Source organism: Acomys minous, assembly GCF_964271855.1.
Source record: "Acomys minous genome assembly, chromosome: 1".
Lineage (NCBI taxonomy): Eukaryota > Metazoa > Chordata > Mammalia > Rodentia > Muridae > Acomys > Acomys minous.
The window spans coordinates 38,662,624-38,734,712 of NC_140483.1; the positions used below are offsets into that span (position 1 = coordinate 38,662,624).

Genomic DNA, 72,089 nt, shown 5'->3' on the forward strand with positions numbered 1-72,089 from the left:
ATTAAACTACATTAATTTTTTTTTCCTGTATCTCAGTGTATCTATCTGCCTTGGATGGTGAGCTGTGAGGACAGACAAAATGATGCAAAATTAAGATGGAACAGATCTGTCGTCAGAGAAACCACAAGCCAAGGCGGCAGAGACAGGCGCCAGCACACCCAGCTGAGAGAACCCAGTGTTAATCTGTACCTAATGAGGCAGGCAGGCAGGCAATGTACTCTCTTCTTAATATTAGATTGACCTTTGAGGGCAGACACTGACTGCTAAGAGCAGGAAGAGAGTCAGGTTACATGGCTTCTCATGCCTTCTAATTCACGTCCCTCTACTTTCCCAGGACTTCGTTTCTTCATCTGTAGAAGAAGAAGAAAAATAAAAAAAGAGTTGGACTAGAGCAATGGTTCTCAACTTGTGGGTCAGGACCCCCACAGGCATCACATGGCAGATATTACATTACAATCCATACATAACAGTGGTAAAATTACAGTTATGAAGAAGCAACAAAAACAAAAATAATTTTATGGTTGGGGTCACCACAACATGATGAACTGTATTTAAGAGCCTAAAAAAATCATGGATAAAATGCCCATAGCCTGCTGAGGCTCATAGTCACAGGGCAGGTAATGGAAAAGAAAAGGGAAGTGTTAGTTTCAGGAATAGGTTGCAGAACAGGTTTGATTTCCCTGGGCCAGGGCTTACAATAATAGAGACCAGTGGGCTCTTAGCAAGAGACAGAAAAGGAAAGGAGCAGATTGGCAAGGGGTTCATAACTGATCATGGGGCTTTATATTAATATATTGGGGCGTGCCTCTACGACCCTGATCCTGTTTCATTCTTGCCATAAGATAAACAGCTTTGAGTTTTTGCTGTTGTTGTTGTTTTGTTTTTTGAGTCAGGGTTTCTCTGTAGCCCTGGCTGTCCTGGACTTGCTTTGTAGACCAGGCTGGCCTCGAACTCACAGTAATCTGCCTTCCTCTGCCTCTCTAGTGCCAGAATTAAAGGTGTGTGCCACCACGCCTAGCTGATAAAGAAGTTTATTTTACCACATACTTCCCACCAAGACATTCTGCCTTGCCATAGGCCAAGAGCAATGCAACAAAGCCATTGTGGCTTGAACCATTTGAAACTATGTCCACCTTTTAGGTTCATTAAAGTATAAAGGTGATTAAAGTCAAAGTTATGAAAAGTTAATATGGTGTGGACAGTAAGTGCAAACATGAGAGTACATTTTTAAAAAAATATGATTTCAAAAAGAAGGGTTTAACTTATAGAAAGCAATTCAGTGCTGGAGAGGATGTGGGGGGAGGGGTTCTAACCTACTGTTGGTAGAAAGGTAACCTACTACAGACCCCAAGGGAATCCGTGGGTTTTCTCAACATGCCCCAAACTATGTCACTACTGAGCATATGTCTAAAGGAGTCCGTGTGCTCCAGTGACATTTTATTGCTACTCTATCCACAACAGCTAGGAATAGAATCAGCCTAGACACTGGATAATGATGTAATATATGTAATATATTATGCAGTGTAATATAATACGCAATGGGATTTTTATTCAGATATAAATAAAAATGAAGTTGTGAAAATGGTAGGAAAGTTCATGGAACTGGAGAATATGCTGAGCGGGGTTACCTGGGCTCGGGAAAAAAAAACGCTGTCAGCTCTCTATCACATGCAGACCCTAGCTTAAGTTGGAGTGAGTATCTCGAGGCCAGGAGAGGAAAAAAGGAGCACTTAATGAAAGAAAGACAGGAAAGCATGTGGGGAAAAAGTATGAAGAGGCAGGATGAGGGAAAATGGTACAGATGGGGGAAGAGTTAACCAAAACTAAGGCTGTGTGGAAAATCCGTATATAAATGTACTACTTTTTACACCAATGGAAAAATATAATCTTAAATTATATATGTTTGAATGGGAGTATCATGCAAGGTTGGAAAACGCTCCTTCCAGATGCTGTAGGTTTTAAAATTTAAAATCCCAGTACACAGTGTGGGGTATTGTCCTAAGGTTTATTGGCCTTGGAAGCCACACAGACTTCCAATACAGCATAGGATATTGCCATTTTTCTTGGCTGCCCACCAGAACTGGATGACAAGACCTACTGAAGAAACAACACGATTTAGATTCAGGACACAGGGAAATCAGGCTGGAACTGAACCAGAAACTCCCTCCCTCCTGGTAACATTCACAGGACTTCTGGGAAGTGCTGTGTGGGCTCTTGGAGGGAAGGGGGTCATCAACAGTCTCACCCAGCTGTGCACGAGTGCCACGATACCAACCAAGCTTTGGTGCAACAGCGGCATGAGTGTTTTATGGGTGACTGACTGCTTTCTGGTTGGGTTCGAGGCTCATTGCGCAGAAAGGAATTTATATTTGGTACTGTAGATCTGCCTGGGAAGGTCACAGGCTCTGGGACAAAATGCCCATGTAGTTAAACTGTCTTCTAAGTACTTATGTTTATATCCATAGACTAGGGTTGCTATTGGCCTTGGCCAGAGAACGGGTTGGGTGATAATGATTGATGCAGATCAGCTAGACAATATGCTGTGGGTAAGTGAAAGCTGGTACTCGGCCTCCACAGGGGTGGGGGAGAGGGAGGGGGCACCTACATCCCTCTCTTTCAGGCTCAGGAAACATCACACGGGAGAGAGCGGAAAGAATGTAAGAACTGGAGGAAGGGGGATGGGAGGAGCGCTGTGGAGTGATGGTTTCTGGGTAGGACCTGGCTATTTCAGTCATGACCATACACCATCCACTATGGCTACTTGCACAAACTTTGGGCTCATGTACATGCGTACACACACACACACACACACTTGTGTATGAATATGTGACATGTAAGTAGGAGGGGACTAGTTGTAAAGAAGAAAGGACCATCGGGAGTAGGAAGAGGATAAGAGAGGGTAATGGTGGAGTGAATATGGCTGCGATATATTGCATACATGTATTCAACTGTCAAAAAGGAAAAGGAAAACTGATGGCATATTTATTTTGTTAACCACCTAGCCATTTTCCCAAATAGCAAAGCTAGTAAGAATACAGTTGTAATACTTCCAGCACAAAGGGGGAGAAAAAAATAAAGCCATTCAATAATGGCTGGGAAGATGGCTAATTGGTAAAGTACCTGTCACTCGAGAATTAGGACCTGAGATCCCCGCCGCCTATACAAAAAGCTGGCACTGACGCTGAAGCTCCTCTATGCGGCATAGCTTTCCTAATACCACAGGTGCTATTCTAGCTGCTGGGGGTGGGGGCAGCTATTAACAGTACTGCCCAGTTGGAACCCTGCAAGTTACAGTTTGTACTTATGAGTGCAACGGTGACAGGAATGGTGTCGGGGTAGCCAATCACTTTCTGATCGGATTTAATGCCTGTTCCACAGAAGGAAATGGATGTCTGGTACTATGAATCTGACCAAAACCCCATGGCCAGGGAACACATGGGCCCCATGGAAGAACCTGCCACTATTAACTAGACAGAGTATCAAACTGCCTTCTAAACCTGTGTCTCTGTACCCATAGATTGCTGCAGCTCTCAGTCCGCACTGCAGTGGCTTCTTTGTGTACCAGACAATGGCTGATTTAGAGACTCACAACCATTGGTCAAGGTGCAAAGAACAAGTGTCAGCAGAGCCGTAAATGGGACATGTATATCACACATTCTTTCATCAAGGCTCAGGGAACATTGTGAAGGAAGGGACAGAAGGAGTGTACGAGACAGGTCAGGGAGGACTGATGCTAAACAGTGTATCCTGGATATGACAGGTCATGCACTCACAGACTCACAGCAGCCGTGGTTGGCAGAGCAAGATCAAACTAGTCAACACTATGCGTCATGCACAGGGGAGGGGCAGACACACAAGCGTCCACACCTAGTTGTGGAGCTATTGACAGTTATGGCTGCTAGGAAGGGACAGTCAGTTTTCTTTAGGGGTGTGGCTCCTTGTAAGTAGACCATGCTCAATTAGCATGGCCCCACACCCATGGGCATATAGGCAGCACTTAGACTCAGTGAGTTATTAAAAAAAAAATGTGGGGAGGGGACATAAAGTTGACAGAGGGAATCAAGAGGAGTTGGGGGTAAGTAAAGGGGGAATGTGATTTTTTAAAAATACATTATTTGTGCATTTGAAGTTTTCATAGAATAAGTCTAAAATATATACTTAAGTAAATAAATAACCAGCTGAGAGTGAAGACACTTGTCTGTAACCTCAGCCCCAGGGAAGCAGAGAAAGGCAGATCCCTGAAGCCAACCTCACTTAATGGAGCACTGGGTTCAATGAGAGACACTGTCTCAAAGAAGTTAGGGTAGGGGAAGCAATTGAAAGATACCTGACATTGGCCTCTGACTCCTACATTCTGTGTGCACATGCGTGAAAGACAGACAGACAGACAGGTGTAATTTTTAAAGAGAAGAACAGGGACAAGGGAGGGAGCTGTGCTTATGAGTGCAGTATCTGTGGAACCCAGAGGAGTGCATTGGATATAATGTGAATTCTGGAATTTTGGTTTCTATAAAAAACACAGAAATATTATGAGGATGCGCTTTCATTTTAATCCCAGGTGTAAGGATGTGGGCTGCTTCTCACTGTCCCCAGCAGCTGACTATGACTTGCCTTGTGCTCTAGCAGAAGCGTAGTTTTGCCAGCTGTAGATGATTTCTGCAATTATGTGACATTTGGACTTCTGGGAACTTTTCAGAGGGTACACATATGCGAGGGCTCCCAAGAGCCTGGGTCGATGCTTGTTGGTCATTTAGGGAGGTTGGTTGTGGTTAAAGAAGAAACAAAAGGAAAGAAATGAAATTCAGGGGTTTTGTTTTTAATTCCTCTCTCCCCTCTATTCTTGTTTCTCTCCCATCTAGTGCTAGGGGTGAAAGGGAGGTGGGATAGGGAGTAGATAAAAGAAGACCCCACAGAGTAGCAAAGACCAGTTACTATTGAATCCTCTGGAGTTACAGGCTGTTTTGAGCTGTTGTGAGCCACCTGGTGTGAGAACTGGGAAGGAAATCAGGTCCTCTGCAAGAATGTTACAACAATGAATGGCTGAGCATCACTTGCATGGTTCCATCCTCCCATAATTAAAAATAACAGTAATCAGAGGCTGGAGAGATGGCTCAGTCGTTAAGGGCACTGACTGTTCTTCCAGAGGACCTGGATTCAAATCCCAGAACCCACATAGCAGCTCACAACTTTCTGTAACTCTCAGATCCTCTCACATAGACATATATGCATGAAAAATACCAATGCACATAAAACAAAGGTCAATACAGTTTTTAGAAATAATAAAGTAAAATAAAAATATAAAAGTTATCTTTGGGGGAGTGGTTCTCTGAGTTACAGTCTGGGCTGTCCTGGGCTCCCTTTCTAGACCAGGCTGGCCTCGAACTCAGACATCCACCTGCCTTTGCCTCCCAAGTGCTAGGATTAAAGGCGTGTATGGCCACCACCCACATGGCTTGAAAATAAAGTATTTTAAAAAATAACAAAATAATCATAGAAAGTGATTTCTGCCATAGTTTGGATGTGTAGTGCATGGCAGAGCTTCCATTACCCAAAGTAACCACAATTCACTGAAGAGTGGAAAAAGTCACAAAGCTGAGAGCATTGTCACCATCATTGGAGCCCATAACACAGAGGCTGGGGAATTTTTAGAGGAGGATTAAAGAGCAGAAGCCCTTATAGATGTGGAAGGCATCTTTGCAAATACACATCAGAAAGCCAACATGATGACATGCCTACTAACAGTTCAGGCAGGACAGGAGACCTCCAGAGACAGGGCCCCACTTCCTTTAGCTAACAGCATTGAGACAATGGTCCCCAAGCACTGGAATTTGCCCCCAAAAGTCCCATTGTGGCTTCTAGGTCCACTGAGAAAGACCAAAGACTTAGACTCCATTCAAAGTTAAATGAAATGAATTTATTCTTACTGCTAGCAGAAGGACTGCAGTCTTAGTGCCAACCAGTGCGCTGTGCAGAAGCATGGGGGTAAGGTGGTGTTTTACAGTGCGCTGTGCAGAAGCATGGGGTAAGGTGGTTTTTTACAGTGCGCTGTGCACAAGCATGGGGGTAAGGTGGTGTTGTACAGTGCGCTGTGCACAAGCATGGGGTAAGGTGGTGTTTTACAGTGCGCTGTGCAGAAGCATGGGGTAAGGTGGTGTTTTACAGTGCGCTGTGCAGAAGCATGGGGTAAGGTGGTGTTTTACAGTGCGCTGTGCACAAGCATAGGGTAAGGTGGTTTTTTACAGTGCGCTGTGCACAAGCATGGGGGTAAGGTGGTGTTGTACAGTGCGCTGTGTACAAGCATGGGGTAAGGTGGTGTTTTACAGTGCGCTGTGCACAAGCATGGGGTAAGGTGGTGTTTTACAGTGCGCTGTGCAGAAGCATGGGGTAAGGTGGTGTTTTACAGTGTGCTGTGCACAAGCATGGGGGTAAGGTAGTGTTTCACAGTGCGCTGTGCACAAGCATGGGGTAAGGTGGTGTTTTACAGTGTGCTGTGAGAAGCATGGGGTAAGGTGGTGTTGTACAGTGCGCTGTGCACAAGCATGGGGTAAGGTGGTGTTTTACAGTGCACTGTGCACAAGCATGGGGTAAGGTGGTGTTTTACAGTGCACTGTGCACAAGCATGGGGTAAGGTGGTGTTTTACAGTGCACTGTGCACAAGCATGGGGTAAGGTGGTGTTTTACAGTGCACTGTGCACAAGCATGGGGTAAGGTGGTGCTTTAAAGTGCGCTGTGCACAAGCATGGGGTAAGGTGGTGTTTTACAGTGCGCTGTGCACAAGCAAGGGGGTAAGGTGGTGCTTTAAAGTGTGCTGTGCAGAAGCATGGGGTAAGGTGGTGTTTTACAGTGTGCTGTGCACAAGCATGGGGTAAGGTGGTGTTGTACAGTGCACTGTGCACAAGCATGGGGGTAAGGTGATGTTGTACAGTGCGCTGTGCACAAGCAAGGGGGTAAGGTGGTATTTCAAAGGTGCACGTTACAAATGTCCGTGGAATTCATGGCCGTACAGGAAAAGGGTTTTACTTCCCTTGGTTGTCTCTTACTTTCCCGATATATAGTAATAACAGGACCATTTCATCCCTTTCCCTCAGCGATAAGCAGATCTTACACCTCACAGCCCAGTATCCTATCTTATCTCACCTACAGGCTGCTAGGGTCTCCCAGGCTCTCCAGAGCAAAAGGTCAATGGACCATTAAAGGATGCCTGGCTCCATACAAAGTTTTTTTAGCCATACAGGGGACCCGTGTAAATTCTTACTCAGGTCTGAGCACTCTAATGACTTTGGTAGAACAGAAAAAACACTGCGCTATCAGGTTAGGGCTGGCTGTCACCCACCCCCGCCTCCCAGGCCCATACTACAGGCAAGGAGAGGTTGAAACCCTGATGCTAGCCAGAGGAGGACCCTGACTCCCAGGAGGAGATTTTTACACAATTCTGACAACTCATCGGACCAACTTGAAGGAAACATTTAATTTAGACAAAGATGAGTCAGTAGATGGGACCTCTCCTTGACTCAGGCTGCACCATTATGCATACTTCTTGCATTCTATTTAAGCCTAAGCTTCCAATCAGTACCCCAAAGATGGGTTGGGAGTCACTGGTTATCTTTATTGGGTCTCTTTCCAATATGACCACACTGATTAAATCTCTTTTCTCTATTTTTCACTATTGTTTGTTAGTTCTTTTTTTAATTGGTGTATGGAGGATGGGTGGCTGAGAGTAACTTGTTAGGATTGCCAGAGCTCAGGCTTTACAGGAAAATCTTCAGTAACATAACAGCTGTTGAGAAGCGATTCTTCTATCTGATCACCAGGAAGCTGGAGTCTCCAAAAACAATCTGGCAAATGGCTTCCTTAAAGACGAAGAACCAGAAGAAAGGAGGCCCTCGTTGGACAGAACAACACCCAAACTTCACATACAAAAGGAGATGTGTAGTCATTGTAATCGTGTGTGCAAGAATCATCAAACCAAATAGCTTCTGTTTGATGAGCACATAACATGGCCGAGCACAGTAGTAAATAATTATAAAAACAAGGATGCTCACAACATGCTGGAAATTACTAAAATTCTCTCTCAGTCCTAAGAATGCACCCCATTTTAAAGGTGAAAAAACTGAGGGGTAAACAGGAAAACTAATTCAAGGTACAAGCACATGATAAAGAACTCAAAAGCCAAGCACAAATTTATCTGACTTCAAAGTCCACTTGTTAGCAAAGCTGTTGCTTCTTTCTTTTGTTTTGGTGATTGTGTGCGTGTGTGTGTGTGTGTGTGTGTGTGTGTGTGTGTGTGTGTGTGTGTGTGTTCAGTCAGAGTACAATTTGCATGAGTCAAGTCTCTATTTCTACCCTGTGGGTCCTGTGAATTGAACTGAGGTCTTCTGACTTGGCACCAAGTACCTTTTTCCGTTGAGCCATCGCATGAGCCTTAGGAGTTACTCAATTGTAAAAGAGTGGATATAAATGATTTAATATTTGATCATGTGCCCTGGAGGGGGAGGCCTGGTGGCACTCAGAGGAAGGATAGCAGGCTACCAAGAAGAGACTTGATACTCTATGAGCATATAAAGGGGAAGGAGGTCCCCCTCAGGAACAGTCATAGGTGAAAATGGGAGGGAGGGAGGAATGGGAGGATACAAGGAATGGGATAACCATTGAGATGTAATATGAATAAATTAATAAAAGAAAAAATAATAAATGATTTAATAGGATAATCATCTCAGGAAAAGCCAAGACTTTAAAAAAATCACAAAGAAAACAAAGATTATCATTTTCTTAGTGATCAGTCAAGGAAGAGCCAAAGGAAGGCTAGGCTGACTGCTTCAGGTAGAGACAGTAGAATACTACAAACTACTAGAAAATGCTGAACCAACCAGGGGTCAGAGAAGCAAATCCCCAGTAAATACGCATTTACATTTCCAATGGACTTACAGAGTCACTAATGTAGTGTGGCTTGGCCTGAGAAAACCTTTCAGCTGAAGAGCTCAGCATATTCTCCCAGGGAAGATGGTGAAACCCAGGAAGAATTCCCAATTCACTAAGCTCTGAGCTCTCAGAGGCTCAAGTGAAGCGGCAGTTTGTAGGCTAGGTGAGCCTCACCAGTCTGTCCTCTTTGGCACCTTGAAACTTTGGTCTGAGAGCACATGTCATCGCAATCACAGATGACATCATAGATGATCTGACCCTGGTTCAAAAGGCAGACATATTTGGCAAGCTGAAGCCAGCAAGGCAAGGTGTGATACATATCTGAAAATTCCTTCCTGCCAAAGATCACTTATACTAAGATGAGAGAAGTGTGTCTGGGTTTCAGTGTGTGTATGCATGCATGTGGGCACACGCACATGTACGAGCGTGCGCGCGCGCGCGCACACACACACATACACACACACACACACACACACACATACACCTAGATACACCTAGAGGTATGTTCTTGAAGGGATATTGGAAACCTGGCCAACAACGTCTCAGAAAACAACAGTTAGCCAACAAGGACAGAGCTTGCCCGAGCATCTCTGTAGTCTTTGTATATTTGCAGATGTATGGCACCGCAGCATATTTGGCCATGTCCCCTTGATGGGGAGGCCTGATGGCACTTGGAGGAAGGATAGCAGACTACCAAGAAGAAATTTGATACCCTAGCATCATATTCAAAGGGAAGAGGTCCCCATCAGTCACAGTCATAGGGAAGGGGAATGGGAAGATGTACGGGATGGGATAGCAATTGAGATGTAATATGAATGATTTATTTTTCAATTAAAATTTTTTTAAATGCTGATAAATATTTATAGAAACGAAATAGCTGTAAATTTTAAAATTCTAAAATATTTGCCAAGAGCAAGTATTCTTGGCTTCTCAAAAATTCTTGAAAAGGTAATGTATTTGTTGTGTATTAAATAAGTTTCATAAAGCACATGTAAACAAATGTGATATTTTGCCAAGAGACCTATGATTTTAGAGTAGAGGAATGACATATATCTGGAAATAAAGACTTCAAGTACAAAAAAAAAAAAAAAAGAAAGAAAGAAAGCCAGGAGTGGTGACACTCGCCTTAAATCCCAACACTGTGGAGCCAGAGACAGGAAGATCTGTGAGTTTGAGGTCTGTCTGGTCTATAAAGAGAGTCCAGGACAACCAGGGCTACACAGAGAAACTCTGTCTCAAAACAAAACAAAAACAAACAGAAGAGAAAGAAAGAAAGAAAGAAAGAAAGAAAGAGAGAAAGAAAGCATTTGAACTGTATATGCAACATATACTTTGTATTTTAGAGTGATACTTTATGTTAAATAATAAATAAATTAGTCAAAGATCTCCAACAAATGAAAAACTGCTGGTAGCAAAGTATCTTGTTAGTTTTGCATTAAAATAACAAGATTATATGAGTTAGCAACTTAGAAAGAGGAATGTGAGGAGGGGGTCGTAGCTGCAGAAGAGAGAGAGCAGACAGAGGTTTTAAATAGTAGTCATACACAAAGAAAATGCTGTCTCTGAAAGGCTTACAGAAATCCACTCCCTCCACTCCCTACCCATGCCATATGGGTAGGTCAGGGTCCTATGGTACAAACTGTCCTGTGGGGGTACCTTTCAAGAGGGAATATGGGGATGATTGTTCTTTAGAAGCGACCATTGGATAAAACCCTAAAATATCCCACTACATATAGAAGAACTTGTGACTTTGGCCTAAGGTTTTGACTGACCATGGCTGAGGTCTCATGTCTGGACCTGGCTGGGGTTGGATGGAAGATAATTTGCATGTAACTAAAGAGATTTCTGGGAGCAGAAGATAGTGTCTCCTGTTAGATGGCCACTCTTATCTTTACTGTTAGAAGATATAGTCAAATGTTCACGTGCTGGTGAGGCTGTACAGAAAGAAGCCAGTCCCTCAGAATCACTGATGGGCTCCTTCAGTGATCCAGACACTCTACAAGACGGGTTAGCAAAACTGTGAAAACCAAACATGAAGCCACATATGACCTAGCAATTGCACACTTGGGCATTCGTCTCAAAAGCCTATAGAATAGCCAATTTATTTTTAACACTCAACAACTGGAAAAAACGCCTGAAATGAGGACACAGGCCCACACCTAGCTACTTATGAGACAGAGGCAGGAGGATCATAAATGCAAGGCTTGTCTGAGACAAGAGTTCAAAACCAGCTGGCACAACTTAGCACAACTCTGACTCAAATACAAATAATAAGGAGAGCCGATGACATAGCTCTGTAGTAGAACACTTGCCTGGTGTGTGCAAGGCCTTGAATTCAATTCCCAGTGTTGAAAAGCAAGTAAACAAAGAAAAAATAAACCACAGTACAACTAGAGAAAACCCAAACATCCTGGAAGGAAGGAATGGTTGCATGTTCCACACCGTGGAACACTCACTATCCAGTGAGAAATAAAACAATCCCAACAAACTCCCAAAGAATTAGAGAATTATTCAAAGTAAAGAGAAAGCCAATCCAAAGGTCACATAATATATGATTCTATTGGTGTCATTTTCTTGAAATGATAAATTTTTCAAAGAAAAGAAGAGATTGATAACTTCCCTAGCTCAAGCCCGGGAGGTAAGAGCCTATTAAAAGACAACAAGAGCCTAGAGCAATGGCTCTGAGGTTAAAAGTGCTCCCTGCTCTTGCAGAAGAGTTCAGTTCTCTATTTCTTATAGCTGCACAAGACTCTGCAATTGTCTCTAAGTGGAAAAGGTTTTAATTTTTTGTCAATCTGTGGAATGGGAGATGAAGGGAAGAAAGTGGAGGGACAGTGGACAGTCCAGCTCAACTCATCCTAATGAAGAGGAATCCAGGCTCCTAAGGCATTGACCAGCAGGAACTTTAGGTGCAAGAGAAGAGGAACTGCATCTACCTGGGCCATGGCTGGGCCCCTGCTGCCTCAGCCACACTGCCTGGCATGGCAGGACCCTGGGACTAAGGCTCACCTCCTTCTAAATAAGAGCATGCAAATACTGAGGAGCCATGATTGACCCAATATGCTTACTTGATCAGCTTTGAATACAAAGGATTCATATAAAAATTGTCTTGGCTCCCTTGTGCTCCTGAGTTCAAGCTAGCAGGAGCATCATCCGCTATGTAGAGCTCTAGGTCAGCCTTGCAGATGGTAGAGACACTCTCTCAAAGAGGCCAAAGAAAGGAAGGAAAAGACCAAGAAAAGAAAAATTAGCTGGGTGTGGTGGTGCACTCCTGCCTGCAGAGACAGGCAGATCTCTGTGAGTTCAAGGCCGCCCTGGTCTACAAAGTGAGTTCCAGGACAGCCAGGGCTGTTGTTACACAGAGAAACCCCGTCTCGGCGGTGAGGGGAAAGAAAAAGAAAAATGGAGCTCAAAAGTTAGACTCTGGCCTTTTCAAGTTATAAAACTGTATGTGGCCTAAAACCTGGGCAATAGGAGGTGGTGGTGAATCCTAGAGAGGGTTAGAGTGAGATCCCATCTCCTCAATAGGGCCCTGTTTCCACCACCCCTACTCACCTCAGGTGGACCCTACCTTCCTCATGCAGCCTGGGAAAACAAAGGCAGCTCCTCACTCACCTCCGCAGCAAGTAAAGGATGCGGGGAAAGACGTGTCCATGCTCTCTGTTCCAACAGAGGAGGAGAACTGGGAAGCACACCCGTAGAAAATCATGGGTTGCTCACCTTGGGAACTCTGGCTTCAACCTGCTCTTCTGATTATGATTAATTAATTAATGGTGTATCTCAAGATGGTTCATAACTGTCAGGTCCAAAGGAAACATTCTTCTCCCCAAATTCCAAAAGGCAAGTGTTGCAGGTTATTTGATCACAGTATGAACCCCAGAGATTGTTTTGTTTACTGGAAAACCCTATTTCTACTTGTGGTGTCACTCAGCCCTAAGCACACACCTTGAATCCAAGAGCTTTCTGCTTGGATATTGTAAACAGGATAAAATAAAGTCAGCCATAGGCCAAAAGGTAGAACAGTTGACAGGGAGTGAACATAGGAAAAAACCCACAGAGAGTAAGAGGAAGTCAGGAGGATGGAGAGAGAGACGCACAGGAAGTAGAAGGGAAGGACATTGAGTTTGAGGGTTTTTTGAGATGGCTTGGAGAAAGAGAGTTAGCATAGGTATGGCAAAGCCCCTTCTAGGCTCAAGGAAATGGCATATACAGAGCATGTGCACCATAGCTTTCTCCCCCCAGATATTTATGGACCGAAGATGGTCCCCCTACAGAGACCGTCCCTACTGGGATTAACTAAACCGGCCTCCTTGTTCATCTGTGTACAGTAAACCTGCCTGCTTGTTCACCTGGATGTAATAACCTGCCTTCTTGTTCACCTGGATGTAATAACCTGCCTCCTTGTTCACCTGGATGTAATAACCCGCCTCCTTGTTCACCTGGATGTAATAACCCGCCTCCTTGTTCACCTGGATGTAATAACCCGCCTCCTTGTTCACCTGGATGTAATAACCCGCCTCCTTGTTCACCTGGATGTAATAACCTGCCTCCTTGTTCACCTGGATGTAATAACCTGCCTCCTTGTTCACCTGGATGTAATAACCCGCCTCCTTGTTCACCTGGATGTAATAACCTGCCTCCTTGTTCACCTGGATGTAATAACCATGCTGCCCTTCCAGGCTGCTGTGGCTTCCCCATCAGAGAGTTCAGTCTATTCAATCTCAGCTTTTTTATGTCTCTGATTTGTCATTTCTTCGTTCCCTCGTCAACCCTAATGAAGGTTTGGGGACCCAAGTTGTCTAAAGACAAGGCACATGGCCACCACACCCAGTTTACAGCCTGCTCCCTTGAAACAGGAACAATACCTCTCCTAAAAAGTCTGTGTGTGCAATGATCTCTTGTTGGGAGATTTTTTTAAAAAGTATTTTTGTTTTATCTGTGTCTATGGATGTTGTACCTGCCTTTCTATCCCTGTACCCTGTGCCTTCTGAGCCAGAAGAAGGAATTACAGGAGCCCAGAAACTGGAATTACAGGTTGTTGTGAGGCAGCATGTGGCTGCTGGGAATCAAACTCAGGTTCTCTGGAAGAGCAACCAGTGCTCTTTCCCACCAACCCATTGCTTTAGCCCCTGGGAGATGATGAAGATGAAGATGATGATGATGATAATTATCATTATAATGAATTATTATGCACAGACATTCAAAATGTATCTATTTTCTATAACCAAGGCACCCAAGTCCCTAACAAAGGCAGGCCAGCTGTCGCTAGTTGGTACGCTGTGCCTTCCACTTGGAGATGCAGCCGAAGGAAGGTCTTATTTGTCTCCTTATCAAAGAATTGTTCAGAAGCCTATTGGGAGTGTTCACATATAGTTTTCAATCAGGTAAAGGATGCAGTGTTTCAGTTCCTGGAAACAGTTTTGTTGGTAGTAGAAGGGTTTTTGTTGTTGTTGTTTTGTTTTGTTTTTAATTTGTTCAGATAGTGAAAGAAAGCACTAAGTAAAAGGAACCCCATTTTCCTGGCCCTGGAAGAGGCTGAAATGTGAAAGGTCAGATAGGTGCAGATCTTGGCTATTGGAAGTGAGGGGGTAAGAACTGAGATATAAATGGCTCTCCAGGTAAGAACACTTGCTTCACAAGCGCGAGGCTCCACCGAACAAGCAGCTGCCGATGCATAAGCACCTATGACCCCAGCGCTGGGGCAGCGGGCCAGGAGGCTGCTGGATGCTGCCTAGCTCCAGGTTCAGTGAGAGACTGGAGAGACCCTGCCTCCAGGGAACAAAGGCTGGAAGTGACCGAACAGGGATGCTTGACATCTTCCTCTGGACCTGGCCTCCACACATGGACTCACAGCCCACCCCTGGCCTTGCACATCCTACACTGAAGATAGAAGATGATTCATTTCTAGAACCTTGACTACCAAGGAGTCTGGGAAGAGCACTGCTCCCAACCCGTTCTCCCACAGAAGGAGGCTAGGACGAGGAAGCCAATCCACACACTGCCCCTTAAAGGTTATGTCCCATGCGCTTGGCTAAGACCCCTTTGCCAGGTTCACTGCCAGCCCTTAGTGAGGCAGGTACAACTGAGGAATCAGAGCCCACAGACAGATCCAAGTCTGTGTGCCCCAGTCACAGAGTAAGGAGTCAGACTGCGTGGGCACAGCTTCTATCTTATTCTGAGCCAAGCTTTCAACCACCCGTTTCCTCCAGCTCCCTGCATCTGACATAGGGTATGGCCACACCTCCTGGCGGTTATTGGAGGAATTCACTTAATGGGATTAGACCGAGAGCCTCAGGACTGTCTCGCCTTCTGTGCAGGACCCAGGTCAGGAGGTAGGAGGTTGAGCCACACAAGGAGGCTTGCTTACCGCGCAGGGCGAGGCAGAGCTGTGTGTACACAAGTCGGAACTGTGCCTAGAATCTAGGGGAAAGGCCACCTTTGGATCTGTGCCACCTCTTCCTGCTCCTGCAAAAAAAAAAAAAAGGCTGATGGCACTGACGCAGACTGGCCTAACAAGGAAAAGGACCAACTGAACCACCCAAGAGGCTTTTTGTCTTCAGTAGAGAATGAAAATATGTCTTAGAGAAAGCACGCATACCGTGTAAAGTCAAGCATTCTGTGGCCTACGATAATGGTTCTTGAGTGTGCTGACTGCTGATAACCACAGACGCTGGCCTCGGCAGAGGCTGAGCATGTCACTCCCCAACCCCCATGCCCGCAGCCCACAGTGACTGTGCAGGTTCCCAAATGCCTACCATGCAAAGTGTTTTGCCTAACTCTGTCTTAGATGCTGGGCACAGTCGCAGATGCTCCTGGGAAATCTCACTGTCTAGAACAGTTACTGAGGCCTGATTATGGACCTGAGATGCCAGAGTCAATAACATGTACACAGCATGAGCACACACGCACACATGCATGCACACACAGACACACATACACACACACACTCACATTCATCCGCTCATACACACTTGCACACACATACATAAACCATGTAAACACATGCAAAAACCGAAACAGATTCACCACAAATATACATACTACACATACAGTAACACTCATGCCATACAGAAACAGACACACAAATATACACAGAGTCATAGGTACCCTACACACAAGCACTCAAATATACCAGACAGAGATAGGAATATATATTACACACATAATACATATATGCTGTATGTATCACATATATATACCACAGAGACACACCGGTAAATATTGCACATATGCCATAAGTTCTACATTGACACAATGTACACTGTATACACACTACAGCACACAAAGAAACAAAATGCCTCATCGTACCATAATATGACACAAAGCTTTGGTTATGTGAGCTACAGATATAGGAGATAAGTGTAAAAAATGGGGGAAATGAACATTCAGCAAAAATGTTATGAACACAGAATCATTTTTTAAATGAACACATGAGATTCATTGTAACAGGAGAGTAGTAACAGGAACATAAATAATTGACACATAACAGGTTGTTCTAACAGTGATTGTTGCGGCTGCTGCTGCTGCTGCTGCTGTTGTTTTTCAAGACAGGGTTTCTCTGTATAGCCTTGGCGGTCCTGGTACTCACTTTGTAGACCAGGGTTACCTTGAACTCAGAGATCCGCTTGCTTCTGCCTTTCAAGTGCTGGGATTAAAGGCCTGAGCCCCTACCACAGTGATAGTGGTATATATGATAGTTCTTTATTGTGGCTCCTGAATTAAGGACTCCCCAGCCCCTAGCATAGCTTCCACCCCCAACCCACCTCACCTCCATCCTAACTGAATTTTCCCTGTCAGCAACAGCAACTCCCCAGTCCCTAGCATATCTTCCACCCCCAACCCACCTCACCCCCATTCTAACACTGTGTCCATTGAAGGAGCAACCCTGCATAACCTCTGCAGTGCCTGCTTGGACAGTGTGCCACCTCTTCCCTTCCCCCGCCCCCCCCTGCCTGGCTTCTTCCCTGCCCCCTCCCTGCCTAAGTCAGGAAAGTCCCTCAGTGCTTGCCTCACAGTACAAACAGGGAAGTTCAAGGATCTGATGCTGACCCTAGACACCAGCTTCCCAGAAGCCTGAGTCAGTCCAAGGACGTCACAGTTCAGCTCTGTGTGCCCAGGGGGCGCTCCGCCCCAGGCATTGAAGATCTTAACTGTTCCCTTTAGTATTTTACGACCCAGTAGGGAAGGGCTAGCAACTTAAATTAAGGGCGTCAGCAGGTGAGAATGACAGCTGGAGGCTATTAATCAAAAAGGGACGGGTGGGTGGGTTGTGGCTATACCTCCAAGGTCTACTGTCTCTCTGAACCCCAAAGGTGGACGTGACCACAAGGGAACATCAGGTACAGCTCCCCTGTATCCCAGATGCTGAATCTGAGACCAGAAGACGGAAGTCACTTACTTATAGTCAAACTAATTTGAAACCTGGAGGTGGTGGCATACGCCTTTAATCCCAGCACTCCCAGGCAGAGGCAAGCAGATCTCTTGAGTTCCAGGCCAGACTGGTCTACAAAGCAAGGCTACCCAGAAAAACCTTGTCTTGAAAAACCAAAAAAACAAAAAACAAAAAAAAAAAAACCAACAACAACAACAACCAAAAAAAAGAAAGAAAAGAAAAGAAAAATCTAATTTGAAGCAATCGGGTAACAGTAAATGCCAGAGTCACCCTTTGTTGGAGCAACAGGTACTATTTTGATCTTCCTGTTGCACAGTATTTTCCCACTAGTTCAAAATATGGATATTATTCTGAAGATGGCATTTTACTAGAGCATTAAGTAACCGCACTTTGTACTTTGTTAAAAAGAATGTAGAAGGGCACGTACAAGGCCTAAGTGTGATGCTCCATACAAGTATGCGCTCCCTTAAGGGCCCTCAAAATACAAAACACATTAAAGTGTGATGGCTTCCTTAGAAAATGTGTCATTTAGAGAGTATATTTTGCTGTGTTATAATAGAAATATCTTACTATATATTTTTCCTTTTTCTTTCTCTCTTTGTTTCTCTTCTTCTTCCTCCTCTTCCTTGTTTATTTTTCAAAATAGAGTTTCTCTGTGTAGCCCTGGATGTCTTGGACCAGGCTGCCCTAAAACTCACAGATCCACCTGCCTCTGCCTTCCCAGTGCTGGGATTAAAGGCGTGCACCACCATACCCACCTTCTTACTACATATTTCAACTCTTAGTTTTAAAAAAAAATTTTTTTAAGGTGAAACTCAAGAAAAATAAGCCGGAATTTATGTACATTTATGTAGCCTTTGGGAGTCCTCATGATTTACAAACTATGTGTCCTATTGCTTTTTACTTATTTATTTTTAAACAGCAACAAGTAGAGATATTCATAGAGCAGCAATGCTGAGCCAGCCGTACATTCCATGAGAGTGTTTCCAGTGCATAAAAGTCCCTGAGCATGGTGGTGCACACCTTTAATCCCAGTACTCAGGAGGCAAAAGTAGGCAAAACTCTGTAAACTTGAGGCCAACCTGGTTGGTCTACGAAGTGAGTCCAGGATAGCCAGGGATACGCAGAAGAACCCTGTCTCAAAAAAAACCTTTAAAAAAAAAAAAAGTCCCCGAGCTTCTTCTGTGAGCCCATGCTTTCTTTTCTAGACAGTCTGGACCTGATGAGCTTTGCCTTCTGCCAACCATGTGAAGCACAGTGGGAATGCTGACCCCACCCCCCACCCACTCCCCCACCCCCACAACTCCCCCCCTACAACCCCCACACCCCCCATGGTGTAGAAGTCACCAGAGGCCAAGAAGCCTGGCTTCCACCTTCCTTTAGAGAGGAGGGTAGATTCCTCTCCTTCCCAGGGTCACATTCTCTAGAATAATATATTATATATACTATCCACAATTCAGGTGCCCTGGAATATTAAATAAAATAATGCAACATGTCTTGACGCTGCCTGTTCGCAGGTGCTCAGTCACTCTACTTGTATCCCGGCTTCTAGCACTGCTTTTCTTCCGGCTGACAGTTGCATTCCGATGAAGAACTCGCCGACTGGACCTGGTGCAGTTACAGCTGGGCTCCCAACACTTGGAAGGCTCAGCTGGGAAGCCATGGCTTTGAGAACAGCCTGAGCTACATAGCAGGTCTTTGTCTTGAAATAAGCAAGCAAACAAACAAAACACAGCATCTTTCTGGCCGGCATTATCAGCCTGGGAGTGTGGAGTGGGGGACTTAGGACTCCTGCTTCCTCACAAAGCCTAGCACTTTCAGTTCGGCTGGAGCCAACGCCAGGCTGGTGGAGAGGCCCTGCACGCACACACTCCAGCCTCCCGCTGGTAGCTTTTAGGAGCAGGCTTTTACCCTGGTGGTGCTGGGTGTGATTTTGTTTTGTTTACTGCACTCCCTGCTAACTCCATTTCTCGGAGATTTCCTAGGCTGCCTCTCCCTTCACCAACGATACTGCTTCCTGCTCAAGTGTCCCTCAGCGCCCCACCCCTGCATCTGGCTAATCCCTCAGGGGGCTCAGCTTTCCTCGTGGAAATTTTTCTAACCCCTGACCGCTCTTGCTATTTGTTTTCATAGCACCTTGTGCGTCTCCTCCCTCGAACTTACAAGCACCATTACATAATGTATCCGTGTCCTGACAGCCTGTCTCCTCTGCCAGGCCGAAAGCCCATGGAAGCAGGGCCTTTATTTGGTTCCTTAGCAAGTCACTGGGCTCCGTGAACGTGCGTGGAGTGGATGGCGGAGACAGATGAAGGGACTCTTACAGGCCACCGCCATCCACGGGAGGTGCCTCGCTCAGGAGTGGCAGGTCTGTCTTTTTCCAGGTGGAGCTTAATCTCTGCTCTCCTTTATAGGAGTCCTCCAAATTTTCTTTCCCCGACATGCTCAAGAGAATGAATTGATTTATTAGGTGAGCATCGTGAAACCTGACCACAGAATCCTGAGTCAGACATTAGCTTAATGGTCACAGTACTCTCTGTGTTCCCTCCTAGTGCCCTCAGTCTACTTTAGAACCTTCCATGCAATTATGAAAAGGAGCAGGAGTTGTTGATAATCAACTCATTTTGGGGTCCACGTCGACAATCTTTTTCAGGCAATGAACCACATCTCTTTACGATCCTAGGTCCACCCTCTTGGGACTTCCAACCTTCACTGAGCCCCCAGTTAATCAAGGGACCAGGTAGCCAAGCAGGAACGCTTTAATACCGATCCACGCACTTAACTAGAACCCATCTTTCACTCTACAGTATCTGCTCTTAGAGGGGGGAAAAGGCCAAGCAGAACAGTGGGCTCTTTCTGGACTGTGGCTCTGCCCGCCGGCCTTACGCTTCTCTTCGCAGTCTTCCTCTTATTGGAACAGCAAGCAACACGAAGGCCGTTCACCTGGGAGATCAGGAGTTTTCCTCTCTCAGTCCAGGCTGATTTAAGAATCGGGTTGACTGGCCACAGGTGGCTGGATAGGAACTATTTCCCAAAATAAGTTTCTGCTGAGTTTGGGTCAGGCCTCGGGCTTCCTGCCAGTACGGCTTTGTTCTCATTTCCTTCTGATACCTGATAGGCACTGAGCGATTGTGCTGAGCAGACGCCTATGCCGACTCCACAAGGCCCCAGAGGTACACTGTCATTATGAAGAAAACAATGGCCCAGCCTCATGAGTGGATGCTGTATATTCAAGGATACAGTGTTTAATTCTCCTGCTTCCATGAATAGTCTTCAAGATGAATAGCTTCAGAATTCCTGATTCTCTTTTTTTCCCCTTAAATAGCATATCAAAATCCTCCCACTTCAGCCTAAGTAGCGCTCATTCCAGGAATTCAGACCTGTGTGTGTGTGTGTGTGTGTGTGTGTGTGTGTGTGTGTGTGTAAGAGAGAGAGAGAGAGAGAGAGAGAGACCCAAAGGTGGGGCAAGAGTCACTTGAGAAGGAGATGTTGGCGGCAGCATAGATCTTTGGGCAGAACAGAGTTCAATTTCCCAGACATCAGCAGAACCCTCTCATAGCCAAGGAAGGAAGAGCTACAAACTGAAGGGACAACAGCCTAGACCATTCCAGAACTACACGACTGATTGGACACCGGGTGGCAAAGGGCAGCTGACACTAGGAAGGAGTCCCGTTCTTCTGCACTAGTGCAGAGGCATTCGGGGCATACTGGCCTCTGACACTAACATCTCGTTGGTCTGTAGCTTGGGGACAGTGGCATTGGCCGATATCAGCACCATCAGAAATGCCGTTGGCAGCGCTGCTGTTAAGGGTCCTTAAATGGCTTCTTGGCTGGTCGATGTCCATAAAAGGGGCACAGCCAAAGAGGAAGCCCATGGCGGAGGCCATATGGGACCACCTGAGCACATGGAAGGGTTCCATGGTGAGTCCTAGAAATAAGTTGTGTACAGAGAGATTTCACAGCAGTGTTAGAGGGCACTAGGACCCACACGATAGCAATTGCTGTTGTTCATGTGACTGAACCCAAATGGCACCGACAGGACACAAATGACAGCAAATGATACATTGTCAGTGCTGAAAAGGATCTCAGAGTTTATCTAGGCAAAGATCCCAGATGGTTTAAGTGAAGATAACAAGGACAAAACAGGTTAAGCTACCTGCTCTGGTTTCACAGCCTCGGCCAGTCAGCAATATAGGCAGAGTAAGTTACTCCTGGCCAAGCCTATGGTACTTGGTGGACTCCTGTCTTTCTGTAAAGTGCCCATAAGGTACTGAGAGCTTCTGCTGTGTGTGCAAAGTAGGGGTCTTTGGATGAACATCACTTTGGAGGAAAGTCCAAGGTACCTTCAGTCAAACAGTACCATAGTCTGTGGAGCAGCACAGTCCGTGGAGCAACACAGTCTGTGGAGAAGCACAATCCGTGGAGAAGCACATCTTTGGAAGGGACTTGGGGTAGAGCCGTCCTAGCACACATGACCAGAAAGTTCAGTGCCAGGCATAAGGCCAGACAGGGAAAGTGTAGAATCTCATAGAAACAGAATATCACGGAACTGGAGAGACAGCTCAGTCAGCGAAGTGCCTGCTGCCGGAGCACAAGAGCTGAGCTTGACCCCCTGCACCCAGGGAAAATGCTGGACACGGTGGCTCGCACTTCTAACCACAGCACCGGCAGCTGGGAATAAGCGAGTCTCTGAGGCTTGCCAATGGCCAGCCTAGCTTAACTAGTGAATTCTGGTCCCAGTGAAAAAATCTAGTCCCCCAAACAAGACAGACAGCTCTTGAAGAATGATACCTGAGGGTGACCTCTGTTTGGCAGAGGCGTGTGCACACACATATGTGTGCACATTCACACACATACACACACACATACACAGAATATTATCTGGATTGATATTCAGTCTGTTCACCTGTATGTCCCTATCTTCATAGGCAAAGCTGATCCTCTATAGAATACTAAGTAGGGTCTGTCAGGAGCTACAGCATCAGACCCTCTGCCCCTCACATCCTCACCCCGTGTGTGTGTGTGTGTGTGTGTGTGTGTGTGTGTGTGTGTGTGATACACACACACTTATCATGAGTGTTCTGTTTGTACCTTACAGGGGCTGTTGTTTGTTGGCTGGTTGGGTTTTAGTTTTTTTAATTATTATTATTTTTTTTTTTAAATTATCTTCTCTTCCGGTTCTCTTTCTTTACTCTTGCCGTTGCCTGAGGAAATCTGAAGCTGTGTGCTTCTGTTGTTAAATGTTGCAATCTGTCACCTCTAGCTTCCCCAAGGTGAAACAAACTAACCCCTTCATCCACCAGCTCTTAAAGTCAGGAGGAAGATAGCCTTTTATCAGGCCATGCTCCAGAAGAGGAGAGAACACTGTGTCCCTCCCTCTTGGCCTCCTTCGAGAGCCTGCATCTACCAAACTCCAGCTTCCTGTGGGAGGCCACACTGACCACGTGGGAAACAGACTCTTCAGGGCCACAGCTCTGCAGTGAGCCAGCAGGGCTGAGAGAGAGAGGGGAGCAAAAGCCTTCAGGAAGTCTCTGTAGAGCGCCACCCTCCCCTCCACACCCGACTCAAAGCAGCGCAGAAAACCTGGCAAGACTTGAGTGGTTCAAAGCTGTAGAAAGGCCCAAGAGAATGCTTGGTTTTGCAACAGTTCTCAGAGCATTCTTTTAGACCTGTCTCTAGTTTTGAGCTGTTAAACTCTCACCAGAGTTTGTACTTTAAAATGTTAATAAAGGGGCTGGGGAAATGGTCTGGTGTACAAAGTGTAGGTGCCTGAATTCTGATCCCCAGGAAGCACAGCAAACTATAAGGGCCAGCTGCGGAGGGTGGCAGCTAGTCTAGGTGGCAGCAAGGACAAGTTCCAGGGTCAGTGAGAGAACCTGCCTCCAAAAGAAACAGTAAGAATGAAGTGTCAGGGGTGCTGCTGCTGAGCTGGTTCAGCAGGTAAAAAGGACTTGTCACACACAGCTGAATCCTGTCTCAAGCACCAAGGTAAAAGTGCCGTATGTGGAGGCGTGCATCAGTAACTCCAGCACTCCTGTGGTGAGGTGGGAAGTGGGGACTAGCTGGCAGCAGCAAGTAAGACTACCTCAACAAGGTGGAAACTCCCCCAAACAAAGCAGAAGAAACTCCTGTGCCTCTCTAATCATGGCACCCCCTCTGCCGCCTCCAGAGAATCAGGCACAGCACCTGGTGATGAGCCAGCAGTGAAATGTTTGTCAAAGGAGCGAACAGTCTCCAGGCCTTCCATCCATAGGGTAGGCCCGCGCCGAGCTTTTGAGGCCAACTAGCATTCTCAGAAAGCAGTGGGAAATAAGCAGTAGGGTTTTCTGTTTTTCAAACTGTCACTAACGCAGCAACGGTAGCTAAGTTTCAGCCCGCAGATTTCTAACTCCTGGAAGATCCTGTAGGTACACTTAATCCCAGTTGCCAAACAGGAAGCAAGACTGACGTTCCACAGCCACACATAAAGTCAATTGCTGATTCTGAACAAGGCCAGGTGTCCTCCTGGTATATAGCTGTCTCCAAAGAACTCAGCCAATAGAGAGTGAGCCGTCAGTGGGCTGTAAGAGGTATGCTGTGGAACAGTCCCAAATGTATTACTTTGTTTGGTTTGGCTAACCTAGCATGCCTGAGACTGAAGGCCCAAGGCCAAGAAGGCACTGACATCTGGCAATGACCTTGCTGGGTTGTCCTATGGTGGAAGACTGGAGGGCAAAAGGAAAAAGAGTGACAGGGGGAAAAGTGAATGTTATTGTTTTTATAAGAAACCCATGGGCTGGAGAGATGGCTCAGAGGTTAAGAGCACTGGCTGCTCCTCCAGAGGTCCTGAGTTCAATTCCCAGCAACCACATGTGGTTCATAACTATCTATAATGAGATCTGGTGCCCTCTTCTGGTCTGCAAGAGTACATGCAGACAGAGCACTGTATACATAATAAATAATAAATAAATCTTTAAAGAAGAAGGAGGAGGAGGAGAAGAAGAAGCCCACTTTCTGCAACAGCAACATTTAAGAGAGTGACATCCTTGGGACCCAGACTGCTCTCTTTAGACCTCACTATGCTGATGCTATGCTGATGAAGAGCGTGTCTTCAGACTGTGGCAATCCTTCCTCACTGTCCAGTTCTGCCATTCGGCTTCCCTCACTGACCAATGCTGACACCTACCATAGGGTCTAGAGAGTGGAGGCCACCCAGAGGGAGTGGGTAGAGGACGAACGTAAACAAGAGAGCACATACGAGGCTGGGTATAAAGTAGCTAAAACCAGGTGTGCTGGCGAGGCAGATTCTTTTGAAGCCCTCAGGTTTGACAGGGTTGACAAGGACGCCTGGAGCCACCAGCATTCCAGTCGTCCAGTCTTGGCTTCCCCCTGTGGGATACTCACTCAGGGGCCACCATGACTCCTTGAGTGCATCTCTCACCCAGGTAGGGACCAGTAGTTCTCGGGATCTCCTATTTGTCTGTGGTTAGAAGACTGCTGTGTATCACTGTCGCTGGTTGATGACATCATCTCCACTGACATGAGCATCACTCACATGTGTTCGGAGCTTTACGGTCCGCACATTGTGTTGATAACCACTTGCTCATTCGTACTCACAGCCGCGACAGTTCTGTCACTGGCACGGTGTGTAATGAAATGACGACATTTCCCTTGGGCCCTGGAAGTGGGTATTTTTTAATAGTATGAGAATGAAGGCAAGGTTAGACAGAATGCTGTTGAATGACCTGGGAAAGACAGGTCCTCTCGGAGATCATCTGAGTCACTTTGCTGAGGCCACTTTGTTGACATTTCTGCTGGCATCTTGCTACTGAGATAAGAATGTAACCAAAATAAGGATATAGATGTTAGTAATGCAGTTTGTTAAATTTTCCCTTTGTGAAACAGGACTGAGACCCAGGGGTCAAATTATATGTGACAGCAAATGATAGAAATACAGATAAGCATTTAGCTCTTCGAAAGCTGCTTTTATCTAACTTAGTATCACAAGTGCTCTTCGCGTTGTTATAACAATGATTAATATCCCCCATCTTAAAGCTATCTCACTTACCTGTGTGAGAGCCACAGTGCACACGTGGAGATCAGAGGATAACTTCTAAGAGTTTAGTTTCTCTACTTCCATTGGGGGGACAGTCCCCACGCAGGAACTGAGATCCCCAGGCATGTGGCAGGTACTTCTAACCCTGAGCCAGTCTCCTTACACCCACCTGAATGCTGAAAATGCCTCCGCTGTGTAACTTACTTAATGGCCTCAAGGACAAGAACAAGGCAAATACCTTGCTCATGACTTTGGAGCAACATGAAGTCCAGGTGTCTTAGAGGCCCTCTGTTCAAGTGTCAATAAAAAAAAATTTTTTCTGTTTGACACACTCAATAATTTTCTCATTTATAGAGTTAAAGTGAAATACATTATAAAACAATAACCTTAATTTTACAAACCATTTATCAACAAACAATTGGACACAACATTTGAAATGTGGACTTTTACACAATTATGTGTGTGTGTGTATGTGTGTTTGTGTGTGTGTGTGTGTGGTTTTGGTTTTTGAGACAGGGTTTCTCTATGTAGCATTCTGAGACCAGGCTGGCCTTGAACTCAGAGATCCGCATGCCTCTGCCTCCCGAGTGCTGGGACTAACGGGCTGTGCCACCACTGCACGGCTACAATAATATATATTGAAAGAATCTTTCAGAGTACAGAGACTCGTGGGCTGTCGTTGATAAGTCTGTAGTGTACCTTGTTCCTACAGATCTTGCTTATGGTTCTTCCAGCATGGCCACATACAGACAGGATCAAATGGGAGAAAATCAAAATCCTGTTCAATGGTTTCTCACCCAGACTGCCCTTTAAGTTTCCATTGTGGCTCTCTAAAATCACAAGATGCTCCTTTCTCAGAATCATAAGACAGCAACCTGGGGCACTTGAATGAGAACAGCCCATAAGGACTCATGTATGAAGATCTCACGATGACTCCTCTTACTTCCTTAACCTAAAACATTGATTTCAAAAAAAAAAAAAATTCCTAATCTCCAGGGATAGAGGCCACGTATTTGTTCAATCAAAACCTTCCACTCATCTTTGTAAAGGAAAGGCTGAATACTAAAGGTGAAGGTGTTGTGCTGTCACAGGGACACTGTGATGGTCAGTATTTCTGCATAGTTTGTGCCAATTCGATTGTATAAGACTCCTACAGTGCATTCTAAAACTGCGCTATTACTTACCAACTGTAAAAAGTCAATGAGAAGGAAAGACAGACAAGAGGATGGGTGGTTTAACAGCAGGGCAGGCCTTTATGTGGGGGTGGGGGTGGGGGTGGGGGTGGGGTGGGGAGGGACCTGCAGAGGGAGGTATGTGGCAGAGTCAGAATTCTAGTAACAAGCTGGGCAGTCGACGTGGGAGAGGAGGTTGAACACTTGCCCTGTTGGCTCCCAGCTGGTCATTGCTGGGAATACCCAGTGAGTAGTCAGGTAAGGAATGTTAGCTGATCGGTAAACATCTTTCCCGGCTGGGGTTCCCTGCAGCAGAGAAATCAAGAAATGAGTTAACTTACTTCTAGGAACCAAATTACTGTAATTACTGGGACTGTCACCGGTCAACCAAAATGAAGGAGCTTACAAAAGGGTGTGGCTCCGACTGACACACTGACTTTTGTGTTATTAGCTAGGTGAAAGTGTCGCTGATGTTTTCTCCCCTCTTCCCTGCTAAACAAGAGCTGGTCCTCATCGGGGGTCTCAGGGCAGTGTCTGGTATCAGAGGTTTGGGAAAGGAGGGAACTGTGAGGGGGAAAAGCTCCGTCCTCAATGGCTTCCAAGCCCACTAATATCTGTCTAGCTACTCAATGCTCTCAAGAGTCGAAACCCTAGCATCACTTAGGAGGTAGACATCAAGTCACGTAGCTTCCGGCTGACCTTGGGGGTGTAGAACGGCTTAGGCTCTCCACCCTTGTTGACATCAAGGCATTGCAGTCAAGGGATCATGACTGATAGACAGATGCTAGGTTGTCAAAACACCACCTGAGTACGGGTCAGCTGTAAGTGAGGAAAGGTCCAGATTAATAACGCCCCTACCAAGACCACAATAGATAAGCCATTTTTGCTATAAAGACCCAGGGACCCAGTTTTAAAGTTGTTCACCAATGGGACAGTGGTATTGGGTGTGGTCCTCATCTGATCTGTAGGCTGTGGCGCAAAGGAGGCAGGCGTAGAATTATCAGAACTGTGCAAACAGCAGCCGCGTGTTGAGGAAAGCATGTGGGTGCTTTATTTAGCTCCATTACAGTTGGGGAAGCTGTGAGGAGCCCACCTAGAATGTGGCTCCTGCAAAGTCTGACCCACTGCTTGTCTTATATTATTATAAATAATGTTAACTTTGCAGTACAACAAACTATACCTTAGTAAAATGGCTTTTAAGTCAAAGTGGAAGAACACGACAACAAAGGTGCAAAGAGGAGGTCCCCTTCTCTGGATCTCTTGGCCACTTTTTAATTCTGCTTTTCTTTGGACTTATGACCTTGAGAAACAGAGGAAGAAGTCACAGCTTTCTAGTCCAGGTTTGCTTTTTGTGACCAGGAACTGACACCTCCTGGAGCTGAAGCAATGGCTCAGTGATTGAGAGCACGGATTGCTCTTCCAGAGGCCCGAGCAGGGTGGCTCACAACTGTCTGTAACTCAGTTACAGTGGGTCAACACCTTCTTCTTCCTCCTTGAGCACTGCACACACATGGTACACATGCACACATGCCAGCAAAACACTCATACACATAAAAATAAATAAACAAATAAATATTTAATAAAAGAAGAAATAACATTTCTCCATTAAATAATTTCTTAGACTAGTGTTCCTCACAGGCATGGTGGCACATGACATTTTTCCCAGCACTTTGGAGGCAGAGGCAGGAAGATCTCTGTGAGTTCAAGGGCAGCCTGGTCTATAAAGTCCAGGTCATCCAGGGCTACACAGAGAAACCCTGTCTCAAAAAAAATAAAAAAGTTTCTCATCCTGTAGGTCTCAACCCCTTTGTGGGGGCAAATGACCCTTTCACAGGGGTCACCTAAGACCATCAGAAAACACAGATATTTACACTACCATCCATAACAGTAGCAAAGTTACACCTAAGAAGTAATAAGGAAAATAATTTATGGTTGGTGGGTAGGGGTCACCACAACATGAGGAACTGTATTAAAGGGACGCAGCATTAGGAAGGTCGAGAACCACTGTCTTAGAATATCTTAGAATAGCTGTTCATCCTCCCCTAATATGACTAAGGTCTAAACTATAAGCTAAAGTATTTAATAGTTGAATGTCCTCAATCTCCCCCTCGGTGCTTGACCAGTTATGAATGCAAATTTCAACAAGCTCCCCCATGTCCTCAAGTGTATTTACAATGGCTTTATATTTTCCTTAGCTAATCTTGGTACAGAAAAATCACATGGCCCCTGCTCAGTGTCTCAGAAGTCCGTGCCAGGCGGGGCCCTCACCCAGAGCAGGGGATGGAGTTTCACAGGGCTTTGTTTTGGCATGTTCTCTATGTGGACTATGCACGCCCTGCATCCTGGATCTTTAAGTCCCTAGAAGGAGAGAGTGGGCTTGCAAGGCCCGTGAGGGGCACTAGAGGAGCCAAATCAGTCCTGGTGGGGGCGCTGGGAGTAAAGCTGACCCTAAGGAACCAAGCTGAGTCTCCCAAACCTCTGAGGTTCGGCTGGGTGAGACCCAAGAGCTGGGTCCTGTAAGAACTGCCCTCCAACATGAGTGTGCAGACACCCTAATCGCACTCGGTGAAGCTGTGGATCATATGCCTGGCTCAGAGATCTGCTCAGGGGTCTTCTCTTCTGCCTGTCTGTTTCAGTGGCAATAGTATCACGGCAGGAAGTAGTTTGGATATCACTTAAAAATATATTGATCATGAGCAAAAACCTAAAACCATTTGTTTATTTTGTTTACCCAGTGCTTATTAGCATCCTTATATTTAAAATAATGTTTTTCAAGGACAGGGTTTCTCTGTGTAGCCTTGGCTGTCTTGGACTTGCTTTGTAGACCAGGCTGGCCTCGAGCTCATAGAGATTTGCCTGCCTCTGCCTCCCAGAGTGCTGGGATTACAGGTGTGGGCCACTGCACCCGGCTTCATTATGAGATCTTTATTCAGGTTCATACTACACTTTCATCACATTCACCCTACCCTCTTATCCTCCTTTGTGTCCCCTGACTCCTTCCTCTAAAACTTTCCATTTTACTCAGGATCTCTTGATATTTTGTTCCTAATTAAAAGAAGACTTTAAGCAAAAAAAAAAAAAAAGTAACACTTTATGAGAGTTTATAAATGAAGATTTTTTAAATCTTTCTGACTTAGTAGGTTATACACACGTGTATGTACATGTGTATGTACATGTGCATGTGCATGTGTGTGTGCGTGTGTGTGTGTGTGTGTGTGTGTGTGTGTGTAACTAATAATTAGGAAGAGATTATGAAGTTGGGAAGTAGAACATTCTAGGAGTTGGAGGGGGTGGGAGTAATACAGATGAAGAACTCAAGTATGAAGTTCTAAAAAGAAAACTATTTTCCAAAAGAATTTAAATGCATAACAAAACCAAAATGTATCTGTCTGAAAAGCCTGGAAAGAGCGCTATGTAGCCAGGCTCCTGAGAAGTCCCTGTTTCCCTGGGTGTGGATACCCAGCAGGGCGTAGCCCTCCCACAGAGAGCCAGTCATTGAAACCGTGCACTATGTGCTCCCCACCCACCCAGCAGAAGCTGAGTGTAGACTCTTAAACAGGGGTCACAGCCAGGGTTAGCAGAGAATTTGGTTTTTGTTGTGCTTTGTTTTGTTTTGTTTTTCTAAGACAGGGTTTCTCTGTGTAGCCCTGGCTGTCCTGGACTTGCTTTGTAGCCCAGGCTGGCCTCGAACTCATGAAAATCTGCCTGCCTCTACCTCACAAGTGCTGGGATTAAAGGCATATGCCACCAGGCCCAGCAACAGCAGAGTATTGTTTAAAGGTAGATTCTATTGGATGATTCAAACTGACATCCTATTGAAAAACTGCTGTCCATGAGGGCTTGACTGAAGATGGGAGCTCTCCTGGGGTCACTAGAAGCTAGGTCTGGCCTAGTACTCTTGGCCCAAATCGAGGCTGACCACCTCGGGCTTCCAGCTCTTGAGATGTGTGATCACAAAACATGAACCGTGTCCGGTAGCTGGACATGTGGCTGGGTGGAGTGAGACCTACTTGATCATTATGCCTTGGTCCAGTCTTTCTATGTTGGCTTCCATGTAATGCTTCCAAGCAAACCCCGCAGAGAGAAGCTGTGCCTATCACAGCAATCTGCTATCCCAGAAAGCATTTTCCTTAGCAGGAACAGGAAAAACCTATCATCTGTCTGTCTGTCTGTCTGTCTATCATCTATCTATCTTTCTTTCTTTCAATCTATCTATCTGTATGTATCTATCTACCTATCATTTATCTATCATCTATCTATCATCTATTTCTCTCTCTCTCTCTCTCTCTCTCTCTCTCTCTCTCTCTCTCTTTTCCTCCCTTCTTCCTCCAAACCTTCTTCTCTTCCTTTCTTAAAAAGAGATGAAACTTTGGGCTATCTGGTAGCCTGATTTCATGGTGCCAGCATCTTCATCCAGAAGCTTATGTGTGACGAGGTAGCTAATTGCCTCTAAGTGCAAAGCCCTGGTCACAAAGCTCCACCTGTGTGCCTTCCAAATAAGACAGCTCTGGCCTTTAACCTAATTGTTCCCCTTTCCCCTCATGATCAGAGCTGCTCTTTGGCACCCCAGCAACTGACCATGACCTTCCTCTCTCGGTGACCTCACAAAGACTTGTGAGCATTGTCTGACCCATTGGGCCACTGGAGCATTAGCAGAGAAAGTGTGCATGGTTTTGCTACATTGCCAACATTGGTTACTGGGTTTCTGTGCCTCACAGTGTTAAAACAAGATCTCAGCCTGCCTCCACCTTCCCCGCCCCCGTTACACTAACCCCCCCATAGCCACAGGCTGTGTCTGGCCTCTGACAGTTGAACTCTGCAGCTACTGTGCCAATTGTGAATGAGGCGCAGAGAGTTGAAAGCTGAGGGTCTGTTCTAGCCGACTCAGCAGAGATTTAAACGTGTCGACCTCATGCATCTGCAGAGGCAGGCTGGCAAGTGGTCACAAACAAGCCATCTCATGAGACTTCCTGTGCTTCCTGCTACTGCTGCTGCCTCGGCCACGTGTCCCGAGACGAGCCTTTCTCGTGCTAGGTCAGCACTTACTCTGCCAGTTGTGGCAGAGGCCAAATGGAAGGGGTGAGGATTTGGGGGAAAAAAATGAAGGAATATGCCCTCCAGGTTTTCTTGTACTGTTTTGAGTTGCTTTGGAGTTTACTTTTTATTTTTTATTTTTTTAGTTGCTTTGTCTCTGTTTTTCTGAGGGAGGACAAGAAAAGAAACTGATGGGTCACAAGACAATGAACTGAAGAGTTACTAAGTCAGTTCATGTAACATTTGCAAAGAGGGCCCACGGGGTGCTGGAAGCAGCCAGTGTCACTGTGGAGCTGTCCCCTGGCGACCATATGACCAGCTCTCAAAGTCATACGTGTATGTGATGTAGAAAGCACAGTTTAGAATGAGCATTGGAGAAACCAGGATTGTCAATCAGTCGTACAGGTCTACTTTGCCCACTGGAAGGAAATGAATGGCACCAGGTCACCTGATGCCAGAGTGAAAGAGGTCAAACAATGACCCTGTGCTATTCTATTAGGAGTCCACCCCCCCACACACACACACACCTGTACCCTGAGCATCATTGGGTCCCTAATCCTGAGCTTTGTCTCTCAATAAAGAAAGCTCATCCTTATGGAAGCAGTCCCATGCTCTTTGCATCCTCCACCTGTAAAGGAATGTTAATTCAGAACATGGCTGCTCTGGCACGAGATAACATCCAAAGGCCTTCTAGGTCTGTGTAATCTAGCCAGAATACAAACATGCCTTTAATCCAGAAAACAGAGACAAACGCTGAGTTCAAGGCCAGCTTGGCATAGAGCAAGTTTCAAGAAAAGAAATGCTTAGGTCCAGGTGTGCACACTTTAACTCCCAAACAACGAAGGTAAAGTTAGTGTGCAGAAGGAAGCACCCATGTTTTGAAATGATGTCTAATTGAGTGGCAGAAAAAGCGATAAATCAGAGAAAGATTTGACAGTATAGGATACGCCCAATTCTTGGGAGAAAAGGAGGAAAAGGAAACTACTTAAGGGGGCAACACAGAGAGAGAAGAGGCAGTGTTACCGGCGGAGTTTTACAGAGAGAGGGGGAAAGAAAGAACAAACTAGACACAGGTGAAGACAACGAGCCAGAAACTGAGAAGGAGCCAGAAGATTAGAGCAGATTGCTGAGTTAGTTTGAGACCAAGCAGAGCAATTCAGGGGCTGAGAAAGAAGCCAGATTGAATCAGTCAGCTGGGAGAGGAATTTGAGCCAGAACAGCTGAGTTGAACCAGCCGGCCCAGAGCTCAAGAACAAGAAAGGGTGAGCTCATTAAGCAGGAGGTCTCAGAGGCTAAAAACCTAGGCCTAGGTCAGAATGTAGGGGAGCTAAAAGCTTCCAGGAGTAGGCCTAGGTTAGCAGGCAGAGGCAATAAGCCTCCCAGACAACAATTACCTCCCTTTTACATCCACCAATAGAATCTAGCCTTATACTTCTCACTGATCCTCCCTCCAATAGAATGTAACCCTGCTTTATCAGCCAATAGAACCCACTCTTACTTACAGTAAGGTCCCAGGTGGTTTGTTACCTTGCTAGGGAGTTTGTTTCTATGTAGCTCTGCCTAAAACTTTGTTGTGATAACTGTCATGTGGAAACCCCTCCCCAAAGTTTTACTGTGCCTAAATGAGTCAGAGAAATAAAGCCAGCGGTTCAGACCCTGAAAGCACTTCACCCAGTGCCTGCAGCGATGGTACTGACGCGTTTTGTTCTTCAGCTCTCTCGAGTTGTCACCAGCCAGCCATGAAGCTTGAGGGGTTCTCTGACAGAGTGGCAATGTTGATTCGGTCGAGAACTAATACCAAGTTCCTCCCCTGAGTCCACCCATTCCCAGATCCCTTGTTCCCTGAGTATGGCTGTTCCAAGAGAAAAGCACCCAGTTCAGAGCTGAGAGTGTTCTGAGGTGAAAAGCAAGCCTCTGTCTTCAATAGCGTGTCCAGGTGACCAGCAAAGTGCACTCAGTGGATACTTCCAGAGTAAATGGATGGAGACAATGGGCTGAGATTAGCATTAGGCTGAGAAAAGGATATTTAAGTTAAACAAAAACAGATATACTACCTTAAGGCCTATTGAACAATTCCTGGCCTTTCTCTTTGTCCACATTCCTAGAAAGGTCTCAAGTGTATCTGTCCTTCCCACTCCATTCCAAACGACACACTCAAATGCTAAGAGCTCATCTAATAAAAGTCAACATTTAGGGGCTGGAGACATGGCGTAGCAGTTAAGAGCACTGACTGCTCTTCCAGAGGACCTTGTTTGAGTCCTAGTGTCTACATCATGGCTAACAATAGTCTGTAACTCCAGTCCTGAGGGATCCAGTGCCTGGCGTTTGTGGGCACTGCACTCATGTGGAACAGAGACATGTGTACAAGCAAAACACTCTCATACACAAAATAAAAAAATAAAAAACAAACATTTAGTAAAGAAAATTCTTAGTGAGCAGCATACAAAATGGTCATACAATCTTTCTGGTAAAGTCAGTGTTGCTTCGCCTGGTCTTATGTTCTAGATGCTTCAAGCTTGCCCTCCACAAAAGGGTCTCTTTCTTTCTTTTTTAAATTATAAGATTTATGTATTTATTTATGCATTTATTTATTTATGATGTGTACAGTGCTCTGCCTGCATGTACACCTGCATGCCGGAAGGGGGCATCAGATCACATTATAGATGGCTGTGAGCCACTATGTGGTTCCTGGAAATTGAACTCAGGACCTCTGGAGGAGCTAGCCCACTGGCCTGCATGTTTAAAAGACAAAGAAACAAAAAAGCTAACTTCATAAAGATGAGACTTTCTGTTCTGCACACTGCTGTGTCTAAATGCCTACGGTGAGAAAGCCAATATATGTTGAGGGAGCAAGTCCCATGCTGAGGTTATGAAATTACTTTAGAGCAGTTTTTAAAAGATTTTTTTAAACGTGTACATGTGTCTGTCTGCATATATGGATGCTTGTGCCCACAGCAGAGGCATCAGATCTCCTGCAGCTGGAATTGCAGGCAGTGATAACCTGTCTGACATGACCCTGGGACTAGAACTCAGGTCCTCTGCAAAAGCAGTGCACACTGGTAACCACTGAGCTATCTCCTGGAATGCAGGGTAGACAGAACCAACACACACACACAAATAATAATAATAATAATAATAATAATAATAATAATAATATACAGTTTCGATATAAGCATACTTAAGATAACAGTAATAAGCCGGGCGTGGTGGCACACGCCTTTAATCCCAGCACTCGGGAGGCAGAGGCAGGAGGATCGCTGTGAGTTCAAGGCCAGCCTGGTCTACAGAAGTGAGTCCAGGACAGCCAGGGCTACACAGAGAAACCCTGTCTCAAAAAACAAAAACAAACAAGCAAAAACCAAAAAAAGATAACAGTAATAGCTTTTCCCACAGCCACTGCTCAACACGGTGCCACAGAAAGACAAGAGCTCTAAGAAATCAACCTGGAGGTTTCACTCGAACCTTACTCATCCAGTAGAAGATGGAATTGTTGATTCTGGAAATTTTGAACAGTTTTTATGGGAGAAGGTTAAAGTCAATGGAAAAGCTGGAAATCTCGGAAATGTTCACATTGAACGTTTGAAGAATAAAAATCACAGTTGTTTCTGAGAAGCAGTTCTCTAAAGGGTATTTGAAATATCTCACCAAGAAGTACATAAAGACGAATAATCTCCGTGGCTGGCTGCGTATGGCTGCATCTGACAAGGAGACATATGAACTTCATTATTTCCAGATTATCAAGAGGAAGATGGGTCAGAGTCTGAGGACTAGTCGGCCTTTGCTTTTAATAAAGTGAAAGTATGCCAAAGAAACCTGAAATCGGACCTTGCCAGCAAATAAAAATCATTTTACTCTCCCCCCAAAAAGATAAAAGCAATAAAACATGTTTTTGAAACATGCCAGCATGTTTTAAGGCGCTCAAGAATTTACAAACTAGCCTGGCGTGGTGTTGGCACGCCTTTAATCCCAGCACTCGGGAGGCAGAGACAGGTGGATCTTTGTGAGTTTGAGGTCAACCTGGTCTACAAAGTGAGTCCAGGACAGCCAAAGGTGACACAGAAAAACCCTGTCTCCAACAACAGAAAACAAACAGTAAAAAAGAATTTACAAAGTGAAGGCAGCATCCAAATTAAAGAACATGGCTGCGATCTCCACTTATTTAGTACGTACTTTAGACCTTATCAGCCTCTCTACTACAGTATCTTTTCATGAGAGTCACAATCTAAACTTTAAAAAAGCAACTTTGAGCCCGTATCCCATGGGCTATCTTTCTACGGTTGTTGTGTACTCCAACACCCCTTCAGTCTTTCCCCCAAATCCTTCCTTTACCTTTTGTTCTCTTTTGTTTTTGTTTTTTGTTTTTTGTTTTTTGTTTTTTGAGACAGGGTCTCTGTGTAGCCTTGGCTGTCCTGGAACTCACTCTGTAGACCAGGCTGGCCTCGAACTCAGAGATCCGCCTGCCTCTGCCTCCTGAGTGCTGGGATTAAACGCGTGCGGCGCCACCATGGCCAGCTTGGAATAAGTTTTTAAACATGAACCACTGGGTGGAGTTTTAATATCTTAGCAATTGATGAACGTGATCACTATCCATTTAAGTAATTCTTCGAAGGAGTTTGTAAAATGTGTGAAATTATTTTTTTAGTTTAAGAGGAAACCACATCCTGCCAAAAGAAATAAAAAGCCAAGGATCCAACTAGATGTGTTTCAGAAACCCAATTGTCCTAGACTGCGGTTGCTCATCTGCCTTCCAGCTCCACACAAGCCTCTCAGCCCCTCCTTCTATCACTCCACCCCCTAACATCACCCTAGCACCTACAAGTACCTCACAGTGCCTGCGTATCTGCAATGGCAACAATAGAGTTAGGTTGCCTATCTCAGCTCCCAGACTCTTTACTTTCTTCTTAATGATAATACTCCTGAAAAAGTTGTACCTACCTCTCTCCTTCTACAATTTTCCTCCATGAATATATTTGTACAAACACTTCCATCCAAAAATATATCTGAAGGGCTCTACCAGAAGAACAATGTAACCAAGATAAAACAAAGGCTATTAAAGATTTTAAAAGGCCACTGTTTTGAGCACAAGACAGAGCCAGGAGTGAAAATAACACAAAACATTGTGCCTTAGCTGTGGCTCCTCTGACAAACATAGCTGGGATTGGCTAGTTTAAACATCAAACATTATTAATCACAGTCCAAGGTTGAGGACTGGACCATCCAGGTGCCGGTAGATATGGTGAAGGCTTGCCCCCTGGTTTCACAGGACCAGCCTATGGTTTCACAGCCCCTTTTATCTTCAGAGAACAAAGAGCAAGCAAGCACCAACAAACAGTTTGGAGAAGACACAGTTCACAGCAATCAGAATCCAAGGTACTTACCGAAGGGGGGGTTGCAATCTGACTCAAAGATTTTGAGAGGTCAAGAGAGAGGAAACTAGAGTAAGACACACAGCTTACGAGGCTCATGACACAGATATGACAACTGCTCATTCAGAGCTATGCAGGTATGTATAAAGTGCTGGATGTTTTCATCTGCACCCAGAAGGCCTGCGGCTCCTGTTTGGTCACTTAGGCTGCATCAGTAGCACCTCCCTGCCTCTCTTCTTAGTGCTTCTTGTCTCCTTTGTGTTCCTCGAGCAAGCCAAGGTCACTCAAAGCCACCCAAGGACTCTGTAAGGCCCTTTGTACTATGTTTCTTTTTCTAGAATGTTCTTCCCGCACATATTTGCGCATCCAACTTGTTCTCCACATTCAGGCTTCAGCTGGAAGTCCCATTTTCAAATAGTTTCTGCCTCCTCTCCTCAGTATTTGCTCTTTTTCTCATAGTACGTAATGAGCACATGAAATATTTTTATTTACATACATGATAATTTTCATTATGCATTCATCCCATATGTAAGATCATGAGCACAAGAGCCTGGCTGTACCTCTTAAAATCATGTCTGGAACATATTAGAAGGTTCAATAATTAGGAGTCTGGTATGCAACAAGGAGACGCTGTCTCTGAAGGGTCCTCATTAAAGACACTGACAGACTTAATATGTATGCCCTGGGCAGCAGCTTTAAAGCAGACACAGCAGACATAAAAAGCAGTCCACCAAGACTCAGTGTCATGTGACTCAGAGCAGGCTCCTCTGGGGAACCCCCAAAGAGTTCCGTTTGCACTTTCTCCGAGTTCTGAAATCCTCTCACCGGACAGGGCCGGTGCCGAGCTTTTCCATCAGAGACTGGACTGTACTCCTCTCTCTGCCGACACAGCCTTCTCCTTCTCCAGCAACAAAGCGCAGAGCTGTCAGCAAAGCAGTCCCTAAACTCTCACAGCATGCTGGGAACTAACTGTGGCCTGGCGCGTGCTGCACACACGCATTCTTCACTTCTGCTTAACTACTCGATTCTTCATTTAAGAGGAAGAACTTATCACTCAGTCCGCTGGATCTCAGCCATCCCACCTTCTCAGCCTCCAAAGCGTCAAGCCTCCTAGAGTGTCGAGGTGCACTCCACTTTCTCTCAGCTCAAACAAGAAGGAGTCCTTGCTAGCCTTGACCTATATGACCTGCTCCTCATCCAGTTACCTTCCTGAATCGCCTGCTCACATTCTCCACCCTCACCCGGCTCTAGGCACGCAGGTTGCTGGCCTGCTGTAGACCATGTCCAGGCTGCACCTGCCTCAGATTTCCCTTCCTCCAGCACTGTGAAAGGTATGCTCCAAGGTGGGGTCTCCCCTGGGCATGCTACCTAAAACAGCAGCCTCTACTGTAGCAACTTACATACATTTGGCCCATTTTTTCCCCTCCCCTGCTGTTATCACCAGGAACTTTGGAAATCTATCTCAGAAGGTGGAAGGGAAAACAACATTTAATAAATACACCAGGAACAAAAGCAGACGACGTCGCAGGGAGTGAATATGCTAACCTTAAGTTAACAAGAAGGAGTGAAATTATGGCCAAAGGCCAGGTGAATTCTGCTAAACCCAGGAAACAGGTAACAGGAGGAACATTAATTCATATGAACAAAGTGTTTTCTAGTAGTGAGGTGACATCATTAAGTAACAGGGAGAATGACGTAGGCTGTTAAGAGTAACAAGCAGGGCATGGCAGTGCCATGCCTGCAGTTCTGGTACTGCAATCTAAGGAAGGTTAAGAGCCATGAGTTTATGGTCAGACAGGCTACAGTGTGATAGCCTGCCTCAAAACAGCAATAAAAGAGCAGCAAAGCAATACCACAGAGCATGGCAAGGGAGGAAGAAATATAACTAAATTCCACAGCAATACTAAAGTGCAAATCACAAAGCAGGAGTAGATCTTCATGTAAGAGTGCAAACACAGCCCTAGGCACTTTCCAAATGGGGTAGTAAAGGGTGTCTGTGATGTCACACAGCCAGGGGATCGTGGTGTGCTTTGCAGACTTGCTGGACACAAAGGGATCCTGACTTCCTGTGGACTGGAGGACCGAAGGCCAGAGAAGAAGCTTCAGCAGGGCCGGGAAGGCCACAGCAGCACATGTAGCTGAAAGGAGAGCAATGGTTAACACAGCAGAGAAAGTGTGCATGTGTGAGAAGTCCTTCCCCATGTCTGAAAATCTGTTGTGGGTCTCAAATTCTTCTAAAAACAAAACTTCTCTAAATTCTCTTATGTACAGAATTCAGAATTCAAGAAGCAACTGTTATTTGGTGTTTGTTTGTTTGTTTTGAGACAGGGACTCACTAAATAGCTTTGGCTGGCCTCCAACTCACTATGTAGACCAGGCTGGCCTTCATCTCAGACATCCACCTGCCTCTGCCTCCAGAGTACCAGGATTAAAGACATGTACCACATCCCCTGACCTTTAGGCACTTACTTTTGTTCAAGTGACATCATCCGAAGATGATGGGGAGTTCAGAATAAAACAGGCAATAAAATAGCTATGATAAGCCAAACTCCCAAGAGCCCAACACAGGCTAGATATGTAGCAGTTTGTAAAGGATGCATGCAGCATGTACAGCACCTGGCTTCAGTCCCCAGCACCACATAAAGCAGACATGGCAGAATGCACCTGCGATCCCAACACTCAGGAGGTGAAGACAAGAAGATCTTAAGCTTAAAGTTATCCTTGGCTACATAGTTAGTTCATAGCCACTTTTGGCTATATGATATCCCATCAATCAATGTATAAGTAAATATCCAAACAAGTAAATGGTGATATTCCCAGCTCCTAAAGAGCATATTAAAATTCAGAGAAAAAAAATACCAACTGAGTAGGGCATGGTGACACACACCTTTAGTGCCAGCACTGGGAAGGCAGACAGATGGATCTCTGTGAAGCTAGCCTGGTCTACATAGAGAGTAACAGGCCTGGGCTACATAATGAGATCCTGTCTCAGAAAAAGTAAAACAAACAAACAAAAGAAAACAAAGCAACAACCCAAAACCTCAGGTTCCTGGTCAGAGCTGACCTGACCAAATAGATGCATTTTATAACCAGGAGAACAACAAGCTTCCCGTCTTCACTTACCAGGAAAGTGGGATAGATGTGAGGACATCTTATTGGGACTCTAGGTGAGAGAAGCATGGGAGAATGGGGAAATAGAAGGATCCAGAGGGTCCTAGAAACTACAAGAAGAACATTATGATGGGTGGATCTGGGCTCAGGGGTCCTGCTCAAACTATGGCACAAGCCAAGGACAATACATGCAGTAAACTTCGAACCCCTACCCAGATCTAGCCAATGGACAGGACAGTCTCCACAGTTGAGTGGAGAGTGGGGACTGACTTCCACATGAACTCTGGTGCCCCATATTTCACCACGTCCCTTGGATGGGGATACCTGGTGGCACTCAGAGGAAGGATAGCAGGCTACCAAGAAGAGACTTGATACCCTATGAGCATATACAGGGGGAGGAGGTCCCCCTCAGTCAGAGTCATAGGGGAGGGGAGTAAGGGGAAAACAGGAGGGAGGGAGGGAGGAATGGGAGGATACAAGGGATGGGATAACAATTGAGATGTAATATGAATAAATTAATAAAACATATTTTAAAAAATAAAATAAAATAAAATAAAATTTATTTCATTAAAAAAAAGAAAGAAAGAATCACTAGGTGTAGCCCGCAATGAGAGTTTCTACTCTGTCCCTGAGAGGGCATCATCTGCAGAGGTGCTTTGGGATTCTTCCCTAGAGATCTCCCTGCTTATCCAGTCATCTGTACCTCAGTATAGACGGACTCTTGGTTATTTATCATTCAGCTTGGGTTGATTGAGGCCCCAAGGGTTTCTAGATCTCTCCATTGTAGCTTCTCCATGTCACCCCTTGTTTCTTCAGCACACTCTCATCAGTACGGTTGTTTCCGCACTCCTGCTTAGTTTTGAGCACTTCCTTATTTTCTGACACTCAAGATGTTTTGACCTTTTCTTGTTTATTTCCTTCTTGAGTCGTAGTCAGCCATTTCTCCAAAGAATTTGTTCCACTTTTTAATACTGCTTATCAATACTGACATTATGTGATGTGCTTTTTTTTTCTTTTTCTTTTCTTTCTACCCCCAACTACACTGTGAGTTCCACTGTGAGAAAGACAGCTCAGGGGCTAAGAGCCTTTGTTCTGTTTGATTCCCGGCTGCTCACAACCATCTGTAACTCTAGTTCCAAGGGACGCAGTGCCACAAAGACACTGGCACGTCCATGTTGGTACCCTACTAGTCACAACGGCCACGTTCTGGAGTTATCCCAGGTGTCTATCAACAGCGAGTTTGTAAAGAGGAGGTGGTGCATATATGCAACATGGAATTTTATTCAGTTATAAAGAGGAACAAAACTATGTTGTTTGCAGGAAAAGGTTCATCGTGCCAAGTGGAATAAACCATACTTGTATTGTATATGTGGGCATAAATGTGAAACAGGAGCTGGGAGATGGTGGCTCACACCTTTAATCCCAGCACTCAGGAGGCAGAGGCACGTTGTCTTCTACTACCATGTGGGTTCGAGGCCAGCCTGGTCTACAGAGCTAGTTCCAGAATAGCAGGGGCTACACAAAGAAGCCCTGTCTTGAAAAACTGGAGGGAAAAAAGAAAAGAAAGAAGGAAGGGAGGGATGGAAGGAAGAAAAGAAGAAAGAAAGAAGGAAGGAAGGAAGGAAGGAAGGAAGAAAGAAAGAAAGAAAGAAAGAAAGAAAGAAAGAGCACCAGATACTGATGGTGCATGCCTGTAATCCCAGCACTCAAGAGGCAGAGGCAGGCAGATCTCTGTGAGTTTGAAACCAGCCTGGTCTACAAAGTGAGTCCAAGACAGCCAGCCAGGGCTACACAGAGAAAGGCTGTCTTGAAAAAACAACAACAAAAGCATCCTAGATTAAAAGAGCAAGGAATAGAAGAAAGAGCGATGGTCAGAGCACATTACACCCACATATGGAAATGTCCTAATGAAATGCATTATTTTGTACAATTAATACATGTTAGTAACAGATCAGAGAATCAGGACTTGGCTCTTGTTATATGGAAGGCCGCTGGGGTTGTTAGGGAGAAGAACGTAATAGTTTGTTATTCCTTGGGAGCTGCTGAGATGATTCAGTGGGTAAAGACACTCGCTGTTAAACCTGATGAGTTCAACCCCTAGAACGCACATGGTGGCAGGAGACAACCCAACTCCTGCAACTTGCCCTTTGACCTCTACATGCAGACCACCCACATGCATGTGCAAAATAAATAGTTTTAAAAGATAAATTTGTTTTTAATGTGTAGATGTGTTTTGTCTGCATGTATGTACATGTGTGTCTGGTGCCTGAGAAAGCCATAAAGGATGTTAAGATTCTATAGAACTGACATTAAAGATGGTTGTGAGCTGCTACGTGGGAGTAGGCAACTGAACCTGGAAGCTATGTAAGAGCATCTGAACAACTGTGCCATCTCTCTAGCAAAAGTATGTCATTGTAGCTGCTGGTGGTGGTGAGGTGGTGCTGGTGCTGGTTCTGGTGCTGGTGGAGGGATGGAGGTGGTGGTGGTGGTAATGGTAGTGGTGGAGGTGGTGGTGATGGTGGTGATGGAGGTGGTGGTGGTAGTGGTCATTCCTTGGGAGGTCCTCTGAGTGTTTTTCATAGAGAATATACATTGTAAACTAGCAAGAATGGGACAGGGAAACCACTTAGAAGGTCAGAGGTCAGCAATTGAGGCCAAAGCGATGGCAGCTAAGACTAATGTGGTCAAAGTAGGCATGCTCAAGGTCTCTAACTTCAGGATGAATTTTAAAAATCAACTGTGGAAGTATTTGCTATAGGTTGGATAGGGCATGTGAATGACAAGATGGCCTCAGGGTCAACCATGGTATCATTCACTGAGAATGGTAAGCAACAAGAAGAGACTCTCCAGTTAGCTAACTTAGCTTTCCTGTGAGAGGGTATTAAGAAACATTAAGAATGGGAGCTTATGTTTTGGGTTTTTTTTGTTTTGTTTTGTTTTGTTTTTTGTTTGGTTGGTTGTTTGGTTGGTTGGTTAGTTGGTTTTTCGATACAGGGTTTCTCTGTGTAGCCTTAGCTGTCCTGGACTCACATTGTAGACCAGACTGGCCTTGAACTCACAGCGATCCACCTGCCTCTGCCTCAAGAATGGGAGCTTATGAACATTAAGAACGAAGAGATAGATGAGTAGCTAGGAGCATTGGCTGCTCTTCCAGAGGACACAGGTTCAGTTCCCAGCACCCACATGGCAGCTCACAACTGTCTGTGACTCCAGAGTCAGAGCTTGACACAGACACACACGCAGGCAAAACACCAATGCACAAAAAATAAAAAGAAATTGTGTGTGTGTGTGTGTGTGTGTGTGTGTGTGTGTGTGTGTGTGAAACATTAAAAAAGAGAAACCCAGATAACATATGAATCTCTTATAAATTCAACCCTGATGATCTAACTGCAGCTGAGAGGGAAAGAGCACAAGAGCTGAAGAAGCACGTACAGTTACAGGGCTGTAGTGCAATGCTCTCATACTTATTCTTGTAAATCAGAAATAGATGTGATGACTGAGAGCCATAGGCATGATGCACCAAGGTCAGTTTCCTGGTTTGGACATCGTACGTTAGTTAAGCAAGATGTGAGCACGAAGGTGTGGGTTGAGGATTGAGGGAAAGACACAGGGGACCTCTTTGCATCGTCATTGCAATATCTTATAGATATGCCAGTTTTCCAAAGTAAAAGTGATTTCCCCAGGGAGATGACACGGCAGCAGACCTTTCACGGAGTGCAGATGGCTGAAGTGGCATGAGTTAGCACTGTGATCTGCTTGTCACAGCCATGCACCTGGTACTGGGTACCACAGAAGCTCTGTGTAAGTTGCACATCTGAAGGAGTCAGTTTAGTCACCATTCCACGCTTACAGGCACCCTGGGTGACACGCAGAGCTGAGCCGCATTGTGACATAGATGGCCAATGAGGTGATGATGTTCAGCCAGGAAAGTTGCAGACATTCAAGACATGAGAGTTATCGTCTATCACTTGGGAATGAAACTACTTTCACAACATGACAGAACTACCTTCTTAAAGAACATGAGAGCAGTCTGCGCTGCATTCAGGCCTGTGATACTAAAACCTTCTGAAGCAACAAAATGATCTCCCATGGGGTCATAACTATCTTCATTTGGTCTTAGGTTGAGCCACTACCTTCAAGGAGATTCCATTTATTACCACCACCCTCAGCCATCTCTTTCTGTTTTCTTGATGTTGTTGGGGGGTTTTTTGTTTTGGTTTGGTTTGATTTTGGTTTTTTGAAACAGGGTTTCTCTGTGTAACAGAGCTCTGGCTGTCCTGGAACTCACTCTGTAGACCAGGCTGGCCTCGAACTCACAAAGATCCACCTGCCTCTGCCTCCCAAGTGCTGGGATTAAAGGTGTACGCCACCACCACCCAGCCAGCCATCTCTTTCTGAAACTATCCCAGGAGCTAACTCGACAGGTCTGTGATTTGTGCTTAAGAATGAAATGGTTATCAGCCCTTAAAATGAGATGAGGAAGTTTGCATTGAACATCCGCCTTAACCAGAAAGAGGCTGAACACAGCACGTGTCCTATTTTTCCATATGGCACACGGATGAATGATGGAATTAGCACTGCAAAGGTAACGTTGCTGTTTGCTGAGTGAGATGGAGCATACCTGCACTTCTAGCACTCGAGAGACTAAGGCAAGAGGATCCTGAAATCCAGTCTAGCCTGGGCTCACGGCAAGACATTGTCTCAAACAAACAAAAACACAAGAAATAAGAAAACTTGATTTAAAAAATATCTTGCACTCATTTTGCATTTGGAGAATGTAGTGGCCCGAATGAGAGTGGCTCCCATAGGCTCCTATGTTTGATTAGTTGGTCCCCAGTTGATGGAACCGACTGGGAAGGATTGGAAGTGTGGTCTTGAGGGGGGAGGGGAGGGGAGGGACAGGCATGGTGGTGCATGCCTTTAATGCCAGCACTGGGGGGTGGGGGGAACAGAAGCAGGTGGATCTCTGCAAATTCTGGGCTAGCCTGGTCTACAAAGAGAGTTCCAGGACAGAGAAACCCTGTCTTGTGCATGTGTGTGTGTGTGGGGGGGGAACGTGTGGTCTTGTTGTGGGAGGTGTGTTACTTGGAGTGGGCCTTGAGGTTTCAAAAGACTGGTGCCATTCCCAGTGTCCTCTCTGCTTCTTGCTTGCAGTTCAAGATGTGAGCCCTTAGCTGTTCTGCCACCATTCCGTCACTCAGCCACCATGGAACTATAAGCCAATTAAACTCCTTCTTTTATGTGTTGTCTTGGTCATGGTGTTTTATCACAAAAGTAGAAAAGTAACTAATACAGACCCCTTCACTGAGCAGTCTGCCATGTGCCTATTCACTCTGCTGCTGAGTTTAATAACTATGCCAGGCATCTTTTCATTGCTTTGACAAAATACTTTAGTTAATCGTTTTGGTTTTTTTGTTTGTTTGTTTGTTTGTTTGTTTTAATAGGTTTATTTCCTCTGTGGTTTGAATGGGAATGGCCCCATAGGCTCATATATTTGATTGCTTGGTTCTCAGTTAGTGGACTGCTTAGGAAGGATTAGGAGGCGTGGCCTTGAGGAAGGAGGCGTGTCACTGCAGGGGGCTTTGAGGTTTTCAAAGCCCACCCCAAGCCCAGTGAGCACCTCCTCTCCTCCCTCTCTGCCTCCTGCCTCCAATCTCTCAGCTACTACTGCTGCTCCAGTACCACGCCTGTCTGCCCCCATACTCCCCACCATGATTATTGTGGACTAAGCCTTGGAAACCATAAGCAATCTTCCAATTAAAGGGTTTCTTTTATAAAAGTTGCCTTGGTCATGGCATCTCTTCACAGCAAGAGGACAGTAACTAAGACAGTTGCATTTTCTGTTTCAGAAGTTGTTGTCCATGATCACTTGGACCTGTTGCTTTGGGTCCGTGGTGGCACAGGATATCGTGGTAGGAGTATATAGCAGAAGAAGCCTATTCACCTTATGCTGGCCAGACTCAGGAAGGAAGAAGGGAGGGAAACAGAGAGGGAAAAGGAGAGAGGGAAGGGAGAAAGGGAAAGAGAGAGAGAGAGTATTAAAGAGTGGTGTAATAGAACAGGTTATGGAAGAGTGGATATGATCCATGTTTGTTATATACTCATATGAAAATGACACAATAATGGGCTGGAGAGATGGCTCAGAGGTTAAGAGCACTGACTGCTCCTCCAGAGGACCTGAGTTCAATTCCCAGCAACCACATGTTGGCCTCACATCCATCTATAATAAAATCTGATGTCCTCTTCTGTCCTGCAGGTGCACATGCAGGCACAGCACTATATACATAATAATACATAAATAAGAAACTCACACAATAAGGCCTGTAAGAGGTAATTAGTATATGTCCATTAAAACCTAAAATAGTGTGCAAGAAATACATATGGAAGTCCTTAGCAAATTGTGAGAATGCAAGCGACCTTTGATTAACACAACTTTGATGCATCTCTTTCATTCAGTTCTAATTCTTAAAGAGTGAACAAAGGAGAATCAAGAAACAATGCCATAGCCAGGCGGTGGTGGCACATGCCTTTAATCCCAGCACTTGGGAGGCAGAGGCAGGAGGATCTCTGTGAATTTGAAGCCAACCTGGTCTACAGAGAGAGAGTTCCAGGACAGCTAGAGCTGTTACACAGAGGAAACCCTGTCTCGAAAAAACAAAACAAACACACACACAAAAAGAAAGAAACAATGCCATATGCAAGGAGGTTTCCACCTTCCAAGGACCAGCATAGTCGCCAAAGAGTGGAAGAGAAAGTGTAGTGGTCTCCCCATGGTGAGCAGAGTACAGGCTCTAACCGGACATCCTGCAGCCTAAGCTTTCTGAGAGTCTTCAGTAGTAGCTGATCTATGCATGAGCACAGGAGGGCATGAGATGGCACTGATGGTTTCTTCCTACCTCAGTGACTTTCCTCCCTGTCCGGAGCAACCGTTAGCCCTTAGCTACATATTACAATAGCCTCTTGGCTGCTGTGTCTACTTCTGCAACCTCTCTTTCTACTTAATTAAATACATTTTTATTGACTCATGCCTGCATGACTGTAAGTCTGTGTGTGTGCAAGTGCACCAGAAGAAGACGCTGGATCCCTTTGGAGTTGGAGTTACAGGAGGGTGGAGTTCAGGACCTGTATGTGGTTGACAGTGTGAATTTAGGAAGGATCTCTCAGCCACGGGACTGAAGAGAGTCTTGAGGGTGAATGCAGGTAAGAAAGACAGGTCCATGGATCCCACCACCTTTCGGAACCACCAGAGCTGAGGAAGACAGTCACAGTCGAAGGGATGAAGGGAAGGATGCCATCCAGGATGCTGGGTGCTCTGTCCTCCCCCTGATGTTTCCCTCACTTGCTCTTTTAGTCTCATTCCACCCCTGTCAGCTTTACTCTTAAGTAAATAAAAGACTTTTTTTTTTTTTAGATCAAAGTGTAAGAGCCAAAATAGATATTTACTATGTAAGCACCATCCTTTTAATTGAGTGATTCTTTTTAAAACGGCACACTGGCAATGTGCAGGGTATTAGAATTCGTGAATCTGCCAGGACCTCAAGTCACCCATCTCTTCCCCTGAAGCCTTCTGGGCGGGCAGGGAGGGTGGGGTCTGGTTCTGGGGGGATACAGACATTCTCATTGCAGTTGTTCTTGTCCAGGGAGGGGGTGGGGCTCCTCTCGGTACCCCTTCCGCCTCCGCTCCGCAGTGCGCAGCCTCCTCCGACCCAGAGTGCAATGAATGCTCACATCATTTCACTTTGGTCCAGCTGCCAGGCTGGGGAACAGATGTTGTATTGTTAACACAAAGGAGAAAACAAACAACTCGGCTCTCTCCTGCTCTCCCGCCCTCCGCCCCCGTCCTGGGAGCCCCTTGGTGAAGGGCCCCAGACCCGAGGAGGCCATGGCGTTCTCCTGGCACTGTTTACAGAGGACACGGGTTCTGTCAGCTGAGCGGGGCTGGTGTGTCCGGAAGATGCCCTCACTGTGGCCAGCTTTGAGAAGCGGACAATGGTCCTTGTTCTGCATGTTAGGGACAAAGATGATGACCCAAGACAAGCAGAAGGAAACCTTTTCTACTTTTCTTCATTTACCTGTACATAAAAAAGAACCGGCTTCGACTTGCAGTTCTGGAGGGCTAAGGCCAAGGGTTTGTATCCGGTGCTGGTCTTCTTTCTGTGGAGGCCTGATGTGGCAGGACAGCAGGAAGTGACGCACACACGCAGCACGCACCTGTATCTTACCTGGTCTCCTCCTTTTCTTTTAAAGTCACTAGTGTTTCATCATTCTGGCTCTACTCTGACAGTTTTACACAACCCTAAAGCAATAGTTCTCAACCCTCCTAATGCTGCAATCCCTTAGTACACTTCCTCATATTGTAGAGACCACACACGTACCATAAAATTATTGTCATTGCTACCTCATGACTTTAATTTTGCTACTGCTATGAGTGGTAATGTAAATATCTGTGTTTTCTGGTTTTCTGATGGCCTTAGGTGACCCCTGTTCAAGGGTTGTTTGACACCCCAACAAGGGGTCTCAACCCATAGGTTGAAAACCGCTGTCCTAAAGGCCCTGCCTCTAGGCACCATGGTCGGATTAACTTTGTGCCCTCTTAATACTCTGCATTTTAACATGAGCTTTGAAGGAAAGATAGGTAGGCCAGGGTGGGGGTCCATTCCTTTTTGGAGCTCACAGGCTTAAAGTCTCCTGCCGCCTTTTACTTATCGTATACAGGACGCGGCTTACCCAGGCTAGAGTAACCAAAGGAGATCTTAATAAAGGAGGCTGCATGTGAAGCCTCACTGAGGAGGTGAGGGGCCCAACCTAGGAGAGGCAGGACACATAGGCTAGGTGGCTGGAACTTTCCTGAGGTTACTAAGTAGCAACGGAGAGGGTTCAGGGAGAAGCGTGACACACAGGAAGCAGCTCACGGCTTTGTGATGGATGAATGGCAAGCGAGAGCCGGTTAAGACAGCAAAGCCCTAAGACTGCATTAGAAATGGTTCAGTTGTTATCAGTGATGCAAAATCAACAGGGCTTAGGAACCAACTGAGCATAGAGAAGAGGTTGTCAGAGGGTGGCCAGGCAGTTAGCACTTCAGTGGGTCAGCCCTGAGAAGGCTGTGACCGTCCACTCTCCTGCATATACCATCCAAGATACAAATAATATTACCTCATAATACATTGAGAAGGAAGTCCAACATGTTTTTGTTTTTTCCACATGTATGACCTTTTTTTTTTTTTAAGGTACTGCATTTTCCAAATATTCTCTTGGCACCTTGGTTTTATTTTCTTAGTATTCCAACTGTATGCTTGCTTTTTTGTCTTTATAGTGAACCTCAATTGGGATAGAGATACAACGTTCATGTTTAGGCCACTAGGTGGATGCTGATGCCTTTCACAAAGATGCAGGAAGGAGGCACGAGAGATGGGATGGGGCTGGCAGGTGGCCGGGTGAGCTCAGCTTTGGATGCCTGGAGTCTGAGGCATCAATGGAGACAGACACTGCCAGAAGGCAGCTGATGAGATAAGTCTGGAGCTGGAGCAGAGACAGGACCTGGACATCAACAGTGCTCATGTGGGAGAGAGTCATGGGAGATGAGAAGGTCACCCAGGGTGAGAGCATGGAGGAGGAGGGGAGAGAGCATGGCATGGCATCCGCAGGAGAAAAGCACCGGGCTGCGGGGGTGGGTGGGGGTGGGGGGTGGGGGCAGGAATCTGAGCTGGAAAGGAGCCTGAGGAGCAGTCCGAGAGGCTGGAGAAGATTCAGGAAGTATTAGAGCCACTAAGATCAAGGAAAGTGGGAATGGGATTTCCCAGAAGGAAAGGCCAACAGCACCAACAGTGTAGACTGACTCAAAGCAGGCCAGAGCTGTACACTGCATTCAACAGGTGGCCGGTGGCCCTCCTGAGGATGACTTCTGGAAAGGAAGACATGTGGGATGGGAAAGGAGAGGTCGCATGCATGTGCCCTGTTAGTAGAAGATATGAAGGCTAAGGCAGGACCAGTGTGTTTTCAAAGCCAGCCTGGGCCACACAGTGACAAAGCAAAGGAAAAAAAAAAAAGATGTAAAGCCAGGCGTGGGGGACGCAGAGATGGCTCAGAAGTTAAGAACACTGCCTGTTCTTCCAGAGGTCCTGAGTTTAATTCCTAGCAACCACATGGTGGCTCGCAACTATCTATAATAAGATCTGGTGCCCTCTTCTGGTATGCACATGTACATGCAGACAGAACACTGTATAGTTAATAAATAAATAAATCTTTTTTAAAAATAAAATAAAGCCTGGTGTGGTGGTGCATGCTTTTAATCCTAGCACGTGAGAGGCTGAGGCAGGCAGATCTCTGTGAGTTCGAGGCCAGCCTGGTCTACAAACTGAGTCCAGGACAGCCAAGGCTACAAAGAGAGACACTGTCTCAAAAAAAAATTTTTTTTAACTAAATCAAAAGGATCAATGAGATCCTTTAAACATACAATAAGCTCAATGTAAGATTTAAGGTTAAATACCCAAAGGGTAGAAAATGTGCAAAATACTTCTTTAAAATAAAATAGAGAACCAGCTGCAGTCTAAGAGGCAGAGCAAGGGGTCTCCATGTTTCAAACTATTCTAGGACAAGAGATAAAATTTAAAGGGGCCAGCAGGTGAAGGCTTTTGAGTTCAATCCCCAAATCCCACAAGATAGTAGGAGAGAACAGCATTGTCCTCTGACCTACACACACACACACACACACACACACACACACACACACACACACACACACTTATGGGCATGTGCACACATATACACACACACACACACACACACACACACACACACACGATAAATACGTAGTACACATGCACACATATCATAGCAAGTACAAGAGCACCGCCAATTAATTAATTAGTTAAGCAAAAGGAAATTTTATCATTCTTAGGCACCTGACTTCACCACTCAGAAATGTATATAGCAAGGGTGTTGAAAAGGGAAGAGAGGTTTAACTATAAATTCAAAGAAATGTTTAAAAAAGAAAAAAAGTAAACAATCATTAATTAGCTGGTAGCTCACCACTTGACTCAGCAGGAATAGCCTTTTCGTGGGTTCACAAAAGGTGAACACCAAGTAAGACTTTCATTGTCCCCTCGAGAAATGGGAAATATGTGAGCAGAAAAGGAGGTGATTGACATCTAAATCCTCCTTTGAAATCCAACAGAAAAAGGTCAAAGTAGTAAGCAACCGGGGCTTGTGCATCATATTCTGCATAAGAACGGGCCCACTAACAGTCAGTCTAGTTGAGTGGGGTCCTCAGAAAGCTCTCCTCCCTTGGCAGTGAACAATTTGCCACAGAGGAAAGATGCAGGAAATAGGGCGTCATTGTCCTCAGTTGTGTGCCCGCTGGGGACCTCACCAGGCTCCAGTAGATATCACCAATCCAATGGTCACACAAAGGGTTCTGGTTAAACTAGACCAGTTACAAAGCAACCCAAACATCCTGGATCTGGGAAATGGACTCGCAAGGAAAGGGGGGAAACAAGAGAGGGTAAGAGGAGAGATTGTGATCAAAGTGTATCATATACATGTATAAAATTCTCAAAGAACACATTTTAAATTCATAAAAGTTATACGTAAAGGTGAGGTGGGGGTGCGGCTCAGCGGGACAATGGTAGCCTAGCATGGACTTGGCCCTGAGGTCAATCTCCGATGCCGAAATTTGGAACTCTGTAACACCAAGAAGACCTGAAACTTTTGAGTCCACTTGCTTCTCGGGAGCAAGGGATGGGGTTTCAGAAGACTGCTAGACTGCTGTGTGAGGCTTGGGGTTTTTTTGTTTTAATCACATTTGACTCGCTTAAACTTTGATCTACACCGACACTAATTGGTTCTCAGGAATAAGTAGACCCGGTTTTAGAGTTACTCTACCTATCGAGGTGAATCATGGGAGCAATGAGTCATGGGAGATAGATGAGCATGCTCACCAAGACAGACTCAACCTGTGGATATGGCTCCATTATGTGCACCGGGGAACCCTTGTCTGGTGTGCTCTGGCCACAGCCACCTCTGCTGGTCTGTGTCTCAGGAGGAAGTAAACATGGCTGTGAGGGAGGGGAAGAAGGGTGCCACTTTAATGCCCACCTTAAAGCCCATTATTTATAGATCTCTTGTGACAGAAGTCTAAATTTTGGATAGCGTTGAAACGAACAACTGGTTTCCAGCCTTTTTCATGGCCGTCAGAACAAAGCGATAAGAGAAACAAAATGAAATTTACTAAATTGCTGAAAATGATAAAATCATCTCAGCATAAACCATCAGCTAAGTAGTCTAGAAAATACCCAGAAGTGTTGGAATGCATCCACTGAAAGGTAAATTCAGGGGACCTTCAGTATCCTCCAGCTCAAGCACCTCCAGAGTCCCAGGGAGGGCAAAGGGTCTTGTCCCAAACCAGAACTAGAATTCTCCGTGGGACTGCATCCTGCTTACCTCAGTTTGCCCTATAATCTTCCCATAGACAAATGGATGCTAGAGTAGGTGGCCGGCGTGGTAAGCTCATGTCGTGTGACACTCCCACCACTCCAACTGACCTCACAAAGCAACAAAGGTAAAGGGGAACTGTGGAGCCAACAGTCCAGAGGTGCCTGAGGTGTCAGCCTTTGAGTTACAAATTGACCCCTCCAGTGGAACAAACTGTAAATACCCTCTGTGTTTCTGGACTTTCAAATGGGGGTGTCTGGTAAACAATCAGATGGCGGATCTGCAAAGAACTATCTCAGAACAATGGCTGAGCAGAGGGTCTAGGTCTACATCATACATGGTCCTTGGTTGGTGCATCAGTCTCTGTATTGTAGTGTAGTTATCCTGTATCATGTGGCTAATATCTGCTTCTGAGTGAGTATACATCATGTGTGTCTTTCTGGGTCTGGGTCACCTTAACTCAGCATGATCTTTTCTAGTTCCATCCATTTACCTGTAAATTTCAAGATTTCCTTGTTTTTAGTAGCTGAATAGTATCCCATTGTGTAAATGTACCACAGTTTCTTTATCTATTCTTCAGTTGAGGGACATCTAGGTTGTTTCCAGATTCTGGCTATTATGAATAAAGCTGCTATGAACATAGTCCTTGTTGTATGGTGGAGCATCTTTCGGGTATATTCCCAGGAGTGCTATGACTGGGTCTTGGGGCAACATTATTCTCAATTTCCTAGATAGATGTTTTAAGTTGATAATGACAAGATATGATAGATACTGATTTATATTCAGAATTTTAGATGCAACAACATAGGAAAGATGTTTTCTTCAAGGCTGCCAAATACAAATAGCCAAAACACTAAGAATGAAACATATAATTCCTGATTGTTTCATGGTTCTTCTTGCTATAGGTAGTTTATTGTATATATTCATAATAATAAAAATGTATATGTAAAAAAAATTAAAAATTAATAAAAATAAATAAATTTTAAAAACAAAACAACAGTGGCTGATCACTGTCACACTAAAGGATAGGATTGCCCAGAGAGAATGAGATCCATAGAAAGAGAAAATGTCAAGGTGCAACTGTAAGGAAACATTAGCCTTGAGACAAGAAGAGCAAGCAGGGCATGGTGGCGCACGCCTTTAATCTCAGCACTTATAGAGGCAGAGGCAGAGGTAGGCGCATCACTGGACTCCAGGCCAGTCTGGTCTACCAACTCCAGGACAGCCAAGGCTACACAGAGAAAGCCTGTCTCAAAAACAAAGAGGAAGGATGGGAAGAGCAAAGGAAACTAAAGGACTCTGGGAGCCCACACCGTCTCTGAATATCTACACCTGGGAATGAGCCCCTCACTGCTCCCTGGCTTCTTTGCTGTTGAATGTGTTATATGAAGCTAATGGTCAGGGACCAAAGAAAATGGGAGGAGTTAAAAGTGGAGAAAGACTCTGGGTGGTGGTGGTGCATGCCTTTAGTCTCAGTACTTGGGAGGCAGAGTCAAGCGGATCTCTGTGAGTTCAAAGCCAATCTGGTCTATAAAACAAGTTCAAGATGGCCAGGGCTACACAGAGAAACTTTGTCTTGACAAACAAAAATAAATAAACAAACAAATAAATAAATAAAGTGGAGAAAGACATTGGCAATTATCTGAGGGTACTTCCCGATTTACAGTGGAAAAGCAGTTTTTTGTTGGTTTTTTTTTGTGTGTGTGTGTCTATTTTGCCCCATCCTCTCACCATTCCCATCAGCACAGATGCCAGGAGAACCTAGGCAATACAAGAGTTTCCAGGAAGGGTCAGCAGAAGGCCACCTGCCCCTCTGCTGAGTGGACTCAGTCCAGATTAGAACATATGTTGCTCTGAGCCATGTGGCATAGAGGCTGGACAAATATGCACTTTCCCCGTGCTAAGGGCAAAGGTCAAGTGAGCTGGCCAGCGAGCAAAAAGGTAATCATATGCTAAAAGCAAAGAGAGCAGGCAGTGGCATCCCCTTTTACCTACCAAGTGTGTTCTTCAGAGGTAGTCATTTTAGAAGAAATAGAAACTAAGTAACAAAATATGGAGGCGCCAAACTGGCTCCAAGAGGGGTGTTAATGGATTGTTAGCTTTTCGTTGCTGCAAGAGCCAGTAGATCTTACTAGAAAGAATCCCCCTCTGCCCCTCTGTCTTCTGGTTATACCAGGTTTTCTTTTTATTTTTTTGGTGGGGGGTTGGGTGTGTGTGTGTGTGTGTGTGTGTGTGTGTGTGTGTGTGTGTGTGTGTGTGTGTGTGTGTGTGTGTGTTGTTTGTTGAGACAGGGTTTCTCTATGTAGCTTTGGTTGTCCTAGATTCGATTTGTAGACCAGGCTGGACTCGAACTCACAGCGATCCGCCTGCCTCTGCCTCCCCAGTGCTGGGATTAAAGGCGTGTGCCACCATGCCCGGCTTATATCAGGTTCTCTGTAGATTCCTCCTGGATGGGATTTCACACCCATGGGGACTGGACAAAACCATGCATAAGAACCCAGGCTTGCAGTTGCCAGCCACACATCAGCGTCGTGACCTTTCAAAGCCGTGTAGACGCCACGCATCTCAGTTTCCTCGCCCCTGAGTTGGAGATGGCACTAAACCTCCATAGACTGAGTGACTACAGAAGAGTCCTGTTAGCTACCCAGCAAGTGCTCTCCACTCTTACTTTGTGATATGCATCTCAGCCGTGAGAGCCACCCTCCTTATGGCTTGCCCCAACTCTTTTGCCACTCTGACGCATTATCCACATTGACAAGGAGCTCAGGATTTCTCTCTGTGGTCCGTAGGTAGGTGGTATTCTGCCATCATCTTAGCGAGCTATTGCACACTGGAACTTGCTCACTCGCTCTGATCCTTGGATACGAGCTGACAAGCTTTTCTAACTCTCAGCCCTTTACCTAGTTTCTTGAGAAAACATCACATTTCTCAGTGTCCTCAGCAAGCATTGAGAGTGTGACAGATTCCTGAGCTAAATCTCCAGGAGGACTCGGAGTCCTCAGTGTAAACACACACACACACACCACAGAAAGACAACCCACATGTACATGTGCAGGTACCTGTGCTGTAACTTGGCCAGGAGGGAGCTACTATAACTCAGCCCGGTGAGACAGCCCTCTTCGGCTGTTGTAAATCACCAGCCATGGGTACCGTGCTCTCTGGTCTCTCTCTCTCCTTGGCACAGACAGTGGTTCCTCTTTTGCCCTTTCCCTTTGAAGTTCATGCCCTCAGGCACCTGGCTAAATTTAGCTCTTTTCAGGGACCTTTCCTGACTGTTCCAAGGCTGAGGTAGTTTTGGCCCTTCCCCAGACAGGGCTTCCTGCTGCCTCCCCTCACCTAGAGGTCTCTTCAGGTGCCTCTGGCAGCTGTGCCGCTGGCAGGACTGGTCCTTTCAGTCAGTGTAAACCAACGGTATTTGCTCTGAGAATCAATTAGTGCTCTCGGAAGCTGAGGTCTTCACTGTAGCGCCCGCTGCTTTGGCTCGCCTTTATCACCTCTTTCTTCTTATATAGCAATTGCTCACAGCTCTCTGTTCTTCCCATTAGAGCTGTGAAAGAAAACAGTGAATAATCACTATGAAGTGTCTCCCGGACTCTCCTCCAAGGTCAGGGCTTCAGATCCCTGAGCATCCAGCACAGCGAGGTGCTCTTTGTTGTTATTTTTCTTTTTTTTTTCAAGACAGGTTTTCTCTGTGTAGCTTTGGCTGTTCTGGACTTGCCTTGTAGACTAGGCCTCAGCTCACAGAGATTCACCTGCCTCTGCCTCCCCGAGTGCTGAGATTCCAGGCTTGTATCATTCAGTGTCTTTTTTTTTAAGTATTTATTTTAGCATATACCTTCAATCTCAGCACTTGGGAGCCAGAGAAAGGTGGATCTGTGTGAGTTCAAAACCAGAATCTAGGATAGCCAGAGAGAGCTGCATAGTGAGACCCTGTCTCAAAAAATATTTCATTTTATCTTGTTTGTGTGTGCCTGAGTGCATGTATATCACATTCATTCAGGAGCCTGTGGAGGTCAGAAAAGGGCATCAGATTTCCCAGAACTGGAGTTACAGATGATTGTAAGCCACATGTGGGTGCCGGGAACTGAACCTGGGTCCTCTGTAACAGTCTGTGAGTGCTTTTAACCACTGAGCCCTCTTTTCAGCCCCCATTGGGTGCTATTAATAGATGCTCATTTGACAACTACTTATAGTGGATTATTCTGAGCACAGCAAAGACTAGATCAGAACCTCCTGGTAGACAGTTAAATGAGAGAAATGTACACAAAGGCTTTTATAGGTTGAGATGTGCTCATTTTTAAAGACCCAGACAGAATAAGGTACATAGATCACATCAGCCTTTTATTATTTTCTTCTTTTTAATGTAAGCTACACACATAAAATAAAATAAAATGAATCAACCAATAAGCAGGCATACGTGGACCTCCATCTTCATTCAACTAGCTGGGAACACTTCAGAAGTGAACAAAATAATGATATTAGAGACTAGGAAATGAGAGTTCTCTTAGGAGGCTTGAGGTAAATCTAGACAAGGAGTCAGTGGGGTCCCTATGCTCCTAGACTTTGAAGACTGACCCACATGAAACTAGATCTAGCACTACAGGCGAGGAACATTCTGGAGAGGCCTTGCAGAGGAGGGAGGTCTGTGCCAACCTCGAAGCGTAGGGAGGCTTTAAATGGACACAGGGGAAGGGAGCGACTTATCAGCAGGAAAGAACACAATGGGCAGAGGACAGATGGACGACGGCTACAAGGTATCCGCACATGTGACTTGGAGGCAGTTGAAAAGAGCCAGCCACATTCCAGTAGAAATCGCAGATGAGGGTGAGGAGCAGACCAGGAGTGGTCCACATCTGCAGGGCCTTGAGAGCCAGTCAAACCCCAAGCCATAGACACCTGGTAGCATGAGAGGGCCCCTGTGAAAGAGGGTTGGGGAATCTTGTCTTTTTGTTGTTTCCTTCTAGAAATGACAACAAATGACTCTTACTCAGATTCACCCTCATCCCCATCTTTTCTACCTAGATAACCAGGTCGAGGGGTACCTGTAAGACCAAAGCAAGAAGCTGGGTGTGGTGGCGCATGCCTTTAATCCCAGCACTCTAGGAAGCAGAGGCAAGAGGGTCTCTGTGAGTTCAAGACCAGCCTGGTCTACAAAATGAGTCCAGGACATCCAAGGCTGTTACACAGAGAAAGCCTGTCTGGGGAGGGGGAGGGGAGGGCATGACCAAAGCAAGGTACCCTAATCAATGAGACTCCTGGTGTGTTGTGTCCTGCCATGAAGGGCTCTAGTCATATCTGGGCACAAATCTTCATGAGCAGAGTCAACTGCTCAGAGGTGGTTGGGGGTCATCAAAGAATATGGCTTAAAGAGATACTGAGACAAAAGACCATGCCCTGGATCAAAAAAGAATGTCACTACTTTTGAGTGGCCACTGTCCTGACACAAGGCTAGAGCCATGGGGCACATGACATCATTGCCGCCATGCTTGCTGATCACAGAGGAGGAGGTCAGGTCAATTTTAAGGATTTGGCTGACAGGTCACATGAAGAAACTGCTCCTTTGGAGCAGCTATTTACAAGGAAAGCAAAGCTCCCTGCAAAACTAAAGGATCCCCAGTAACTCTTTAAACCAAAGCAAACATGCAAACGGGCCTTGTTTGCTCTGCACAGGGCTTGTCTCCTGCCCTCAGTCATCTGATTCCCAAGGTTCCTGGTTGATTTCCTCCTGAGGTCAAAGATGAGAACAGGCAGCTGGTACTCAAAAGAACAGGGCATGCTAGACAGTAAGAGGAGCAGGGGACACGTTTCAGCTCTGTTTTTAAATGGTGCAGTGCTTGTTGGTTTGGAGAAGGTTGATCAGGGACTAGAGAGACTGATCACCAATTAAGAGCACTGGCTTCTCTTTCAAAGGGCCAGAGTTTTGACCGCAGCACCCACATACAGTGACTCACAACTTCCTGTAACTCGAGCTCCAGGGGCTCTGACATCTTCTGGCCTCAACAACCAGCCCCCCACCCCCACCCCGCCTTTGAGACACATGCATATACATAAATAAACAATAAAATAGATTTCCTTTTTTTAAAAGAAAGAAGCTTAATTGGGCTGGAGTTGTAGTTCAGTTGGAAGAATGTTTGCCTAGCATGCACAAAGCTTTGGCACCATGTAAAATGAAAGCCAAACCAGGCATGGTGGTGTATGTCTTTAATCCCAGGACTCTCCGAGGAAGAGGTGGGAGAATGCCTGTCTGGTTGTACTGGCTGGTTTTGTGGATCAACTTGACACAAGCAGTCATCAGAGAGGAAGGAGCCTAACTGGGAAATGTCTCCATAAGATCGGCTATAAGGCATTTTTCTCAATTAGTGATCAGTGAGGGAGGGCCCAGCCCATTGAGGGTGGTGCCAGCCTGGGCTGGTGGTCCTGGGTTCTATAAGAAAGCAGACTGAGCAAGCCAGGGGGAGCAAGCCAGTAAGCAGCACCCCTCCATAACCTCAGCATCAGCTCCTGCCTCCAGGTCCCTGCCCTGTTTGAGTTCCTGTCCTGACTTCCTCCAATGATGGATTATGATCTTGAAGTGTAAGCCAATAAGCCTGTTCTTTCCCAACTTGCTTTTTGGTCATCGCAGCAAGACTAAGACTTACTAAGGCCTGCTATCTATGGAATCTTACTTAGCTTTGAAAAAGGTCCAGCTGAAATGAATATCTCCTTCTAAAATGAATTCTCCTGTGACCCTACTCTATAAAAATTTTGTATTGTATATATGTGTAATAATATAAATGTATACATAAAAAATATTTTTAAAATTTTAAATTAAAAAAAATTGAACATTCCCATTTCTGAGTCCCATCTTATGATCCATGCTTTTTTCAACGTTTCGAACTCCATGCTGCTGTACTTCTTCACATGAGCTGGTTACAGTTAAGTCACTATTACCATGAACATTTAAGTAATGCATTTTGCTTAATATCAGGATGACTACAAGGCCAATGGTGATAGGATTTTGGGGGGGGGGGCACCCTGCTATCATCTTATAGGAACCCACAACACAAACATAGTTCTTGATTGACAGATGCATCATTTATGTGGTACATGACTGTACACCTAAAGATAGAACCATGCTTCTTCCTCTTGAAGGAAGGTAGCAATAAAGGAATGACAGCTAAGACCCAGCCCTACAGATACACCAAATCTCCACCATTCCCTGTCTCAACAGTACTCATGGCTAGGATCAGCTGGCCATCCTATGAAGTTTTTTAGAAGCCATCCCGTGGGCAAGAGTCTGAAGAGCCAGGTATGGAGTATTCACCTTTAATCCCAGCATCTGGGAGGCAGAGGTAGGTACATCTCTATGAGTTCTAGGCCAGCCTGGTCTACACAGTGAGTTCCAGGCCAGCCAGAGCTGCATAAAAGGACCTTGTCTCCAATGCAAACAAAGCATACCCCCACATAGTTTTGAGCCTTGGTCCCAGTTGTAAGGTAAGTAGCTCTCTCCCAAAGGAAGCTTCCTGATCTAGGGTGGGGACAGATCCAGAAAGACAATGAGCAGATGATAGATACAAAGCATCCTTCTACACACACCCCTCATCCCGGTCTGCTCCACACTGCCTACAGATCTCATCTGGGGAATCTGTTTATGTATATGTATGTGTCTTGAAGGGGAGAGACCAGTTCAGTCTGCCTTTCTGACGTGTGATAAGTGGGGGCTGAGTGAGGATGTAACTGTTCTCAGTGCTAATTCATAATTGACTCTAGATAAGAATGCTGCCTGGTCAGGCATGGTGGCACACGCCTTTAATCCCAGCACTTGGGAGGCAAAGGCAGGCGAGTGAGTCCAGGACAGCCAAGAGTACACAGAGAAGCCCTGTGACAAAAAACCAAATCCAAAACAAAACAAAATAAACAAAACAAAGAATGCTGCCGGAGTCTTGGAAAGCAAGTATCTATTTTTGAAATGTTGATCGCTGCTTTAGGAAACCATTTTCCTGAGAAATACTCAGAAGAGAATACCAATGGATTGGATAACTAATAGATGTCATACATCATGGGTAGAGATAGAGACAAGAATAGTTGTTGAGCAAAGAGCAAAAGAAATTCATCAAAATAACCAGACGACCAGAGAGGACGTCTCTAAGCTGCGGAACTGGGCCCCCCTTTCCTAGCTTCTGCTCTGTCCAGTTGTTTACCGTGAGCGAGCCTGGATCTTAGCATAGGTGGGAGGGAGGAATCCTTTCAGATCTGTTTTCCATATGGGGACTGTTTCCTCACACCACCACATCAGGAAGGCTCTGCAAAAAGCTGAGAGCCAAACATGATGAGTCACATCTGTAATTCCCACATTTGGAAGGCCGAGGCAGAAGGATTGCCACACATTCAAGGCCAGCTTGGACTACATAGTGAATTCTAGACCAGCTTGGGCTATGCAGTAAGACCTTGTCTTAAAATAAAACCTAATAAAATGTAACAAGACACAAGAAGAAGGGGAAGTGAGAGGGGAAGGAGGAAGAGGAGAAGAAGAAGAAATGGGCAGTTTGTACAAAGGCCTTCAACTACTGCTACCTTGAGACATAAACTCTCCTTCCGGTTTATTGTCTGACACAGTGTCCACTGAAGGCCTTAACTTTATCTGAGGATGGAGGGTGAGTTAAAAGCCATATATGGGAGAGATTGTTCAGACACTCAGGCCTGCAGGAAGCAAGCTCAGAGATAGCCCCAGGCTGCCAGGGGCCTCACAAGCACAGGTGACCCCCAGAACTTGCTCCCAAGATGCTTTAGGAGTCAGAGGGAAGTCAAGTAAAGAAGCCAAGGAGGAGCAGTCCACTACAGCATGGACACTGCCCCACTGGGGAGCTGGAAGGCTTCCAAGGCAGGAAAGACTGTCTGCAAGAGCAGGCTAGGTCAGCCCCCAAGCTCAACCCAGAGACTCCCACTCCTATTAAAGCTTCAAGCCGTTCTACTCCTTGTCCGACATTTCTAACTGCCTTTCTGCTTCTCTTATCTCCATCATCAGCCCCCAGCCCCCACCCTGCACCGGCTTACCCCACCCTCACTGCAGCACTCTCAACTGAGCTTATTCCCCCAGGGCCTGCAGCTGTGTCTGGGCTGCCCTGGTGACAGTCACAACCCAGTTTTGGAAAGGGAACTATCTTATGAGGTCAGGGAGGAAGCCAGGGTGGGGCATGACAGAGACCAGCGCTTGTGCTAGACTCCCAGAACAGCAGAAAGTGACCGAGCACGCCCAAAACCAGGCCACCCACACCCCCATACGTCTGGTGTCTCTTAAGCAGTGCTAATGTAGGGTCTAGAGGGTGGGTTTACAAGCTGTCCAAATAGAGAACAGCAAAGGGTAAAGGTAGACAGACGTGTGGTAACAGGCTAAGCTCAGCACTTGGGAGACAGAGGCAGACAGATGTGTGTGAGTTTCAGTCCAGCTAGGGCTACTTAGTGAGACTGATCTCAAAATAAACAAATAAAGTATGGCTAATCTCTTGGGGAGAACTGCCCACTTTTTCCCATTATTGTGGAGAGTCCTCAGGAAATGTTAATTACAGAATAATGACAGTTAATAGCTCTGTAAGATTGGCCTGTTAGGCAAGTCTATAGGGCATTTTCTTTTCTTCCCCTCCCCCCCACCCCCAAACCCCTCACCCCCACCAGAGACAGGGTTTCTCTGTGTAGGCTTGGCTGTCCCGGACTCTCTTTGTAGACTTTAATCCGAGGGCTGGGATTAAAGATGTGCACCACCATGCCCGGCTCAATAGGATATTTTCTCAATTTGTGGTTGGTGTAGGAGGGCCCAGCCCATTGTAGATGGTGCCATCCATAGACAGTGGTCCTGGGGTGTATAAGAAAACCAGCTGAGCAAGCCATAGAGAGCGAGCCAGTAAGCAGCACTCCTCCATGGCCTCTGCATCACTTCCTGCCGCCAGGTTTCCGCCTTGCTTCGTTCCTCCTGCCTTCCCTGGATGATGGACTATAAACTGTAAGATAAACTAAACCATTTCCGCCCCCTGCATTACATCTGGTTGGGAAGTTCTACCACAGCAATAGAAACCCTGACTGAGACAACAGGTGGGTTGTCTATGCCTACACCACCCTGAGTGAGCTCAGGGTGCCTCAGAATCACCGATGCAATGATACACTATGCCTCCAAAAAGAGTCAGAATTGCAGTATGGACCATGGGTTAAATTCTACCGGCTGCCCACTTAGCAGTTACTGGAAGTGATTCTCACAGTTTTAAACCCTTTGGGTGGGAGAGAAGTGTCTGTAATTGCACTCAGAAAATGGAGGAAGGAGGATTAAAAATTCAAGGTCGCAGGGCGGGGTGGTGGCTCACATCATTAATCTCAGCATTCAGGAGGCAGAGGCAGGTGGGGGATCACTATGAGTTCAAGGCCAGCCTGGTCTACAGAGTGAGTTCCAGGGCAGCCAATACACAAGAGAAACCCTGTCTCAAAAAACAGAAGGGGAAAAAAAAAAAGCCAGGGGTGGTGGTGGCACATGCCTGTAATCACTCGAGGCCAGCCTGGTCTATGGAGATTTCCAGGACAGCCAGGGCTATTACACAGAGAAAACCTGTCTGGGGGGAAAAAAAAAAAAAAAAGAAGAGGAGGAGGAGAAGTCATCCTCAGTTATATATTGACTTTCAGGCCAGCCTGGACCAAATGAGATTCTGACTCAAACAAGAACAAAATCAACAAAACACATATCTTTCCGATTTCAGAGTCCACACCTAGTTTTTCTGGAAGACAGCCACACACATTCATTTATGTGTCTTCTATGGCTGTTGTGCTGTTTCAGCAGCAGAGATAAGTAGGTGCCACGGAGACCCCGGAGACCCCGTAGCTGACAAAGCTTAGCATACCTCTCGTCCCTACAGAAGCAATCAGTCAATCCCTCATTAGGATCGGTAGGCCAGTGCCAGCCAGGCTCGCCATCTCCAGGCCAAGACAATACTTTTTCCTCACCAAAAAGTTCACACCAGCACGCACACACTCTCCTTGGCTCATTCACGGGGATGTTGTTAACACCAGCTGGCCTCCACTGTGGAAAGTGTAAGACAGGATTAGGCTGTAAAGTATGACTGTTATTTTCTGAGCAAGCACTCGGGGGTGGTGCAATTCCAATCAGCCCTACTGAAAACCACTCAATGTACTCTTTGTTCGCCAAGCCCTTGATCTTTCACTCTTATTACAATTTCTCAGGGCCTGCTGTGTCCTAGTTGAACTAGCTCAGCTGGGGAAAAGAAAGAAAGAAAAAAAAAATGAGCTGGGCTTTGTCCACTCAAAAGAAGAAGAAAACGAGGAAAAAGAAGCATTAAAGTAAGGGCTTACTTAGTGTTCCCCGTGTACCAGGCACTTAGAGGAAATATGGTAATTGTCCTAATTAGGGTTACTATTGCTGTGATGGAACACCTTGGCCGAAGGCAAGTTGGGGAGGAGAGGGTTTGTTTGGCTTACACTTTCACATTACTGCTCTTCATAGATAAAAGTCAGGGCAGGAGCTGATGCAGAGGCCATGGAGGGGTGCTGCTTACTGGCTTGCTCTCTGTGGCTTGCTCAGCCTGCTTTTTTTACAGAACCCAGGACCCGTAGCTCAAGGGTGGACCCACCCGCAATACACTGGGCTCTCCCCCATCAATCACTTATTTAAACAATATTCTTCTAACTTCCCTATAGCCAGATCTATGGAGGCATTTTCTCAATTGAGGATCCTTCCTCTCTGATGACTCTAGCTTGTATCAAGTTGATATAAAACTAGGGAGTATAGCTGGGCGTGGTTGTGCACGCCTGTAATCCCACCCCCTGGGAGGCAGAGGCAGAGGAAGGTGGATCGCTGGGAGTTGGAGGCCAGCCTGGTCTACAAAGTGAGCCCAGGACAGCCCGGGCTACACAGAGAAACCCTGTCTCGAAAAAACAATAACGAAACAAAAAACAAACAAACAAACAAAACCTAGAGAGTACTGTGATAAATAAGGAAAAATCCCTGAGCAAGCAAGAGACAAAAAGGCAGATTTTTATAAAACAATGTAATGAATGCTACAGTAGAAATATTCATAACACAGGGCAGGAAAAAGTAATGCCTTGTGTTACAGTCTTGAAGAGGAACATTAGAAGAAATCATAGAGGGTGACAGCCTTGACCCAGGAGACCCTGAATAACGTGGAATCTGCTGAGCTGAGAGGAGAGGTCAAAGACTTAACAAGCCAGGTCACATGGACAGTTGAGCAAGAGGGCTGGGCAGGAGCAGACTCTAGGAAATAAGTAGTGACTACATTGAAAAGCACTTTCTGTGCTTCTGTCTAGGAGCAAAGCTCTACCCTAGAAGAGATGGAACCTTTTTAAGGAATTGAAGAGAAGAGAGAGAAATTTGAGTGTGTGCATTCAAGGTTACTGTTGGTTGCACCATAGAGGGATTCACTAGCAAGGAAGACTGAACTTAAATAAACAAATGAGGGCTGGAGAAGATGGTTCAGCAACAAAAGGTGCTTCCTGCTCTTCCAGAGAACCTGAGTTCAGTTCCCAGCACCCACATGAGGCAGCTCACACCTACCTGTGTCACTAGCTCCTCTTGACTCATGGGCACCAGCACACGCATGGCCTTTACTCACACAAACATACACACATAAATAAAATTTAAAAATAAATCTTTCAGAGTGAATAAACAGGCATGGGTGATGGAAGGTTAGTTAAAAAAAAAGATGATATAGAGTTAACAAGACTTCGTGACACATTCAACTTAGATGAAGGAAAAGAGATAACAAGAATGAAACTTGGTCTAGACAGATATTGGTACCTAACTGTGGAAAGGGCAAATGACAGAAGAACAGAATTCTAACTAGAAATGGAGAGCTACCTGGGCGTGATGAATTTCGTACCTGACTTGTAGCATAGCAGCTTAGGGTTATCCGGTCACTGATACTGAAGGGTACCAGCCCAGAAACACAGGTGCTACAGATAGGCATGTAAGAATTATCAGAAAGTGGGGAGACTAGAGAGATGGCTCAGTAGTTAAATGCACCAACTGCTTTTCCAGAGGACCTGGGTTCAATTCCCAGCCTCCACATGGCAGTTCACAACCATCCGTAACTCCATTTTCTTGGGTATCTGGTACCCTTTTCTGGACCCTGCAGATACCAGGCATGAATGCCATGCACAGACACACATGCAGGGAAAACAGTCATATACATATAACAAAGATACTTAATTTTTTTTTTTTATTGTTAGGGCCAGGCATTGTGGCTTCGCCTTTAATCACATCATCTGGGAGGCAGAGGGAGGTGGATCTCTGTGAGTTCAAGGCCAACCTAATCTACATAGTGAGTTGCAAGCCAACTAGGGTATGGTGGTTCGAATGAAAATAGCCCTCATAGGCTCATATGTTTGAATATTTTATTCCCAGTTGGTAGACCTGTTTGGGAAGGGATTCAGAGGCGTGGTCCTGTTGAAGGAAGTATGTCACTGCAGGCAGGCTCTGAGGTTTAGAAACTCTCCTGCCTTTCCCGGTTTGCACTCCACCTCCTGCTTGTATTCAGAGATGTGAGCTCTTGGCTGATTCTGCCACCATGCCTTCACTCCACCACCACGGACTCTAACTCTCTGGAACCATAGGCCTAATTAAACACTTTATTTTCAAGTTATTTTGGCCATAGAGTTTTATCACAGCAATACAAAAGTAATTAATATGCGAGGTTACACAGAGTCTTAAAATAATGGTGATGATGATGATGATGATGATGATGATGATGATGATGATAGGACCAGCAAGGGACAAGTATTTGTTGCGCATGCCTGACTCCCTGAGTTCAGTCCCTAGAACCCACATGTCTTAGTGACTGTTCTCTTGCTGGGAAGAGACATCATGACCATGGCACCTCTTATAAAGGAAAGAATTGACTGGGACTCACTTACAGTTTGAGAGGCTTAGCCCATTATCAGCACATCAGGAAGCATGGCAGCACACAGGCAGACATGGTGCTGGACGAGCTGAGAATTCTATATCCAGATCCACAGGCAGCAGGAAGGAGAGAGAGCGACCCTGGGTCTGGCTTGAGCATTTGGAGACCCAGAGCCCACCCCCAGTGACACCCTTTCTCCAACAAGGCCATACCTCCTAATCCCTGTCAAACAGTGCCCCTCCCTAATGACCAAACACGGGAGTCTATGATCAATCCTATGAAGGCCATTCCTAGTCAAGACACCACAGAGGGGGAGAAGCAGAACCCTGAAAAGCCACAATGCCGTGGAGAACGGCTCTCAAACTCTCTCCTTCTCAGGAGAGAAGGAGCAAGGGAATAAAATGCAAAGATCAAAACCTCCTCACACCATGGATTCCCACAAAGGTGGACTTGGAGAGTCACGAAAATGCATGGGTCTCTTCCCAGAAGGTAGGCCCCGGGCTAGTGAACTGGGAAGCAGGGGTGACTTAGAGTCAGGCGGCTGGGAGTTTCTTTTTTGAGACCCAAAAAGAACCTGCGATGCTGCAGAGAGGGGACCCTGTTGGGATGATCTCCTTGTGCACTGTGTAACGGTTGTTTTTATATTATTCAAATGTTGATTTCTGCACCGGCAGAGAATTGAGCACAAGCCAGACTTTGGTACAGTTATTTTTATGAATCATCTCCTGTCTTGTTGGTTTGTAAACACTCTTCTCCATCACCTTCTGAGTGGTTGAATAAAGAGCTGATGGCGTATAGCTGGGCAGGAGGGGAAAAGCAAAAACATCAGGACTGAGACAAGAACTGTGGGGAGAGTTAAGAGGGAAGAAATTCACCAGCCAGCTATGGTGGAAGGTGGACGTACAAGGACCAAGAAGCGGTGACGTGCCAGGTGGTGAATGTAGCTGGGATAAATGGGTTAATTAAGTTATACGAGCTAGTTGGGAAACAGGCTATGCTAAAGCCTGTGCTATAACAAACAATAAACTCTCTGTGTTGTTATTGGGAACTGGCAGGTCGAGACCGTCCAGCCATAGGGCCGAAGCTTAACAGGGGCTGAGTGGAGAAATGGGAACGGGAGGGGAACTGGCACGGCTGCCAAGACTATGTGTTGGAGGAACTGGAAGCAGAGAAGAGGGAACATACAAGAAGCAGCATTTCTGCCATTTTCCGCTCTCTTTTTTCTTCTTTCCACTCCCTTCTCTCTTTCTCCAACACTGCTTGTCTGGAAAACATCTGTGTTCTCTGATCCGGAAACAGACCAGTTGACTCTTGTAACTCTCCATGATGTGATGCTGGGTTTTTCACTAAAGCCTAGTGGGTCTTGTGGGAACTTGTGATTTGCAGGGCTTTCGCTCTTGCAGGAGTGTTCCTCCTCCATTAAACATCCTGCTGTGGGCAGGACTTAAGCCATAAAACCCCACAGCATGGGTTTCTCTATAAAGAGTTCTGGCAGCTTCTCTCTGCAGCTTATGGCATGGTGCCACCAAAGAAGAAAAACAGTGGCTAAACTCCCAAGCATCACTTCCAATGCAAGTTCTTATTTTTGCTTAGCTTGAGTCAAACAGATCAGAAATTCAGAATGATAAGGTGCCAGGTCACTGGCAAGCTGGGATCTACTTCCGGTGTCTGGGACTAATCCCTGAGTCCTACCAAATGGAGAGAAAGACTTTCATAATCCTAGCAGGATTAACTTGCTTAAGACTCTGATGGTTTCCTCTTGTCCTACTCCTTATATTTTGCAAAACCATATAAAATTTAAGTGTGCTAGCCCCCATGAATATTATTCTAATATCCCTACATATGCTAATGACTCAGAGCAATAAGTACTATACAACGACTGAAAACTATAAACCAGCAGCAGCAGAACCCACATAATAGAAAGGAGGGAACGTATCCTAGCGTAGCAGTCTCTCGTTGTGGCTTTATAAATCATAAAAGTAAATGGTAAATTTTAAACATTCTGTTCGTCAAAGAAAAGCATTAAAAGAATAACAAAGCAACCAGAAGTCTTTAAAATTCTTCAGACAACAGTAAGAAAAAGAAGAAACAAAATACTGCCAAAAATGGGGAGGAAAAAAAAAACCCTATGGGGCTGCTCTTACAGAGAACCTAGGTTTGATTCCCAAACACTACCCACATAGTAGCTCAGAACCATTTGTAACTCCTGCTCTGAGGAATTTCTTCTGGCCTCTGTAGACACAGGCATGTTTGTGTAACAGTCATACCTGTAGACAAAACACTTCTACACATCAATTATTTAATAATAATAAAACTTAGAATTACACCTCCTTTATTAGCATGACTACTGAGACACATCGCATACACTTTGTTGATTGTTGTTCTAGACAGGGTCTTGCTACGTTTCCCAGGTTAGTCTTGAACTCCTGAGTTCAAAGGATCCTCCCACCTTAGCATCTCAAGTACCGGGATTTCAGGCAATGGACCACCAACGCTAGAACTAGAATATTTTTGCTGACTTGTTTCTCTACTAAGGATTGTTCCCTTAGGGCAAGTCCATTGTTTTTTAATCCTAGCAGTTAAGAGCTAATCTTGTTCTTGCAGGGGACAGCAGGCATGCATGTGGTACATACACACACATGCAGGCAAAACACTCATATGCACACAAAAAAATCTATAAAAGAAAGGAAGGAGAGAGAGAGAGAGAAGGGAAGCAAGCAACCATGCTAGAAGCCTGAGAGAAGGGCGGCTGGGCAGCCTGGTGAAATACAAGGACTCCTGAAGGAGCCGCTGTGTGAGTCATCCTGAAGGTCAGGTTGGTCATGTTCTAGCTAAGAAGGTGGGGAACTGAAAAGCATTCCAACCAGGGCTTCTAGCGCCTCAGAAGATATACACTAGACTCTGTATTCCTGGGGACACACGTAGGAGACAGAGCCAGAGGGGAGGGAAGGTCCATACCACCCAAGGAACATGAAGATTCCAAGTGGTTTGTACTTGGGAACTGACAAAGCTGGGCTTGGACAGAGGTCTAGGAAGCCAAGGGAAGGAGCAACTATGGCAGGAAGTCTCTTGACAAAACTCAGAATTATACTCCAGGGAGAGTTGGCTATTTCCTAAGCTAGCCAGAATCTACCCACCACTATCTGTGGCCGAGCAAGCTTGATGTCCCACCCTGCTAACAGGAGCAGAGGCCATCTCCCACACTTATCCTCACCTGATCCAGGACATCAGCCCTCTTCCCTGGGGCTAGTCCTTTCTCCCTATGGAACCACTGGCTTTGGCCTCTTAAAGTCTATTTTACTGATACTTCTTCAGCGATGTTTGTTTGTTTGTTTGTTGTGTGTATGTGTGCTGGGTGCACTATCTGTGCCATGACACATGTATAGAGGAGGTCAAAATAAAATTGAGAGCGTCCGTTCGATGTGGTGATTAAACTGAAGTCAGGCTTGGTGACACCGTCTTTACTGGCTCAGCCATCTCCCAAACAGAGTCTTATTGAAATGTAATTCACATATGATGAAATTCATTTTCTTGAAGTAGGCAGGCACTTCAATAGCTGCTGGTATTTCTTTTTGCACTATCATTTAATATATTTGTGTGTCCCCCAAACTAACTACTTTTAGAATATCTTCATGACAGCCAAAAAGAACTCCCCATCCTCTTTAGCTCTCATCCTCGAGCCCCTCCCCCACCATCCACCCCCCCCCCCCAGGCTGTCCCTATAGACCTGTCTGTCATGAACATTTCCTGTGGGTGGAATTACAGAGTTATAAAGTATGAAATCTATATGAATAGTCTTTTGTTCTGTTTTTTTGTTTGTTTGTTTTCAGTTTTTGTTTTGTTTTGTTTTGTTTTTTTGTAGCCCTGACTGTCCTAGAACACCCTTTGTAGACCAGGCTGACCTTGAAATCACCAAGACCCATCTGCCTCTGCCTCCTAAATGCTGGGATTAAATTCGTGCACCACCACACCTGCTTATAAATAGAGTCTTCACCTTAGCATGTTTTCAAGTGCACCTTAAACACTTGTTTTAAGATGTGCCGTAGCATGTATCAATATCCATTTCTTTTTGTTGCTAGATAATAGTTCAGCGTTTATAACAGTTCATTTGCCCCTTTGTTGCTTAGAGGGCTTGGTTTTCAAACTGATCATTGCTGTCACTGGCTTAATACAAATCTGACCCTTTCTTACAGCTCCATGTCAGTTGCTCCAGCTGAGGCACCGGCTCACACAGTGGCAGGATATACTGTTTGCTACTGGATCTTGTGTCCGACTGCTAGATCATAGAACCCACCGAGGAAAATAGTGTAGTGCCTTTTGTGCACGGCCATCAAGAACGGCAAAGCTTTCCAACCCGGGAGTCCTGGGTATTGGTTTCAGATGGACCACATCTACCACGCAGCCGTCAGCCCCTTGCCTACAGAGAGAATAACGGAGGTGCGTGGAGGACCAGGCATGCAGTAGGTAACCTGCACTTTGTGAATTGTAGCTCTCCTTGTTCTTACTGCACCCTACACACTCTTACTACACAGACCTTTGTGGTTTGGCACGGAACTGCTTCCTACGAATCCGCCCTCCGCTGCACTTGCTCCTCCATCAACAACAGACCGCTGCTGTTTTCTCAAATATGCTATTTGGCATCTCCTACTTATGCCTTTCACATATTTTTCCCAGTACTTAAAGCACCACTCCTCTCCAGCCAGTCACAGAAATACCATTCTCAGATTTTTTTTTAAAAAAAAAAATCATTTTAAGAACCAGGTATTGGTGGCCCATGCCTTTAATCCCAGCGCTTAGAAGACCGAGACAGGCAGATCTTTGTGAATTTTGAAGCCTGCCTGGTCTACAGAGCAAGTTCCAGGACAGTTAGGGCTGTTACATAGGGAAACCCTGTCTCAAAAAAACAGAACAAACCAGGCATGGTGGTGAACACCTTTAATTCTAGCACTTGGGAGGCAGAGGCGGTCAGATCACTGTGAGTTCAAGGCCAGCCTGGTCTACAAAGTGAGTTCAGGACAGCCAAGATAACACAGAGAAACTCTGTCTCAAAAAAAACAACAACAACAACAACAAAAAAAAACCAAACCAAACCAAACCAACAAACAAACCACTCTAAGAACCACCTCCTCATATAGGCTCTCCCGGACAGTCCAGAGCTTTCTTTATAGAGTCTTGCTCATCCATCTTATTCATCCCTCTGACACACAGAATCACACGGCATTCCTATCGACTACCCATCTCCTAGATTATGGGTCCCCTGTTGGCAGGGCTGTATCCTTAACGCATAATTGAGTGCCTAGAACATAGAAAAGAGTCCCTGTGATTCCACTGAATAAATATCATGACAAGGAGCAAAAGTCCAGTTAAATTCATGCAGTGAAAACCCAGCAGGCAATCTAAAGGCAGGTGTCTAAGTGTGAGATGCACAGGCCGTTCTGAGAGCCCTAATTGGTGTTTTTGTGACAGCCACAGCCATAATTTTAGATGCTGATACTACAACACTATGAAGAGTAAAAAAAAAAAAAAATGGGCGAGCGAGATGGCTCAGTTGAGTAAAGGGAGTTACCCCCAAGCCTAACAACCTATGACCTTTATTTTCTGCTTTGTTTGTTTGGTATGTGTGCCTGTTTTCTGGTTGTTTGATTGGTCTGTGAGTCTGTGATTTGTTTATTAGAGCCTGGGATCTCAGGCTACAGTGTGGTAACCTAGGTTGACCTAGAACTTGCTACATAGCCGAATCTG

General features: G+C 45.5%; 1 pseudogene across 1 annotated transcript; it reads left to right on the forward strand.

The window, feature by feature from the left end:
• The first annotated feature begins 21,181 nt into the window (after window positions 1–21,181).
• LOC311596828 (ribosomal protein eL22-like 1) lies at window positions 21,182–35,320 on the forward strand (annotated as a pseudogene). The gene is made up of 2 exons: window positions 21,182–21,229; window positions 34,943–35,320. The product of its transcript is annotated as a ribosomal protein eL22-like 1 (transcript).
• Window positions 35,321–72,089: the final 36,769 nt, after the last annotated feature.